The sequence below is a fragment of the Neltuma alba genome, unplaced genomic scaffold (assembly GCF_004799145.2).
Source record: "Neltuma alba isolate B1F8T4 unplaced genomic scaffold, ASM479914v2 tig00004287_pilon, whole genome shotgun sequence".
In the NCBI taxonomy this organism is placed as follows: Eukaryota; Viridiplantae; Streptophyta; class Magnoliopsida; order Fabales; family Fabaceae; genus Neltuma; species Neltuma alba.
In genome coordinates, this window is record NW_021633640.1 from 1 (window position 1) to 51,261 (window position 51,261).

General features: G+C 35.5%; 8 protein-coding genes across 9 annotated transcripts; 1 reads left to right on the plus strand and 7 right to left on the minus strand.

Moving 5' to 3' along the window:
* Positions 1 to 2,243: 2,243 nt before the first annotated feature.
* Positions 2,244 to 5,070, minus strand: LOC114744207 (protein NEN1-like). The gene is made up of 6 exons (XM_028932405.1): positions 4,680 to 5,070; positions 4,382 to 4,539; positions 4,046 to 4,092; positions 3,886 to 3,949; positions 2,928 to 3,646; positions 2,244 to 2,683 (listed from the first exon to the last, which is right to left on the minus strand). Exons 1-6 carry the CDS (start codon positions 4,957 to 4,959, stop codon positions 2,449 to 2,451), a joined length of 1,503 nt encoding a protein of 500 aa, XP_028788238.1. The 5' UTR covers positions 4,960 to 5,070; the 3' UTR covers positions 2,244 to 2,448.
* A 1,940-nt stretch (positions 5,071 to 7,010) lies between these two features.
* LOC114744206 (protein NEN1-like) lies at positions 7,011 to 9,981 on the minus strand. The gene is made up of 6 exons (XM_028932403.1): positions 9,695 to 9,981; positions 9,414 to 9,571; positions 8,817 to 8,863; positions 8,654 to 8,717; positions 7,481 to 8,142; positions 7,011 to 7,248 (listed from the first exon to the last, which is right to left on the minus strand). Exons 1-6 carry the CDS (start codon positions 9,963 to 9,965, stop codon positions 7,011 to 7,013), a joined length of 1,440 nt encoding a protein of 479 aa, XP_028788236.1. The 5' UTR covers positions 9,966 to 9,981.
* Positions 9,982 to 11,893: 1,912 nt separating this feature from the next.
* LOC114744205 (protein NEN1-like) lies at positions 11,894 to 25,162 on the minus strand. 2 transcript variants are annotated; one of them, XM_028932402.1, is made up of 7 exons: positions 25,151 to 25,162; positions 14,250 to 15,281; positions 13,956 to 14,113; positions 13,709 to 13,755; positions 13,559 to 13,622; positions 12,349 to 12,932; positions 11,894 to 12,271 (listed from the first exon to the last, which is right to left on the minus strand). In XM_028932402.1, the coding sequence occupies exons 2-7, from the start codon at positions 14,518 to 14,520 to the stop codon at positions 12,034 to 12,036; spliced, it is 1,362 nt and encodes a 453-aa protein (XP_028788235.1). In that variant the 5' UTR covers positions 14,521 to 15,281; positions 25,151 to 25,162; the 3' UTR covers positions 11,894 to 12,033. The 2 variants fall into 2 exon arrangements, with proteins under 2 accessions (XP_028788235.1, XP_028788234.1); XM_028932401.1 differs by lacking the exon at positions 25,151 to 25,162 and adding an exon at positions 15,395 to 15,494.
* On the minus strand, positions 14,757 to 17,730 carry LOC114744208 (protein NEN3-like). Its single transcript, XM_028932406.1, has 5 exons — positions 17,684 to 17,730; positions 17,514 to 17,577; positions 15,395 to 16,041; positions 15,086 to 15,281; positions 14,757 to 14,924 (listed from the first exon to the last, which is right to left on the minus strand). Exons 1-5 carry the CDS (start codon positions 17,728 to 17,730, stop codon positions 14,757 to 14,759), a joined length of 1,122 nt encoding a protein of 373 aa, XP_028788239.1.
* On the minus strand, positions 18,051 to 18,622 carry LOC114744209 (protein NEN1-like; the record flags this gene model as incomplete). Its single annotated transcript, XM_028932407.1, has 2 exons — positions 18,355 to 18,622; positions 18,051 to 18,238 (listed from the first exon to the last, which is right to left on the minus strand). Coding segments are annotated over exons 1-2 (456 nt in total), but the record flags the coding sequence as incomplete, so codon positions are not given.
* LOC114744210 (protein NEN1-like) lies at positions 23,799 to 27,690 on the minus strand. The gene is made up of 7 exons (XM_028932408.1): positions 27,411 to 27,690; positions 27,172 to 27,329; positions 26,943 to 26,989; positions 26,756 to 26,819; positions 25,151 to 25,785; positions 24,663 to 24,870; positions 23,799 to 24,143 (listed from the first exon to the last, which is right to left on the minus strand). Exons 1-7 carry the CDS (start codon positions 27,688 to 27,690, stop codon positions 23,799 to 23,801), a joined length of 1,737 nt encoding a protein of 578 aa, XP_028788241.1.
* Positions 27,691 to 31,852: 4,162 nt separating this feature from the next.
* LOC114744202 (galactoside 2-alpha-L-fucosyltransferase-like) lies at positions 31,853 to 35,044 on the plus strand. Its single transcript, XM_028932399.1, has 2 exons — positions 31,853 to 32,365; positions 33,475 to 35,044. Exons 1-2 carry the CDS (start codon positions 32,116 to 32,118, stop codon positions 34,914 to 34,916), a joined length of 1,692 nt encoding a protein of 563 aa, XP_028788232.1. The 5' UTR covers positions 31,853 to 32,115; the 3' UTR covers positions 34,917 to 35,044.
* A 10,165-nt stretch (positions 35,045 to 45,209) lies between these two features.
* Positions 45,210 to 46,884, minus strand: LOC114744203 (NAC domain-containing protein 100-like). Its single transcript, XM_028932400.1, is given in 5 exon segments — positions 45,210 to 46,047; positions 46,150 to 46,427; positions 46,524 to 46,532; positions 46,535 to 46,740; positions 46,832 to 46,884. Coding segments are annotated over 4 exon segments (1,095 nt in total). The 5' UTR covers positions 46,710 to 46,740; positions 46,832 to 46,884; the 3' UTR covers positions 45,210 to 45,414.
* Between the last annotated feature and the right edge of the window lie 4,377 nt (positions 46,885 to 51,261).

The following is a 51,261-nucleotide window of genomic DNA, read 5'->3' on the forward strand; positions in this document are numbered from 1 at the left end:
AAGAGAAGCGTAAACACCTCTTCCGAACTCTTGGCATCGTTGTCACATAACAAAATCCTGACTTTGCTTCTATCGATGAATCCATCGCCACACTTACTATTACTTCCAGCAACAACAACAGATTCTTTGTTCAAATTAAGTTCCTCAGTCTCCATAACACAAACTACAAGGAATCACCGAAATATCTCAAAGCAAGCCTCTAAATCCATCAACCAGGAAAATTCAAAGAACAAAAGCCCCCGTGAAACGGAGCCTCCTGAACACCAAACGCAGTCACACGTGAATTTCATCATCGTCAAGCCTACAACCTTGATAAGCCAATACTAGAAAATATTATTCCCAGCCCCAATCAGGACTAGCACAAAAAATTGAATGAGCTCTGTTCAGCAAAATCATCGAATCAAAACTCATCCGCGGAAAGCTCCCCTATTCGCAAATATACCTAGCCTCAGCTATTATGTTCAAACGTTACCCATTAATGTTCGGGCACGAGCTGTAGAAATTCACTATATGACACCGAAGTACGAATGGGCAAGATCAAAACAGAGACTGGTCCCAGATGAATCAACCATCTGGATTTGGATAACAAGGAAGAGCGCGAGTCAGCAGACCCCAAAAAATCCGATCTTTTCCACCCCACCGGTCGGCGACAAATGCAGAACTGGGAATGAGTGAAACTATGAAAGAGAACCAATTCAAGCTTTGAGCTTTTGGTCTTTGGATTGTAAAAAAAAAAAAAAGTGCAATTAACAAAGACCAAGTGGGATGCTGGTGAAGACTAATGTGCGCCGGTGAAAGAGGAAGGGGCAAAGCAGCGGATGGGACATAGGCGGGGGAGGCGCAATGAACGCGGGGCGTAGGATAGCCAAAAAGATGACGTGGAAAGGCCAGAGGAGAGAGAAAAAAGTGCAATTGAAAAAGGGTGAGAGAGTGGGTGTGGGTGAGTGTGTGGGATAGTGGGTAGAGATAGAGAAGAGGGTAGATCTCCGCTTCGCTCCGCAATTCCTTCATTTCTATGTCAAAATATCTTTCAGATTTTATTTCTACCATATATCTCATTACGATATTTTTCTGTGTATCCAATCATCTTTATTATAAATTTACGTGTAAAATATAACAACCATGATTATCAAATTATTTGATTCCAAAATATCTTTCTCACCCAGGTCCAAAATAGAAAATATCTTTCTCACCATTCCGTCCACGCGGGGTAAGGTACGATATAGGACCGACCGCCTAATTCATTTCATTAATCTTTTTCTTTTGTGTTTCATCTGATGAACTAATTAAAATTGTCTCAAAATCTCAAGACTAATGGAATCTAATCTAAGGATTCGCAGGGGAGAACGTGGGAGAAAAAATTGCTTAAAAAAGAATTAGTGGTATTCATCCTTAAGAAAGATTGTTTTATATTTCATAGACATGTCTGTCTTTGCCTTCTTGTTGCTTTTTGGCCTGAAGTGTCTTTCTCTTTCAAACATTCTTTTAGGAGCAGTGCTATATGCTGTATCGTGGATATATGTTGGAAGAGCCTTTTAATTATTGGATTAAACGAGGGCGGTTTGGTCAGAAAAAGGAAAACGACGGTGAAGGATGCCAGACTTGTCTTGTTGATTAGTGAAACTTCCGAGTTATCCAAACATAGAATAAAAGGGAGAAAAAGGACACAGCATCCATGAAGAATGGTTGGTTCACAAGCAAAACAATAGAGAAGGTATGGCCAACCAAGTTGTTAGGTTTATATTTCCGACAAAGGTTTCAGAACCCTCCAACTCTATCCCATGATTCTTTTTTCCTCTTTTTAAGATTCCAATAATACGTGACACGGATTCACAAAGCTCAAATCAAGGTTACAATGATATAGTGTATCAATACTAGTTAAGTCTAACTTATGCAATCGTATATTAAGCTTTCCGTACTTTGGTTTTATTTGGAAATTTAGTGTAAGGCATACAAGTATATTATCAAATTCGCATAGTACTAGTACAAAATTCCTTAAAAGGGGAAAAAAACAAACAAAAGCAGGACATGTGGCCTGTGAGAGTAAATGATAAGTATTTATTATGACTAGAAGCTTGAATTGTGAGAGAAGCAAATCTTCATGTTAACAATTTCGATTCAAGAAGGCCCGTATCTGAGTCAGCAGTAACGGAAACTAAAAAAACAGCGGCAGAGGTCTTGAACATGCATTGAATTCCCATCTGACGTCTTTTTTTAATTTCTTATTCCCAGGGTCTCATATGTAATTCACAAATAGCGCCTCCCCACAAGAGAGAGCCCGTGTTAGCAGAATACTTGAAAATTTTCAAATAAATTGAAGCTCACAATGGAATCAACTTTACAACTTAACCAATATTCATTCTATCAATCCTAACTATATGAATTTGATAATAATTTATTATTTGTCTGCTAATTTGACATGTGTCACCTAGTCACCACTTATTCCTTCTACTTGCAATTAATGACCAATTTTTTAGCAATCAATCTAATCCCTGCGTTCTGATAATAGTCATATGTTTCTAAGGAGAAGACCGCATCAACAAATGCCCCAGCTTTGAACAAGGAACCGAGCTCCTCCGCATCCAACTTACTGAAGAGCAGCCTTTGAACAGTGCCTGATGATTCTTTCTGGTATATTTCAGCTGCATATATGGCAACGTTCCCATATACTGCTGTAGGTATCCTATAATGTCAATATTTACAAAAATCAGTTTAATTCTCAGGAAGGGAAATTTCCAAAGGCTCAATATCTCGTAATACTACAATGTAATGTCAATCACGTGGAAGACTGAAAACCCAGCCCAAGACTAGTTGTTTGTTACCCATTATATTTGTTGAAGTGAAGACGTGATCTCTACTGATCAGAAAGAACAGATTTGTGTGTGTGTGTGATGCACGCATTTTATATGGGTAGGATATGAACTTACTGCAATCGCATAGTGGGATAATTGAAGAAGCCATCTTTTCTTGCAACAACTGGTCTCCAGTCAGAGCTGCTACCGGATTCCAAAGATGACTTGTGTACAATACCGTCACAAGCTTCAAGAACCTCACATAGACGTTGTGATGGAGCAAGATCAACCACAAAACTCAATTTTGGTCGGCCTGCATGATCCTGAAACTTGCCGTTTACTCCAAACCGTATTTTCAGATCAGTACAGCAAAGCTGAAAGGGGGAACCTTTGTGCAATAGTTGTATCCTTTGACTGCCACGATAAAATGGAACAGGAGATGCTGTGAGACAAGAGATGGATATTTCATCAGGATTCAAAGCAGCAACAGCGCTGCTACATGCCTCAGACATCTGGGATGTCTCTGGAATGGGCTTTTCATCCACCATGACAGATGGTTGAATCGATTCCCTGTTTAATTCATCACGAAGCTGACTCAAGTCAAATCGACGCTCTTGAACTACATTAGCATCTCCTGTATTTGATTCAGAGCTTCCTGAGCTGCTGATTGCAATAGGAGAAGATGGATCATTTCCCTCTTTGCATTGATTCTCGACAGGTGATAATAACATGGATTTCACTTTCATATCTGATGAGGCCCTATCTGGTAAAGATTTTCCATTGCTACGACTTCTTGTAGTAGCATTTGGAGAAACCCACCTATCCACTGGAAAAATGTCTGGACGAACTGATTCCTGCATGGTTGGAGGGATTATGAAATAGAATCAGGACTCAACATTTGACGAGTCAAATTTCAATTCACAACTCACGAATTGTACAAGAAAAGAATCATCACATTTAACTAGTCCAATTGACTCAATACAAGCCAATTATTATTAGTATCTAGCACTAGCTGCAAAATAAAACAATATGCTCCTGAAGAGTTTACCAAGAACAGATAGATCACAATGAAATTCTCCAAAGTAAAATTTACCAAGAACCTAACAGCTGCACAGTGTTTGAGAACTTCCAGATTCATGCGAACATCATCTAAGCTCCTGAAGATTTGTAGCAGAAAAAGTAAGCAAAATGAAATTATGATAGCCGGCTTACAAGAAAGCGCTACATATAATTCCATTGATTGGTTTAGTTACCTATGGGTCTGTCGTCCAAGCCCAAAATACGTTGCAAGACTTGCCATCTGCAGTGAACATATGAATGCGTATAAACTTGAAGAATTAGGAAAAGCCAAAGAGATAATATCTGACAGAAGTTTATTCTTTGTATGGAAGTTATTAGAGCGCACATTTAAAAAAAAAGAAGATAATTCTGAAAAATAAAAAATCAGATAGATGATAGGCATGTCTAGAAAATCAGATGCATCCTCTAAGTGTGTTATGATGAACTTTTCCGAAGTGGAGTTTTTATTAGTCGTAGACATTCGTTCAGCAGAGGTAAACATAGCGTGCCATAAAATAAAGGAGCAGTACCTTCATGTCACCAGCTCTTCTTCCAAACTGGTGAGTCAACAAAACCAACGAATCAATGGTACCCTTGGGTTCCGGTGGTGGCCGATTAATCTCAGTAAATGAATCTCTGACGCGAACACAGTCAAATCTTAAGATGTTATGGCCGGCCCAAATCCGTTCTACACAAAATTCAGAGAAAACAAAAAAAAGAAAGAAAAAATTAAGAATTATAACCGCAATTTGCCGCCTAATCTATAGTTTTTTTTTTTTTCCATTTTTCTCAATCACAAAGCAAAAGAAACAAACAGAAGGGACAAACCATGAAGAAGCTCGTAAACATCATCGGCGATGTCAGCGAAAGTAGGCGCTGAGGCAACAGCATCACGAGTTATGCCGTTGCAGCGTTCGGACAAGGGGGAGATAAGTGAAGGGTCGGCGGGTCGGACCAAGGTGGAGTAAGAGCTGAGCTCTGTTAACTTCTTGGGGCAAACCAAGATGGCGCCAAACTCCAGAATGGCAAAACCCTGCCCAGATCGGGTTGGGACGGTGGTTTCGACGTCGAAGAAGACAATTTCGGACCGATCTTCAGCAGGACCCATCAAGGTCGACGAGAATTTCAAGCTCCAAGCTTGAAGGATGAAATGGAAAGAAGGGAAGCAGAGGAATAGCGGGAATCTTTTCGTTATGAAAGATGTACTTGCTGATTTGATGTCCGCGTGAAATTAAAACACGGCGGGCATGGCCGGATTTAAAACAAGACGGCTCTGCTTTCGAAATTGAGATTGCTTCTTCGGTCGGCTTTCTTTTTGGGCTCACAGGCTCGATTTGGATTTGGACCATGACCGAAGACACCTCTGTCTTTTTCTTTTGGGAGAAAAAAAAAAAAGGAAGTGATTAAATGAATATTTTTTAATTGTCTTTCAAAAGTAAATAAAAAATACTAAACCGCTTGAAATGTCTGAGGAAGAAGGACAGGGATGAAGTCCTTTGATTTTTTTTTTAACCAGAAGGATGAAGTGTTTGATAATTTTGATAGCAAAATTAAATAAGTATTTTTATATATATTTAAAATCAACATGGTGTTTACATAATTTTTTCATTTTATTTATGTTGATTCCCGTTTTTCTTTAAGAATATCCCAATTGAAAAGGTATTAATTTAGTTGTTATACAACAACTTACTGCCGTGGATTATATTAATTTGACTTTATATCAAAAGTGCTCCGAAAATATGCGAATAATAATATTGTCCCTACGTGCCCTGGGAAATTAAGAAATAACGTGACCTGAAGGGAATAATAAGAAGATGCCTCGTTTAAAATATAAGGTGACCTATACGTATTTACAATTACATTTAGACTCCAACCTAAATAATAATAAGAATAATAACAACACCCAGACGCAACATGGGTTTAATTGTAATACTATAATATTATTCATTGATAAAAATGTAAGCTATTAATTTATTATGTGCCTTGCTTAAATTAACCCACCTAAGAGGTAGAATATTGGGGGAGGAATCAAGGTATATCTGCAATGAAGGGATGAATTTGCCTTGGAGAGAAAGGAAAAGGAAAGGAATCAAGGAAGGAAGGAAAAAGAATTTTTGGAATCCAAAGGGCATTTTCGTTGGGTTCATTGAATGGATATTCATCTTGAATCATCCAAGCTGTGGCCATAATTCACGCACGAAATTATTCAGGATGAAATGTGTGCTATATATGCATACTCATATTTAGAAGTTATTGTATCAATAAAGCAAACTATTTCTTTACATGCACTCACCACATATAATGACTAAACATATAGTAAAAAAATATTTTATATCTCGAAAGGACTAAAAACTTAATTTAAATAATATAGCACTTCTGGTTAAGATTTAATTTAATCCTAGGTACAAGATATCAACCTATTTTATCTTTTAAATTTATAATTTTTTTCATAGTATCCCTATTAATTATATATAATTAGGGATTTTTATATGTCAAGAAGTGTTATAGTGCACATGCTTAGAAAATATATTATAGAAGAACTAAAGCAATTTATTACAAATAACTAATTTAACTAATTTTTTAGTATTTATAAATTAATTATTTAATTAGTTTTTATATTAGAGATTGGAGGGGGTATATATATGCACATGGATTGATTTCTTAATAATGTTATTTATATTCAACAAAAAGAGTCCTCATTTAGTGCTCATCGTGTGCTCATCTATGTAATGTAATATGAACCCTCAAAATCTAATATGGATTGTTCAGATTTAAAATTTTTAAGATATCGTTCTTTCAATGACGAATTTATTTTTAAAGTGTTAGTTATAAGATTATTTTTATTTTGATATCTATTAAATAATTAAAATACATAAAAAATTAAATTCAATGTGGACCATCTAAAATTATCTTAGATGATCCAATGATGAGCATGTGCTCCCACTTTCTTAATATATTAGTCATTGGAGCCATCTAAATAATATAATCTCCTATAGCCTAAAATAATTTAGCAATGTGATAATCGAACAGATTGCGTGGATGAGATGAAGATTTGATAATCAAATGAACGACTAAGATTACTCGAATGGTTCAATAGTTTGCTGTCTACTGATTTGGCTTGCATCAAAGTAGAGAAAATTAAACATGCTATTAGTGTTTCTAGTTGGAATGAATGGTCAAGGCTTTGGCAATCAATCTAATCCCTGCAGTCTGTTGAAAGTCATAAGAATCGAAGGAGAAGACAGCATCAACAAACGTGCCAGGCTCAAAAAACGAAGCCAGCTCCCCAACATCGAACTTCTCGAAAACCACCCTCTTCTTACTGCCTGATCTCTCTCTCTGATATATTTCAGTTGCATATATGGCTGCATTATCCCCGCTTTCTGCTGCAGGTATCCTGTAATAATGTCAACATATATTTGAAGTGAATGGATGCGTATAATAATCTTTGTTGATTACAAGCAATAGATTTATGTTGATGAGCACCTGAATGAGACGGACAATCATACCCTAAAAGCTAGTTGTTGAGGTGAAAGAACCAATACTAAACTTAATATCCCATGCAACCACTTCATCGATTTATAAACGTGTGCATGTATTTTTCAATGTGTAGTATATGATGAACTTACTGCAATCGCGCGGTGGGATAATTAGAGAAGCCATCTTTTCTAGCAACAACTGGTCTCCAATCTGTGCTACCACCAGATTCCAAACATAACTTCTGTGCCTTACCATCACAAGCTTCAAGAACCTTACATAAGGTTTGTGATGGATCAAGATCAACCACAAAACTCAACTTCGGCCGACCCGCGTAGTCCTGAAACCTGCCATTTATTCCAAATCGTATCTTAAGATTAGAACAACAAAGCTGAAAGAGGACACCTTTGTGCAATAGTTGTATCCTTTGACTGCCTCGATATAATGGAGCAAGAGATGCTGTGAGACGAGAGATAAATATTTCATCAGGTTCTAAAACAACAGCTAGAGAAGAAGACTTCTGGGGTGTCTCTGGAATGGGCTTTTCATCCACCATGGCAGCTACTTGATTCGACACTGTGTCTAATTCATCACGAAGGCTACGTAAGTCGAAGTGACGATGTTGAACTGTTTTTGATTTAGATCCTTCTGATGAGCTGCCCATTGCAATAGGAGCAGTTGAAACATTGCGTTGATTCTCCACAGGTGATAATAAGCGCCTACCTGGTAAAGATTTTTCAGCACTGCGAGTTTTTGGAGTAGCATTTGGAGAGACCCAGCTATTCGCTGTGAATATGTCTGGAAGACTTGATTCCTATACATGGATGAAGGGATTAAGAAGTAGAATCAAAATTCTATTTGACGAGTCACATTTCGACTCCAAACTGATCCGGTTGAATCAATACTAGCCAATTATTGTTAATTACTCCCTTCAATTATTAACACAATAGCTTAGTAACTAATTAATTTGTTTGTGGGTATTAAAAAATTAATTTATTTAGTTATTTATAACAAATGTATCCCATTAGTTTTTCTAAAATATTATTTTTTTTAATCATATGCATTGTAACTACTCTTAATGAAAACCTTCTTCCTATATGTAATTAATAGATATATTTTTTTAAAAAAAGTTATAAATAAGAGAGACAAAATAAATTAAATTTTTATATTTAAAATAAAAGTAAACTTTTTGTCAACCCTTGTATTTAACACCAGAGGTAGTAGCATCTAGCATCAGCTGCAGAAACATATGATAATATGCTGCTAAAGGTTTTAATTAGCAAGAACAGAAAATAATGAAGAAATTCTTCAAAGTAAAACTTTACCAAGAAGAGAACTGTAGCACAGTGTTTAATGACTTCCAGATTCATGCGAACATAGTCTAAGATCCTGAACATTTGTTGCAGAAAAAGGAAGCAAAAATAAAATTATTATAGCCGGCTTATTACAAGAAATTAAAGCATTATATCGATTAGAGCAGTAGGTTACCTTTGTGGTTGTTGACCAAGCCCAAAATATGCTGCAAGACTGGCCCTCTACAATGAACATATGAAAACTTGAACATATGAAAACTTGAAGCTCACATAAAATCGCCTTGAAATTAGACAAAGCCAAACTATGGGATATATATAAATATATATATATATATGATATCAGATAATTAGTAAAAGATGAGTTATAAATATTTTTATTCAGGAATTTTTAAATATGAGAGTTTTAACTTTTAATTGCAAATAATTATTAAGAACAACCCATGAGATTTAAATATCTAATTTACAATTAACACTCTCTTAATTGTAACTATCTAAATCTAAATCTAAATTTTCAATTCAATTTTAGCAAACTCTTGAGATTTAACAGACGGGAAGTCGAACTTTAATTTTGGAAAACTTGAATATCATTTAATTTCCCATTGTTTTTGTTTATATAATGGATGTTAATATTAGAGGGCACTTTCAATTTAAAACAGATTAGTTGTTTTTTTTCCCCTTAAAAAAAATCACATTGTCCACACATGACAAAATATAGGCAAAACAAACTTTTCGAAAATATATGCTCCATAAAATATAGACATAGGAATGATGCCTTCATGTCACCAGCTCTCCTTCCAAACGTTTCAGTCAACAAAGGCACCAAGTCAATGACGGCTTTAGGCTCCGGCGGTGAACGATTCAACTCACTAAATGCCTTTTTGATGTCAACACATTCGAAGCTTAAGATATTATGACCCGCCCAAATCCTTTCTACACACAAAAACAAGCAAATTAAAGAAGAATCATAATTTGCAATTTCGCACATCATGTTTGGTTTTTCTCTCCATTTTGGCCATGACAAGGCGGAGAAAGGAACGCAGAGAAGGGACGAACCATGAAGAAACTCATAAACCTCATCGGCGACGTCGGCGAAAGTAGGAGCATCGGCGAGAGCATCGCGATCAATTCTGGTGCTACTTTTTAAAGCAGTGGAGATGAGGAAAGGGTTGGCGGGTCGGACCAGGGTGGAGTAGGGTTGTTGGAGCTCCGTTAGTGTCTTCGGGCAAACCAAGATGGCTCCTAACTCCAAAATGACAGAAGTGGAGTGGATGGTTTCAACCTCCCAAAATACAATTTCGGGCGGCGCATCTTCAGAGTGATCCATTCAAAAGCTCAGAAAGGTTAATGAAGGAAGTGGGACAGAAGAAACTAAACAGAAATGTGTGAATGAAGATGTAAGTGATTATATTCAACTTATGGAAAGGGTGAAGATTTATATAGTGGTTTGTAAGGTTGATTTTCTTTGTGGTCCCAAGCAATATCGGTGCTTCGGTTGAAAAATTGTTCATTTCAATGACCGAAGCCGGAATCAAAGGCCATTTTCTTGGGTTATTCGGTGAATATATATATACATAGACGTTCCTGAAAAAGGTGTTTGAATGGAATCAATTAATTATTTTAAAAGTAATTTTATGTTATACGGAGTAAACATGTGAGAGAAGCTTTATCTTAATTTGTACAAAAAGTAATTTTTAAAAGTATTTTTCCTGTCAATCAAACACCCTATGAATTTGATAAGGGACTTTTTTTAGTGAGACATATTGTGAAATTCTTAAAAAAAGAATATTTTACCTACCAAAATTTTCAATGACAATTGGTGTCATCAACATGCTATTATTTTTTGTACTGAAATTTGTTATTGCATGCTGATTAATTTTGTAGGGTTTTAAGAAATTGCATTCTATATTTTTAAGACCTTATAGTAATTTTCTTTCAAATTTTTATGCATATGTCATATCCACACCTTTTTGACTGAGCTTATATCAATCAAAATTCTGATTTAGTTTTTTAGCCTCACGCGGTGTAATAAAAAATATATTTTTACTCATACTCTCGACCAAAATTAACATGTTGTATGTTTGGATGGATTTCTTAGTAGTACTATTTTTTTTTTATTTTTCAACAACTAATAACTTCTTTGGATTTTAATTTATTATTCGACTTATCTGTGATTTATGATTAGGATATGTGATTTTTATTAAAACGAATTAGCTTATATATCAGTCTTTGGGGTCGCTTTGGACCCTACATGTATCCCAACATATGAATAATCCACTCGATATCATCCTCATTAATGTCTTATGTAAATCTATTCAAAACCATGACTTACAAAACATTAATTAATTAGTAAGACTGTAATCCGGCCTCATCAACCTTTTTACCCCTTCAATTCCTTGAAGGGTAGGGGATTTATTGATTTAGAGTTAAAATAAAAATATTGTCCTTAAATATATATATATATATATATATATATATAGTAGTTAACAAGCACTAGCTACTGCACTATTAACTTTTGCCTTAGCCTTTGTGTATATGAACGCGTATGTGTTTTATGTAAATTACTTTCTACTACCCCTCGATTCCTTGAGGGGTTAGTGTGCTCATTCGTCTAAAATAAAAACAAACTATATTAACGACATATACCCTCCACATTTAGCGAAGGGGGAATCAAAATTAAAATATCGCACGATTAATCTGGTTGCTTTGAAGGACGATAAAAGCATCATGGTGAAAAGAGAAGAATAAAAAGAAAACGAGAAGAACCATGTATATTATATATATATAAATATATGTGCTGCCTATTGTCCTCAATACAAGAACTTGTTTAATTTTTATTTTAGTTATAAATATAAGGCTCCAATTCACATTGTTTCTTATATTCATTCATTTTTTTAAGATAATCCTTGTAATAATAGTAGTTCTAACCAATATATTTAATTAGTAAGAATACTTTAGAAAAAACAATACTTATTTATTATAAATAACTACCTTAATAATTTTCTTAATTTACTCATATTAGTCTGTTAACTCTTATATTAAAGACCGGAGATAGTATAATGCATGGTCCTGTTGTTTTTGTTGCATTAGTTCTTCGATTACATATATTTTACGCATGTATTGGTGTAGTCAAACATTTGCAATCAATGTGTTGGGATTTGTTGTCGCGTATAAGTTGAAAGAGAATGAAATTTGAAACTGAACGGCTTAGTTCATACATTCAACCACCAAAAAAAAAAAAAAGGTACACACTCCTTCCAATCTTAAAGCGCAAAAGCAATTTTTTTTTTTTTAAAAGTGTTCATCCCAAGATTATTTCACTGATACAATACTTTATAATTATCTACTCATCATCTGGCATGAATATATCAGGCGGTGATAACATATTATTGTTTCTAATTGGAATGAACGGTCAAGGCTTTGGCTATCAATCTAATCCCTGCATTCTCCTGGAACTCATAAAAATCGAAGGAGACGACTGCATCAACAAACGAACCATGCCTGAGCAAGGAACCCAGCTCTGCAACATCAAACTTATCGAAGAACATCCTCTTCTTAGTGCCGGATGATGAATCTCTCTGGTACATTTCAGCTGCATATATGGCTACATTCCCGCATTTTGCCGTAGGTATCCTATAATGTCAACATATATCTGAAGTAATTGAAGGCATTTAGATTTATAAATGTGTATCATATATAAACTAACTTACCGCAATCGCACAGTGGGATAATCGTAGAAGCCATCGCTTTTGGCGACGAGTGGCCTCCAATAATCAGGGTTCCCACCATGCCCAGGATCTAAATATGAGCTCTTTGCAATACTGTCACAAGCTTCAAGAACCTCGCATAGGGTTTTTGATGGATGAAGATCAACCACAATACTCAATTTTGGTAGGCCCGCACGATCAAAAAACTTGTCGTTTACTCCAAATAGTATTTTAAGATGATCACAACAAAGTTGAAACGGGACGCCTTCGTGCCGTAGTTGTATCTTTAGATCACCATGATCTGATCGAACAGAAGATGCAGTGAGGCGAGGGACAGCTATTTGATGGAGCTTTAAAACAGCAAAAATGGTGGTGCAAGCCTCAGACACGGCGGCTGAAGAAAACATCTGTGCCTGAATTGTTTCTTGGTTTGTTTCATCACGAAGAGGACCGAAGGTGAAAAAATGCTTCTGAGGTATAGTGTGTGATGAGCCTTCATGTGGTAAAAGTATTTCATTGCTATGACTTGCAGCAGCTTCTGCAGAACTCCTGCTATTCACTGTGGATGCATCTACAAGACTCGATTCCTGCATGGATGCATGCAGGTGATTATAAAATTATAAAGTCAGAATCCAGAGTTTGAAGAGCCAGCTTTCATTTTAGTGCTCAGAAGATTGAACTAATAAGGAAAATAGTAGTGATCACATTTAAACTAGTGAAACCAGTTCCAGTGCTTACCATAGCGAGGAGCACCATAATGCTCATCAAATCCTAGTCATTTAAATTTAATATAGATAGCCAAGATTTAATATTTAATATTTTTGTTTTTCAAAAAAATGTTTTCTTTTTAATAGGTATATAATAGATGTAATCTCTTTATTGTAAGTCTTTTAAAAAATAATTTTTTATTTAAAAATCAGTAGTTAAAAATTTAAATCTAGGCCATTAAAACTGATTTTGAATTGTTTAGATTTTATCAGAGTCATAAACATCATGATCACTGAAAATGGTTCACCATGCACTGATTTGTGCAAATGAAACGGAAGGAGTTAAGATATTTCTCTCAAGAGTGATGAGTGATGACTGCTCAAAACTCATCACGATTTGCGCTATCACTTTGATAAATTCAAATTCAAAATAGGTTATGAAAGTGAATCATTGCTCGCCAATTATTATATTGATGGTACATAAATGCTTGCAAGTAAAATTTTACCAGGAACATAGCCGTTGCGCAGCATTTAATTACTTCAATATTGGTCCGAACATCATCTAAGCTCCTGAAGATATGTCGCAGAATTATCAAGTAAGAAGAAATTATGTGAAAGCATATATGGCATAAAACCTCATCGACAAGCACAATTACCTGTGTGTCTGTTTTTCAAGCCCAAAATACTCTGCAAGGGTGGCCAACTGCAGTGAACAGATGATGAATGCGTCAAAACTCGAAGGTGACATAAAATCACCTTCTAATCAAACTACGGGATAGTGTATATGACAAAGGTTTATTCTTTATACGAATGTTAAAAACATGCAGTGCGCCTTTGTCTTCCAAAAAAAAAGGAAAACGGGATATCTCATACAACAGAGGAAACGAAATATAGGAAGCGTACCGTCATGTTCCCAGCTCTCCTCCCAAACGTTTCAGTCAACGAAACTAACGAGTCAATAAAACCTTTGGGTTCCGGAGGGGGCCGGTTAATCTGAGTAAATGCCTCTCTGATGCAGCCACTGTCAAATTTTAACATATTATGCCCCGCCCAAATCCGATCTACACAAAACCCCGGGGGATTAGAATTAGAATTATATATTATAATTATAATTATTGCAATAATTTGGCACATCATGTTTCGTTTTTCTCCATTTTGGCCATGACGAGAAGGCAAAGAAACAGAGAAGGGACAAACCATGAAGAAGCTTATAAACATCGTCGGCGATTTCGGCAAAAGTAGGAGCCCGGGCAATAGAATCGCTAGTGATTCCGTTGCTACGCTGGAAGCCGGCGGGGATGAGGGAAGGGTCGGCGGGTCGGACCAAGGTGGAGCAGGGTTCTTGGAGCTCTTTTAGCGTCTTGGGGCAAATCAAGATGGCTCCGAACTCCACGATGACTCGAGTTGGGTGGATGGTTTCAAGGTCGAAGAATACAATTTCGGGTCGGTCGTCGTCGGCGTGATCCATCCCAAGTGAAGGATGATAAATTCAAGCTCCGAGCATAAGGAGCGATGAAGAGCAAGCAGAATTAATGGCGGAGGCTTTAATAAAGGTAGGGGTGCTCAAGGAACTTGCTTAAGAAGCTAAAGCTTCTGTAGAACACGTACGTCGGAGCTTGCTTAGTCATGAAGGCTCCGCAACTTGCTTTGGACATTGGTCGGCGTCTTCAACTTTTTCTGGTCGACTTTTTTAAAGGCCCCATTTTAGTTGATTCGTTTTCCAGGTTTTGTGGCCGAATCACGAATAAAGGCTAGCTCTCCGGAGGATTGCCCATTACGCCATAAATCAAGGGGGTGTGTGTGGGGCCAAATAATGGCAATTTGAGATTTATGGCTTTCAAGATTTATAGAAGTACTCGGTTCTACTGCAAGCTGGACTCCAAGGATTTCCCGTTTAAGGTATCAGTGGAATTTACAATAACTCAAATCATTTTACACATCCTTGTAAATATATGAACTGATTATAATTTATGTTAACATGCACGCATTTCCTTCTACTTATGAAAGATCAATTTTTTTGCAACCAATCTAACCCCCACACCCTGTTGAAACTCATATTGATCTAAGCAGAAAACTGCGTCCACAAGATTCCCGGGCATCAACAACGAACTGAGCTCCTTGGTATCAACCTCATTGAAACGTAACCTTTCAATAATGCCTGATGATGATTCTTTCTTGTACACTTCAGCTGCAAATATGGTAGCGTCCCCACATTCTGATATGGGAATTCTGGAATGCCAATATTTACACAAAGTAGTTAAATTCTCAAGCAGCCAAATTTTGAAAGGCTTGCATGCAATTATTTTTATAATCTGCTGCGTAAGATATGATATAGAACTTACCGTAACCTCACGGTAGGATAACTGAAGGAGCCCTCTTTTCTGGTAACAATTACTGGCTTCCAATTATGAGAGCTACGTCCAGAGTCCAAAAGTGAACTCAGAGCAATGGCATCACAGACTTCAAGAACCTCACATAAGCTTTCTGATGGATCGACCACAAAACTCAACTTTGGCTGGCCTGCATTATTATGAAACCTGCCGCTTTTTCCGAACCGTATTTTGAGATCATCACAGGAAAGCTGAGAAGGGAAACCATTGTGCAATAGTTGTATCCTTTGACTGCCATAACATAATGGAACAAGAGATCCAGTGAGGCTAGAGATGAAAACTTCATAGGGCTTCAAAACAGTAAAATTGCTGCTGCAACTAGCCTCGGATAAAGCAGCTGGACAAGTCTCTTGTGGTTGAGGATATTGAACTGGATTAGCTAATTTATTGCCTTCTGAGCTGCACGTTGCAATATGAGAAGATGTTGTTGGACGTTTTTCTTCGTTACATTGAGTTGCAATAGGTGATAATAACACGGATTCTGTTTTCACGTCTGATAGGCCCTTGTCTTGTAAAGATTTTCCCACACGGCAACTTCTTGCAGCAACTTTTGGAGAAACCAAACTATCCACTATGAATACGTCTGGAAGACATGATTCCTGTATGATGATTAAAAACAATGCAATCCATTACTCATCAGTGAATTAAACCAATAAAGAGAAGGGAATTTTGTAAAATAATGTTCCTGTTTGAAATTTTTTTTTACTAAAAGGGCCTGAATTTGATAGGGTAGAATTTTTTTAACTACGTGCAATATATTTTCAATTATGTGCAAAAGTTATCAAAATGAAAGATGTGTTGCACACAGCTAAAGAAAAGTTGCACGTGCTAAAATAGTTGCATCTGCTCAAGTTTAAATCTCTTTAGTCAATAAAATTTCAAGCATGCACTTTTTATTATTTTTTCAAAAAAGAATAGGCACATTTAACAAATCAAAGTTAAACAAAATAAACCAAATTGTTATTAGCAACTAGCATTATTTGCAAAAATGATGTTATATTAGCATTACCAAATAACCTGAATGAGAAAAAGTAACGCAGCCACGTTCAACATAATAGCTTATTGTCCAAATTACGGAGACCAACAAAATTAGTAATTGCATCGAAATATTTTTTTTCTTCTTTCCAAAATCTAGCCCTAATTTAATGTTTTATTATGGTACAGTCGTATTTATTATTAGAAATTGGAGAAATCATTAAATAGGGGTAAATATGAAAATATTTTATAAACAATGTTATAATATAATTTTGAACAAAATATTATAAAAGGATATACGCATTTGAAAATTGAGTACTATATTCCAAGGCAAAATGGAGTATTAACTTTTAGCCAATAATTACATTCTTGTACGTTGACATAAACTTGATATATGACGGTTCTAAGATGCCCTCTCTCTCTCTATATAAAAGAAAAATATATATATAAAAATTTAAAAAAAATAGTTGAAAACATTTATCATTCCTAAGAAATATGTTACAAATGGTAGTTTTGTTTCCAAAGAGTCTCAATTAAGTTTAAACTTTACCAAATTATTGGTGGCACCCCCATAAAGTCAATCTACTTTAATGATAGAAGAGTTTGAGGGAAACTTTTCTTTAATAAAAGTTAATCTCTTATGCTACTTTTAATCCTAAATATAAAAGCTAGTTGACTTATTTGAATAAATCAAGAAAATAAGTTAAATTAGTGTTTGTAATAAATAGTGTGTTGTCTTTCCTAAAATATCATTGCTAATCAAGTTTATTAGCTAGAACTACCTTATTAGAAGAACTATCTTGAGAAAAATGAATAAATAGAGAGACAAAGTGGATTAGAATTTTATTTTAGGACCAAAATAAAATCAATAAGATCTTATATTGAGAGCCAAAAGCAGTATTATTTAAAAGTAAGAGAATATTCCCTAAATGTTCTCATATACTCCTCCGGTCCTAAATATAAGATCCATTTGTAGTGTAAATTATACTACAAAATGGATCTTATATTTAAGACCGGAGGGAGTATAAAGCACCGGAGGGAGCATTATATATAAAAAAAAATGTGGAAAATGCTTCAAATGGAAGAAAATTTTTACCAGGAACATAATAGTTGCACAGTCTTTGATAACTTCAAGATTCATTCGAACATCATCTAAGCTCCTGAAGATTGAATTAATGCAGAAAAAATAAGCAAAAGAATTACTAAAGCTGGCTTACAAGAAAACATCACATCAAATTCCATCGTTTATCATAGTTAGTCAGTTACCTATGTTTCTGTTGACCAAGACCAAAATATGTTGCAAGACTGGCCATCTACAATAATTAACATGTATAGGAAAACTGAAAGCTTACTAATATGCAAAGCCAAACTATGGGATAGTATACATGTTTTTGAATTTAGTTTAGTGGAAAAGAAGATAGTAACAAATAAACTCGGCTCATATAGAAGTTTAACGAGGGAGTAGTATTACATCATTAAAAAAATGAGTTGTAAATACTTGATTCAGACAGTTTTAAATGTGAGAATCTCAGTTGTAAATTATTGAGAGCAACTGATAGTGAGATTATTATGTAAAACATATGCCTTTTTTTGGAAAAAAAATATAGGAAAACTTTTCTAACATATATTCTCTATAAAATATATATAAATATAGGAAGGATGCCTTCATGTCACCAGCTCTCCTTCCAAACGTTTCAGTCAACAAAGGCAGCGAGTCAATGATAGCTCTCGGCTCCGGCGGTGGCCGATTCATCTCAGTAAATGCCTTTCTGATGTGAACACAGTCGAATCTTAAGATGTTATGACCCGCCCAAATCCTTTCTGCAACAAAAACAAAAAAAAAAAAAAGAGTTGTAATTGCAATTTGCCGCATCATGCCTTTGTTTTTTCTCCATTCTGGCCACGAAAAGGCAAAGAAACACAGAGAAGGGGCAAACCATGAAGAAGCTCGTAAACCGTATCGGCGATGTCGGCGAAAGTAGGGGCAACGGCAAGAGCAACACGATTAATTCCATTGCTACGCTGGAAGACGGCGGGGATGAGGGAAGGGTCGGCCGGTCGGACCAAGGTGGAGTAGGGTTGTCGGAGCTCCTTAAGTGTCTTGGGGCAAACCAAGATGGCTCCGAACTCCACGATGACAGAAGTGGGGTAAATGGTTTCAATGTCGAAAAATACAATTGGGGGTGGATCTTCAGCTTGATCCATCTTCGACGATCAATTCAAGCTCGGTAGTTGTGGAGCGAAGGGCAGAATTAATGGTGGAGGCTTTGATAAATTCAAGGAACTTGCTTAATTATGAAGATAAAGCTTCTGTAGAACACGTCGGAGCAGCTTGCTTGGTCACGAAGGACCTACAACTTGCTTTGGACACAGTGATCGTTGATCATGTAAAAAAAAAAGTTTCGACCAAATGCCAATGCCACTCATTTTCTAGTGTTTCGGTTCTAAATATAAATATAAGACCTATTTTACAGTGTAATTTATATTATAAAATGGGTCTTCTATTTAGAACCGAAAGAATACTACAAAATAGATTTTATATTTAGGATACAAGGACTAATATTTCACAAAAGTTTAAAAGCAAAAAAATCGAAGAGAGAGTCTCACAACAAGCCGAGGAGGAAATAGAAAAGATGAAAAGAAATACACCGGTCTGCTTTGAACAGCTTGCGCGTAAAGGTCAGAATGACAATAATCCTTAACGTCGCTCCTCTACTTCTTAGAGATTATTGTTGGCCATTAAATCTTCCCTTCCTCTTTTATTTGTTTCTTTCTTTTGTTCGGTGGGGAGTAAATTTGTCTCCTTTGATACAGTATATAATTAATATGATTATTGACTCACTGAATAATATAACAACCTACCTATTATATATCTATTACACGTATAAAACTAGAGTTTGACTTAGAGAGATTCCTGGGCTCCATTAAGATTATCTTTGTCATTAATTACTTTGATTTTTTTTTGATACATTGGAAATAAAAGAAGGGAAAATTAGTAAAAAAAAATCCCTATTTGAAATTTTAATTAGTCAGAAGAACTTGATTTGTGCATGTACAAGTATGATTCGTGAGTGCAACATATCATTCAAATAATATGTTTCACTCAACAGATGATATGTTGCACTCACAGATTATAATTGTACTTGTACAATTTTAGGTCTTTTTGGCCAATTAAAATTTCAAATAGGGATTTTTTATCAATTTTTCCATAAAGAAAGACTAAACTATGAGGAGGATGCAGTGAGGACAGCCACAGCTTCCCGACTTATGATTTAGAGCCCCAAGGCTCCATTCAATATGTGTTTTACTAGGAGGTCAACCATCAGGTTCTGGTCTCTACTAATTGTGTGTAGTTCCACTTTCCAGCTCCAAGCCAACATTTCCTTTATCTCATGAATAGTGGCCCAATCTTCATGCATGCTATTGTCATCTTCAAGGATTAATCAAATGGCTTCTGAGGAATCACACCAGAGAATCACTTCTTGTCTCCCAAGGTCCCAAGCTCATTTTAGACCCAATAAGCAGCCCCATAGCTCAGTTGTGAGATTATTGCCCTAGTCTAGCTTAAGCAGGAATCCTTCAAGGATCTGGTCATCAAACTGCTTCATAACTCCGTACATGCCACCTTTCCATTCCTGTGTGAGAACGCACCATCAGTCTCAACCACTAGAGTGCTGGTCCTGGAGTCCGAAATAGTTTTTGTGATATGTTGTAGCCCAGTGTTCATCCTAACACCTTGCAGCTTTGAAGTTGAGGACCTCATGCAAATGCTAATTACCAAAGCTTTTCCCAAAGATCGTGGCAAGATCCATGGTGAAATTTACATGCGTGTACTCATTTCTCGCTCTCCACAAAAGCCAACAGATAATGAAAAACAAGTATTTCCACTTTAACGTTACCTGTGCAACTTGATTCCTCATATTTAGCTGTATCCAGCTTTTGAAGTCACTAGTGAAGAAATGGCAGTGGAATTTCAGAGCAATAATTCACCCCCAGAACTTACGTACTTCTAAGCAATCTTGAAACACATGTTCTTCACTTTCTTGATGCTGCCTGCACTTATCACAAAGCCCATTCTGATGTAAGCCTCTAATAAGTTTTCTTTGGTTTGTGATAACCCACTCATGAAGCTGTATCCATGTAAAAGCCTTGCACCGTTGAGGGATTGTTAGTTTCCAAACACTATTCCAGTTAAAATCAGGGGCTTCCTTGGGTGGGTTAAGGGCCATATATGCCGATCTGGTAGTGAAAATCCCACTCTTCTCCTACTTCCAACGAGCTATATCCTACTTCCAGTTGTTTTTAATTCCCTGCCACGTATTAGAACTTGGTTTCTTCATATTAATATGAGGTATGAGATTCTTTCCATATCCATACTTATGTCGTATGACTTTCACCCAAAGAGAGCCCTACCTGGTGACAAGACCCCATCCAAGCTTCATCATAAGTGCTCAATCTTGCTGTTTGATATGTCTTATACGAAGGCCCCCAAATTGTTTTTCCATGCACACTTTCTCCTAGGAGATGGGGTGCATCCTTCTTCTCTCATCTGAGGATCCCCAAAGGAAGTTGCGAGCTTGTTTTTCGACAAGGTTACAGGTACTGTCAGGGATGTGGGCCATCTATATGGCGTAGGTTGGCATGGCACTTATGACAGATTTCACAAGCATGTCACCCCCCGCAAGAGAGAGGCTGTTAATCTTCCAGTTACTTAGGTGACTTTTAACTTTGTCAATTATATACTGATAGGTCTGATTGGTAACTCTGTCATACTGCAACAAAACTCCCAAATATTTGCCAAGGCCAGCAGTCTAAGTAAAGCCAAATGCCTCACTAAGTTGAGAGGCTTTGTTGTGATTAATATTCCTAGAGAAAAAGATTTTTGTCTTTCCCTAGCTAACTTTCTGGCCTGAAGCTTCACAGAACCGGTCCAGACAATCTTTAATAATTTCTACCTACTCAAGACTAGCTTTTACAAAAATTAATAGGTCATCAGCAAAAAAACAAATGCGAAATTGGGGGTCCATGCTTACTTAGTCTTATAGGCCTCCATCTCCTTGTATTAATCTCGTGTTGAAGAATATGTGCCAACTCTTTCATACAGATCATAAACAGATACGGATATAGGGGGTCTCCTTGTTAGAGGCCTCTTGTTGGACTGAACTTTCTGACTTTATCACCTTCCCACAGGATTTGCATTGAGGGGGATGAAATGCGCTCATGTATGATTTTTATAATTGTTTTAGGCAAGCCAATTTCCTTTAGGCATTTCATGACAAAGCTCTATCTGATCTGGTCATAAGCTTTCTCCAGGTCGATCTTAATGGCCATAAAGCCTCTCTTTCTTGTCATATTCCTCATTGAATGAATCACATCCTACGCAACTATTATATTATCTGAGCTTGTCTTGCCTGGAACAAAGCTACATTGATTTGGCGCAATGACCTTAGAGAGGCATAGCTTTAACTTATTCACCTCAACCTTAGAAATAATCTTATAAATCACATTACAGAGACTAATAGGCCTAAAGTCCCTTATAGATTCTGGGTGATCTACCTCAGGGATGAGCACAATAAAGGTATGATTTATAGAATTATTAAGAGTAGGATCAGAAAAAACTTTCTTAACCATAAGAATGACCGAGTCGCTTACTAGTTCCCATTGGCTTGGATAGAAAAGGGTGTTTAAACCATCAGGGCCCAGTGCTTTCAAAGCTCCCATGTTAAAGAGCACATGTTTGATTTCTTCGCTAGTCACCTCTTTCCTCAAAATCTCAAACTGGTCTCTTTCAATCGCAAGAAAAGTAACAGCAAACTCATGGAGACAAAAGTCATTATACATACCTGGACTGCTTACACTGTTGTCTTCCTAAAACAAATTATAGAAGAAATTGGTGGCGGTGGTTTTAATAATTTCATCATCATCTGTCCACTCGCTGTTATCTTGCATGAGCGCTTCAATGCAATTTCTTCTCCGTCTTCTATTTGCTTTAGCGTGGAAATACTTGGAGTTTTTGTCCCCAAGGGTATACCACTTGCATTTTGCTTTTTGAGCCCAAAGAAGATCCTCTTCAATAATAACCTCTTCCAACTCAAGCTAAAGCTTCCGTTGAAGTTGTTCTAAGGACGACGATTGACCCGAACTAGCCATCGTCTGTGAGATACCCTCAAGTCGTCCCATTAGCTGGCTCTTGCAACGTCCCAGGTGCCCGTACATGGTTTTGCTCCAGTGAATGAGAGCCTCAGTAAAGCAATTAATATTTTCCACCCAATTCAAGTTGTGATCCTATTCTTCTTTTACAAGTCTACTGAAATCATCATGCAACACCCAAGGGGCATTAAAACAAAAAGGGTGAGAAAACTTATTAGAAGAGAACACACCTTGTCTCATTTAAAGTAGGATAGGCCTATGATCAGATTTGAACCAAGGAAGACTCTTGACCACAGCATCGATATATGTGGAGCGAGCTTTGTTATTGAACAGGACTCTATCTAATCGGCTCTTGCAACCTTCCCTCTTCCAAGTGTAGAAAGGGCCCAAGCAACCCATATAAGAAAGATCCATGTCCTCCACCCAGTTGCAGAACTCGCGGTCAATAGGAGTTGCATGAGTTGCATTTGATCTGCTTTCACTAGGCCAGAGAATACCATTAAAATCAGCCCCAACAAGCCAAGGCCATTCCTGACTCGGATTAATGCTTTAGAGTTGGACCCATAGAGAGCGTCAGACCAAGGGGTTGGGACAAGCATAAACGGTTGTTATGAAGATTTTTTCTCTCCATTTCTCTCAAGCATCATGTGAATAAACTGGTTATTTTTTTGAGAACAAAGAGAGCGAAGTCATTATTTGTCCATGATAACCATATACCCCCTCGAAAACCCATAGCTTCCCCAACTTCAACATGCTAGAAACCCAACTACTTACTAACATTTTGAGCTTTCTCACCACTTGACTTGGTCTCAAATAATGCACAGAAATCAATCTTTTTTAATTTCCTTAATAAGTCCAGGAAAAGCCTTGGATCCCGTTCCCCTGCAATTTCAAAAGATATAGTTCATGGGGCCTCTGGAAGAGGGGAGTTCTTGCTTATAGACCCCTTAAGTTTCATCTAAACGTCCGTAGTTGTACCAGAATGCTTCAAATCAGTTTCCTAGCCATGTTCATGTAGGAATGCGACCATCTCAGTATCTTGAAGCTGAATAATCAAGTCTGCATTAATAGCTTCTAAGCCTTGGTCCAAATCAATCTTGTCGGGCCTAGAGGAAGAAGGCTGGTCCGTGACGGCATCACTTGGTAGCCCATCTTCTTTCATATTCATTAGAGCCTCAAAAGGATTGTGGGCTTTCCAAAAGTCGCAGGTGGTGACTACTGGGGCCACTAATCATCGAGACCCCTTTTTGCCTTTGGGGGGAATATTCTCCTTTCCATATTTAGAAGCTTTATTTTCCATTGACTTGGCCGCGTCCACAGGGACCCACTTAAAATTGTTGTGAAATTCCCTCCCCACAAACAGCTGACCATTGGTATTTAAACCGCCTTTATTTGTTTCCTTCTTATTCAAGCTATCCAATTTGACATCTCCACGCTTCTCGCGATTTTGAGTCAATTGCGTCTTGCTCTGCAGATTCATCTCCTGGCAGTTACTCCGAACCCCGGATTTAGCGTTGTTTCCCCATTTCTTTCCTTTAGACCGTTGCACCAAGTTCCATGCCCCGAGCTTCTCCGTCTATGGTGGAGTTTCACGGTCAAGATTTGTTCTGGCAGCTGTTTCCTAGCATGGGCGTTTCGGCAAACCGCTTTTGGAGGCAATATGTATGTTTTCTGTGGGGTTTATCTCCAGCTCTTTGGGTGCCGCATTCAAATCAACGTTCACCTTCTCATTACTCTGCCCGTGACCCGTTACAGTGGAGTTTGACTTAGAGAGATTCCTGCGCTCCATTAAGATTATCTTTGTGATTAATTACATTGATTTACTATGCAAGCGCCAACTATTTGAGAATTTTCTCTCAAAATTTATCATTGAAATATTCCATCCTAATTACATGCAGGCAAGCTCCAAGGATTAATAGACATTGAAGTTAATTATCAGTGGAATTAATTTTACAATAATTCAGTCATTTTATGCATACTAATTATATGATTTGATAATAATTTTAATTATTTTGGCATTCATGTTTCACCTAGCCAAATTAAAAACACGTACGTCACGTTCCTTCTACACATGAAAGATCAACTTTTTAGCAACCAATCTAATCCCTGCACTCTGCTGATACTCATATTGATCTAAGCAGAAGATTGCGTCCACAAGGTTCCCAGGCATCAACAACGAACCGAGCTCCCTAATATCGACCTTATTGAAGCGTAAGCTTTGAACAGTCCCCGACACTGATTCTTTCTTGTATACTTCAGCTGCAAGTATGGCAGTGTTCCCCATGCATAGTGATACAGGAATCCTGTAATAATGCCAATATTTACTAACATTAGTAATATTCTCAAGCTGGGAGATTTCCACAGCCTTCATTAATTTCTTCCTTATTCTTCCTTTTGCTTCACCTGTTTCTCAATGCGCAGAAGGCCAAAAGCGATCACGAGCAATTCTTTGGATAGATTAATTATCTACTATCCATTATTGTTCTTGTTGAAATGAAGGCATGCATGCGTGAGATCAGTATTAATAATGAAAAAGATATATATATATATATATATATTTTAGGTGTAGGATATAGAACTTACTGTAACCTCACAGTAGGATGGTTGAAGGAGCCCTCTTTTCTGGTAATCAATACTGGCTTCCACTCAGAGCTACTTCCTGAGTCCAAAAACGAACATAGAGAGATGGAATCACAAGCTTCAAGAACCTCACATAAGCTTTGCGATGCGTCAATCACAATATTCAACTTTGGTCGGCCTGCTTTATCACAAAACCTACCGCTTATTCCAAACCGTATTCTGAGATCAGCACAAGAGAGCTGAAAAGGGAAACCATTGTGCAACAGTTGTATCCTTTTACTGCCATGATGTGATGTAAAAAGAGTTGTGGTGAGGCTAGAGATGAGAACTTCATGGGGCTTCAAAACAGCAAAATCGCGGCTGCTGCTCCAAGTAGCCTCAGATAAAGCAGCTGGACTAGTCGTTTGTGGTTGAGGATAGTGAACTGGATTAGCTAATTTAGAGCTTTCTGCAATAGGAGAAGATGTTGTTGGACGTTTTTCTTCGTTACATTGAGTTGCAATAGGTGATACTAGCAATATGGATTCTGTTTCCATATCTGATAAGCCATTGTCTTGTAAAGATTTTCCCACACTGCAACTTCTTGCAGCAACTTTTGGAGAAACCCGACTTTTGAGTACATCTGGAAGACATGATTCCTGCATATATAGATGATACCCAAAAAAAAAAAAGGGGCAATCCATTACTCAGTGAATTGAACTAGGCACATTTAACCAATCAAAGTGAAACAAAATCAGCCAAATTGTTATTAATTAGCGGCAACTAGCATTATTAGTTGCAAAATGATGTTATATTGGCAATTACCAAATAACCTGAATGAGAAAAAGTAACGGGCCCATAACATAATATAACTAGGCATCATGTCAAAATGAGATGTTGAAATATATATATATATATATATATATATTATAGAATACTATACCGCATTTGATTCATAGGCTTTTGAGCTGCACATTTGAATGGGAGATGTAGATGTTGGACGTTTCCCTCCTCACATAATTGATTTGCCATAGGCGATATGGGTTTCTTTTTCATATCTGACCAACTTCTATCCGGCAATGATTTTTCAACGCTGCGATATCTTTTAGCGCTGTTTGGAGAAACACAATTATTCACCGTGAAATCATCCAAAAAACTTGATTCCTATATGGATGGAGAGGGATTATGACATAGAGTCGGTCAGATTATCCATGATTTGACGAGTAAATTTTCAAAAATAAATAAAAACAAAGAATTATCATATTTAACTAATTAAAATGAAACAATACTAGCTAGCCAATTACTATTTCATCTGCCTCCAGCTAGGTAGCTACAAAATGATGTCATATATATTACCAAGTACCAAATAACCCAAATGAGAACAACACGGTCTCATAACTGGGCGCATTATATTTCAGGACACTTTCTAAAACGGTATCATGTTTTTAGGCGATTATTAAAGATTCTTGTAGACTGACATTTTGATACATGATGTTTATTATTTGTAGTCCTAACCAAAGAAAAACAGTCACAAACCCTTGGGATAGAAACGGGCTAAACGGCCTATGGCTCCTTGTCGTGGAACAAGTATAACGTTAAATAATGAGAATCTTTGAGGTAAAATTTTACCAAGAAGAGAACAGTTGCACAGTGCTTGATAACTTCTAGATTCATACGAACATCATCTAGGCTCCTGAAGATTATTTTGTTGCAGAATGACGGTCAAACAAAAAGATAAACTATTAATTATAGCCGTCTTATTAGGAAATAGTATAACATAAAAATATCTAAAAATTCTATCCATTAGCAAAGCTACCTATGCGTCTGCTGCCCAAGCCCAAAATATGTTGCAAGAGTAGCCATCTGCAGTGAAGAGACACACACACATATGTATATATATGAATGCAACATAAAATTACATTTATATATATATATAAAAGTTTACGCTTCGTACGACTGAAATGCAATATATATATATATATATATATATATGCTGAACTTTTCCAAATGGCAAAAAAGAGGAATATGATTTATAGGAACAATACCTTCATGTTTCCAGCTCTCCTGCCAAACGTTTGAGTCAACAAAGGTAGTGAGTCTATCGTACTTTTGGGTGATGGTGGAGGCCGATTAATCTCAGTAAATGCCTCTCTGATACGAAGACAGTCAAATCTTAAGATGTTATGGCCCGCCCAAACCCGTTCTGCAACAAAAACGAATTATATATAACTCCACATTTTTCCCCATCACAAGCCAAAGGGAAAAAAAAACAGAAGGGACAAACCATGCAGAAGTTCATAAACCGTATCGGCGATGTCGGCGAAAGTAGGAGCGGAGGCGACAGCCTCGCGAGTTATGCCGTTGCAGCGTACAGAGGCGGGGGAGATGAGGGAAGGGTTGGCGGGTCGGATCAATGTGGAGTAAGCATGGAGCTCCTTTAGCTTCTCGGGGCAAACCAACATGGCCCCAAACTCCAGAAGGGCATAACCCTGGCCGGCGCAGGTGGGGATGGTGGTTTCCACGTCGAAGAATACAATTTCGGATCGTTCTCCAGTTTGACCCATTTTAAGACGATGATGTCAATGGAAGAAGCAAAGCAGAACAGAACAAAGAATCTGCCTTTCAAGATGAACGCTTCCAAGTGAGCATTAAAAAAATTTATGTTGTTTTGTAATAACGTTGGTTTTCTTCTTCGAGGCTTAAACAGACTCAGTTTGGCCAGCCGGGAGATATAATTTTTTACGCTCACCGCATACAATATGATTGATGAACATAATATATCAAAAGTATATTTTACATGTGGTCATCAAAACCAAAACTAAAATGTCTGTTCCTGATACATGAACTAGTTGGGAAATTTACTCTATCATTCAGCATAATTATTATTTACAATTAGATTAATTATGTGACTTTTTACAGAATGGAATGGGCTTACTGTTAGCCTTTTGGAGTCGCCTTATAGATTCTGTCCATATCCCGCGACGTACGAATCTGGAGCCGAATAATCTATTAGCATTTTTTTTTTATATGTATATATATACTACTTTTTACCCTCGATTCCTCGAGGGGTTAGGGTGTTTATTCATTTAAAACTAAAACAGAACATATTAATTTATATACTTACTACTTATTAGAAACTACTTCCTTTGATCCTGAATGCGAAACCTATTTTCTAGTGTAAATCACACTACAAAATAAGTTATAGCATAAATTACATTACAAAATGAGTCTTGAATTAAAAACCAAAGGAATAACTACAAATATATACCCTTTGCACTTGGTGGAGGGATAATCAAAATTAAAAAAAAAAAACTAAAACGCGTTGCAATTTTTTATAATCCACATATATGATTGCTGACGCAATGAGGGCTGTTGGTGGAGGGTTAATGTAGACATTTGGTGCCGAGAAAATATTGAAATAAATATGGGCTTCAGAAATCCATTATAAAATTTTCCCAGATGTAATATTGTAATTGAAAGTAGTTAGTGAATGTATAAGCTGAAAAAGATCTTGATCAATGATCATACATCAAAGAAATTAGTACATACTCCGTCGGCACTTTTCTATAAATCACTTCTACCTAATTTTGAAACTGAGAGAATTGTTTAAATTTTGTTGGTGTTCTTAAAATCATCTCAATTCTTCAACATGAATTTTAATTATTAATTAACTATAATAAAGTCTAACTCAATCTTGCTCATCAGATCTTCTCTAATCCGTCTTGAAACCATAAATGTACATGTTATTAATATCAAGAGTGTTATTGACTAAAATTTGCTTCATAGATTTTGTGAAATAAATAGGACCATAAAAAGCTTATATACAAAAGATGACCAATAAATAAGTTTTAGGTCTCAGCTCTCAAGGAAAAACAAGACATCATGTTATAATGATGAAGGCTAGCTGCTGATCGAACTGTGTTATCAGCATCCATCTAACGTATGTTTGGTTCAGAGACTTCTGAGCTGCATGTTGTAATAGAACTTTCTGGGCGTTTTCTCTCCTTATTACAATACTGATTCTCAGTGGTTTCCATTTTTCGTAACTGATGAGCTGCGATCTGGTAGTAAAGACCTTCCATTACCACTACTCGTAGTAGCATTTGGAGAAACCCTGCTATTCACAGTGAACACACCTGGAAACTTTGATTCCTGTAAGGATATGGAGAGATTATAGAGTAATTATAAAGTTAGAATCCATACGATTAGATCGTTAGTATACCAAAATGGGCCAGTGGCTTATATATGGCTCATTGTCTTCCAACAAGTATGATGAAATGCTTCAAATTCAAAGTAAAATTATTTTACCCAGAAAAGAACAGTTGCACAGCTTTTGATAACTTCCGATTCATCCGAACATCGGCTGAGGCCCTGGAAATTTGTTGCAGAAAAATTATGCAGAAAGAAACTATTATAATACTCGGCTCACAATAAAACAACATGTTCCATCGATGAGCACAGGTACCTATATGTGCCTGTTGTCCAATCTCAAAATATGCTGCAAGACTGGCCATCTCCAAGTGGCCGGGAACATATATAAAAAGCTATTGCTTTAGCGATTCTAGAGGGGGGGAAATGGACGAAATATATTCTCTAAACGATATATGCTGAAGTTTTCCAAAATGGAGTTTTTGTTTTTATTGTTATTCGTCTTGTTCATCTAACAGAGAGGTAAACACAACGTGCTCAGCAAATGTCTCTCTAATGCGAGCACTATCAAGTCTTTCGATGTTATGGCCCGCCCGGACCCGTTCTGTACAAAATTCACAAGAACTTAATTATAAGTGCAATTTGCCACTTCGTCTTTGGTTTATCTCCATTTACCGATTACAATAAGGCATAGAACGTAAGAAACAAACCATGAAAATGTTCATAAACCGTATCGGCGAAAGTAGTAGCGGAGGCGACGGTGTATGGGGAGTAATGCCGTTGCAGCGGACTGAGCTAGGGGAGATGAGGGAAGGATTGGCGCGTCCGACCAAGTTGGAGTAGTCTTGGAGCTCCTTCAGCTTCTTGGGGCAAACCAATATGGCTCCAAATTAAACTCCAAAATGGCAAAAGCCTGCTCACCGGCGGGGATAGTTGTCTCAACGTCGAAGAATGCAACTTCGGGTCGATCTTTAGTGTGACCCAGCCATGGAACAAGTGGAATAGAATAAACACAATATGCTGTCAAAGATGAAAGCTTTAGCCTTTGATTTGAGTGAAAGTGAAGAAAAGGAAAGAAAGAGATGCCCTCGTTAGTTATATATATGTGTACGCTACATTTATGGGGGGAGGGAAATTATTTTGAAATTTTAAAAAATTTCCCTCCATTTCTCTCCTAACTTTTCCCTTTAGGTTAGGAAATTTTGAGTGATTTGCAGAGAAGGTGGAAGAGAAAAACAAAAGCTAAATCTGTTATGAATATTATGGCTTGGCCGCTTTGGATGTGGATGTTCATTTTTATCTCCTTTTTTCTAATTAGTAACTCCCCGCTGCTTTTACTATTCCACTAATCTTGTAACTCATCTCTCATTTACATTCATGATTCATTATTTACCATTTATATAGACGTGTAATCTGCAAAATTATGCCCATGACTAGGTATGTCATTTGTACTGTAAGTTAGAAGAAATAAAAATAATACAAGATATCTCCCTCATTCTTTTTGTTTCCGTTTTTTTCTACATACTTTATATTATAATTTCGGTATATTTTCGTAACAAAATCTATATTTTTGTACCATCTTGACTAAAATGTCTTTTTGTTTACATGTGTGTGTATATATTCGTGTCCTATCTCTATTGTCAGTCTTGTTGCTATCCGGACGGGTTGGAGTGGAATATATACTAGCCACCGGGATCAGTTTTGATGCCAACCATTATCATGATATTTATCAAATATTAATTATTTAAATTTAATATGGACAGGATTTAATTTTTTTTATATTTTTTTTTTAAGAAAATGTTTTAATAGGTAGATAATGCATGATAAATGTAATTTTTTAATTGTAAATTTTATTCAAAATAATTTTTATTTAAAAATTATTAGATGTAAATTTTAAATCTAGATCATTAAAACTGTATCTAAATGATATAGATTTCACAACAAAGCTGATTCCCACCTTCTGCTCTCCACGGCCATCCAATAGCTGAATGGATATGCTATGCCGTTTTTTAACGTAAGGTTAATTAATTTAGAAAATTTTTAAAAATTAGATAAATTATTTTAAAATATTTTCAAACTAATTTATTAGTCTAATGATACATATAAATATTTTAAAGAAATAATATAATATATGCTAAATTGGGTTCTATATTGAGCGAAGGTAACATTGAATATCATTGCTTTTCCGGTGGCAGTAAATCAATAGTTTCTAGTGAAGAAAAATTAAATCTGTTCTTATTCATATGGCTCGCGCAATAAAATAGTGGACTCAAAATAATTATGTGAATTTACTAGTATATAACAAAAATACGAGACGAACATGTTGTGAATACGAAAAAGCACTATGATGCAAAAGTTGCGCCAGTGGAAAGACGCGGACTTATTGAATGTACAAACTTTGGATGCCAGCTATATATATAATAAAATATTAAGATCCAGCCCAAGATGACCTCAGGCCGAAAAAACCCAAGATGACCCGGGTACGTGTAGAGCACCCACTGGTTGCCGCCATAACCACGCGATCCTCCTTTGGAAAAGGGGGCAAACAAGAACAGTAACAAAATTGTGAACTCCCTTTTCTTCTCCAGAGCGTGTCTCTGAGTTGTTTTACCATGAGCGAGGCATAACCGCAAGGACAAGGGTAATAACTATTTAGTGCTTCTCGGTTCTTATAACCGACACGGACACGCTCTTTCTGATCTAACTCTGCGCACCACTATCGTACGGTCTGGGCTTCACTCGTCATTCCCAACACTACCATTCTGTGATCTGCCCGACCTCGATCATTTGGTTTGAGCTGAGCTGGGTGGGCATTACCCAGATGATGATTTCTGGGTACAATGAAGAGGATCAATAGGAATCCGTATGATGATGCAGAAAAGCTCTCAGATTCGGACAGCCGCGACAACTATTCGAGGGATCCTGACAAGAAATCTGGTTTTAATTTGATGCGATTGATGGGGTTCTTCCTGCTTGGTTTGATGCTCTTCTCTGCACTGTTTTCTGTTTCGGTGGTTCTCCGAGACCCCCCTTCAGATGGCGTCGTCGAAGCATCTTCATCTGTTTTATTTCAAGCTAAACAAAGTGAAGGTATTTGCTTATTCATGTGTTTAAGTTTATCTTGTAAGTTGCATTACTGATTCTCTTACGAATCTTGTAAGTTTATCTTGTTTTGATCAGTATGCACTGTTCAGCTCTAACTCCGTGATCTTCTTTTGCCTTCTACGTCCTAATTCTTTATAAGCCGATGGATCATACTGGTGAAAGGTTGTTTATAACTGATATGCATCATACTCGTGAAAAAATAAAATGAGAAAATCAGCACTTCTAGTTCTAGTTGTCTACCAGTGAACTATATTCTTTGATGGAGCTATTTCACCATTTAGCCCAATTCGAGGAACAGAAACCAGAGAATAAGAAAGGAAGTAGAATGGGACAAATTTTTAATTTTGCTTTTGCTTTTGTTTTTTCTCGAACTTATGCTGTCGTGTGCCTTAGAAGAGTCTAGGCAACCTCTTTTCCTTTATTTTTGTTCTTCCTATGTGCATCTACATGTTAAGATGACTTTAGGGTTACTCACTAAAATGGCAAAAGTTTTTTCGTTTCCTTTTAAATTATAATATGGAAAGGAATATCTACTTGTTTCAGTCAAATGCCTGCATGGATATCTGTTTAACTGGGATCAATTATTACAAAAGCGGAACATAGATTCTTGTTTTGAAGTTTCTGCATAAAACTTGCTTAGCTGCTAGTCTGCTGACTTCTTTCTGCTGTTGTCATTTTTCTGAACGCCAATACGTCCTTCCTTCGGTTTTGTAAGTTTTACATGATGTTATATTGACATTGGCACTGCATATGCTGATATTTTAGCACATAAGAGGATTTAATTTCGATCTTCCAGTGATTAAAAGGAAGGGGGAATATTGAAAACTGAGAGAAAGAATGGCTATATTAGTAAATCAAAGCATCCTCTTCCAGAAAAGGTTGAAATTTTCTTCTTCACTCTTTTCCTCCCCTTCTGAAATGATAACTAGCTCAATTGCTGCTGATGAGATTGCTATTGTGTGATTAATTTCTGTTCATAATTCTCATCCGATGTCTCTCTGGAAAGTCTTATTTTCCATAGTGCAAGAAGTTTTCTTGACTGCTTTTTCTGGAAACTTGAATCAAGTAACGGATTATATTCTTTTCTGACTTAGGTTTGAACAAAGATTTCTCTGATTCTGTTGAGTTGCCAAGAGATGAACTCCTTGGTGGTCTTCTTGCTGCTGGATTTGATGAAAGATCTTGTCTCAGCCGGTATATGTCAGGCATATATGGCAAAGGACTATCAGGAAAGCCTTCTTCTTATCTGATCTCTAGGTTAAGAAAATATGAAGCTCTCCACAAAGAATGCGGACCTTATACTGAATCCTATAACAAAACAGTGAAAGAGCTCAGGTCTGGTCATTTTTCTGGGTACTCAGGCTGTAAATATGTAGTTTGGGTTTCATTTAGTGGGTTAGGGAATAGGATATTGACCTTAGCTTCTGCATTTCTTTATGCTCTACTCACAAACCGTGTCCTACTGGTTGATCCTGGAGTTGATATGAAAGATCTCTTGTGTGAACCGTTTCCTGATGTTTCTTGGTTTCTCCCTCCTGATTTTCCCCTCGCAACCGAAATGCGCAATCTGAATCAGCAATCTGCTCAATGTTATGGGAAGATGCTAAAAAACAATTCAATAGCAAATTCCACGGTGCCATCTTATGTCTACCTTCATCTAGCCCATGATTATGATAATCAAGATAAGCTATTCTTCTGCGATGGAGATCAAAGTTATCTCCAGAAAGTACCCTGGTTAATCATGAAAACAGATAATTACTTCATCCCATCTTTGTATTTGATGCCTTCTTTTGAGCAGGAACTGTATGATCTCTTTCCAAAGAAGGATAGAATCTTCCATTTCTTGGGTAGATACCTATTCCACCCCACCAACAGGGTATGGGGACTTATTACCAGGTACTATGAAGCCTATTTAGCTAAAGCTGATGAAAGATTAGGCATCCAGATTAGAGTGTTTGACACAGAGCCAGGCCCATTTCAACATGTATTGGATCAAATCTTATCCTGTGCTTTGAAAGAGAATCTTTTGCCTGATGTAAATAGACATCAAGATACCGTAAGTTCATTAGAAAAGAAAAAGTTAAAATCAGTACTGATGACATCTTTAAGCTCAGGATATTTTGAAAGGGTGAGGGACATGTATTGGGAGTATCCTACAGTGACAGGAGAGGTGGTTGGCATATACCAGCCAAGCCATGAAGGGTATCAGCAAACAGAGAAGCAGATGCACAACCAGAAAGCTTGGGCTGAAATGTATCTCCTGAGCTTAACTGATGTGCTGGTTACTAGTTCATGGTCAACCTTTGGGTATGTGGCTCAAGGCCTTGGAGGCTTGAAACCATGGATACTGTACAAGCCAGAGAATCGAACAGCTCCGGATCCTCCTTGCCGACGTGCCATGTCGATGGAGCCATGCTTCCATGCTCCTCCCTTCTATGACTGCAAGGCCAAGAGAGGAACTGACACAGGTGCACTTGTTCCACATGTAAGGCACTGTGAAGATATGAGTTGGGGTCTTAAGGTTGTTGACAATTAAAGATTATTTGTGAATCATGACTATGTATGTTGACTGTCAAAACTTAGCTTAAAGGAATGCAAATTTTCACGTGAAATTGAAATTTTTTGGGGGGACGACATTTTGGAATGGATTGAGTGATTCCTTTTTCTTGTGTGCTTTCCCCCGCTCCTACGATGACCGCCAGATTTGAGCACCCTCTCTCTAGAGATTATCGTCGTCTTCGGATTTGTGTTTTTTCATTTATTCGTGTTAGATAAAACTTGACATAATTTTGTTCCTATTAAGCTGTTTGATGAAAATAAGAGAAGGGAGATATTTGGGGACTTAGCCTTCTACACTTAATATATATTTATACACCTAACCGTTACCAATCAAATCATAACAAGTAGATTTTAAGGCAGGAGTTGGGGTCTTAACCCTTAAGGATGTTGGTATTTAAGGTTATTTTTTGTTGTTATGATTGTGTAAGTTAATTATTTGATTATGACGGTCAAAACTAGGCTTAATGCTATACAAATTTTATTGCGCAAATTGCTTTTTTCAGTGTTATTTTCATGCGCGTTTTGCCCAGCCGGCACAAGCCACGTAATAAATGGATTTGAGTACCAACGTACTGTATTTTGAGAAAGAAGGGTCTTTTCGGTTTATATAAAATGTTTTTGAAGTTTTTTAAAAATACTTTTTGCTATCAAGTTCTTGGATGAAGATGTGAGCGTTACTTGAACTTTATAGCAATTATTTGCCACTTAATATTATATGGAGAATTTTATCGTAAAGAATTAAACATCCAAACAAATTGAATAGCCAAAAATTTTTTTTAAAAAAATGGTTGTAAATAACTATACATATTGTATGCAATGTTTAACCTTTTTTCCTTTGCCATTTTTTGGAGATGGCGTTTTATTTCCATCTTCCCAATAATTGCATTTGCATGGCCGTGTTTATTTATTGGGTCAAAATTGAAGCCCAAATTTTGAAGTAACATGCCACGTGTCAGATGGTCCCTACCAGAAAGTTGGGCCCTCATGTGAACCATTGTAAACAGTTTTCAAGTCACGTCATACATGGATTGATCAGTTCGTCGCTAGATTTTTGTTCTTCTGCCTGCTTTGTTAACATATTTTCACAACGCCACCCGTTTTAATTATCATTCAAGAATTTTTTTAAACATTACAATGTTCAATATAACTAATTTAAATTCGTTATGCTAAAAGCTTTATAAATCAATGTACTAAATAAAATATATAACAGCCCACTCCTTTAATCCTATAGTTGAGAGAGAGAATATTTTTTCCTTAACATAAGTCACCTTGTCAAGTTTATTTTATAAATATATAATTTTATTATTAATTTATTGTTCTATTTGACCTTTTTTTTGAAAAGTATATAAGGATAAAATTTAATAATTGTTTAATTTTAAAATAACATTAATAAAATTTAAAGTTTTCTTTAATTATTGTAACACATATTGAAGATGTCTTATAAATAGTATTATAGGAATATATTATCTCCAGTCCTTAATGTGAGAGTTCATTTGATTTTTATTTTGGTTTTAAATATAATATTCTAATTTACTTTATTTCTCATATTTATTCATTTTCTCATAAAATAATCCTTGTAACAGTGATAGTTCTAGCCAATACATTTGATTAACAATGATATTTTAGAAAAAATAACATCTATTTATTACAAACAACTAATACAATTAATTTTCTTAATCTACTCAAACTAGTCAACTGCTACCTCTGGCCCTAATTGTAAGATCTCGTCTATAGTCTACAAACAAAGTCTTATAATTAGGACCAAAGGTAGTAACTCTTATATTAAAAACCGGGAATAGTATCTATTAGAGTCTTAATGTGTGACTGTATCAAAAGAAGTCTCATATTACTCAAGATTGGAAAAATCTTAATGTCTACCAAGATGTAAACTTGAACTAATAAAATGGCTGAGAATATGAATCTTTATAACTTACTGTTAAAAGTAACCGTTGAAGTATTTATGTGTCTTAATTAATCAGTTTTATTTTTTTTCGCAAGTCATATTCAATGGTTGTAAAATGTTTAATTCACCTTTATCAATTATTTAAAAATCTCTTTTTTAATTTTCATTAAAACCATCTTTAATCATTATTATGGCAGCCCAACGATCACATATTATCTGCCTATAAAAAACAATGTGTGGTGCACGATCAGAGTATGTTGTGTTCTATTCCTGAGCTCTCCTCCTCTCTTTTTGTTCTCTTGAGTTTTAAATTTCTATTGTTTTGTCACCCTGCTCTACGTAAGACAAGTTTGTTTAATTCTCGAAAGTGTCGCATTTCATTCTAATTTATAAGACAGAATAACTCTTAAGGACAATCTCCCTAAACACGACTCGAATCATATTTTTTATTATTTTTGCAAGTGTTGCCAATAGTAATATAGTATCATGCATGTCTAAGGTCATGAATAATTAAAAACTCCAATAATTTTATATAATATACAGAAAAGTACATCTAATTATTTAAAAAAGGTTTTCCAGCCAACCAGGATCGGTCTGAATGAACAAATAAACACACAAGGGAGTGATGGAGAATCAAATACTTAAAAAATTAAGAATAATGCTGACACGCAGCACCAAAAAGATCACTATCAATGAAAGAAAGAATATATCTCAACGTCAAGTTCAAAGCAAAGCTGAGAAAGAAACACACACAAAGTTGGGAGGCACATCCACATCGTATCAAATTCGAATAATTTCTTCTCCAAGTCAAAAACAAAACAAAAATAATAATAATTAAAAAAGAGAATTAAATAGGACGTTTAGGAAATTGCCAAGCAAGCAAGTAATTATACAAAATGCCACGCGTGTTCCCAATATTGCTCACCAACTACTAATAATTTTCACTCAACACAAACACTATACATACCATACACATATATTGGAGACTACTATTTCACTTTAATTTTCAGTACAATAATCACAAATAATGCTTTTAACACTAACCTCTGAAAATAACTTTGTTTAAGCATCTGCCCACCTCTGAAAATAACACGCCTTCATCTTTTTTATAAAGTTAGGTGTATAATTTTTTCAGCACTGTTTCTTTTTTTGTTTTTTTTGTTTTAACCTCATCTGCATTATTTTTCTTTTCTGTTCAGAGATTATTGCTTGATGTGGATTTCTGGGGGAATGAGATGCGTTCTTACGTTCTTACCAATTGGAAGCATGCTGATAATTTGTATGAGGTTGATTATAGAATGGGTAATTAGAGGTAATTATTTTAAAATATTTTGGAGTGAGTAAGAATGGCTATTAATAATAACTTGTTGGCCGAATTCAAGATTTGCGAATGATTATCAACACTGAGAAAGGTTGGTAAATTCAGTTCCAAACTATAAATTTTAAATTAAAAAAAAAGGTTAGTTGCTGATTAATCATGAGATATTACTTCTTTTAAATGAAGGTATAGGTGGAAAATATTAATAAATATTTTGAGTAAAGACTTTTTTTTGTATCCCTCAAAACAAGTGTGCTTTTCTATATTAAAAATTGTGTTATTCTCTTTACACGGTCCTTTATCATCTCAACCAATAATTTATTGGTTAAATAAAGGCTATTTGTTTCTTATAAAAAGGAAAGAATGAATTCTCAAAAAACTGTTTTTATGAATAACAAGGGAGGGGTATCTATTAGACAAGCAGGCCCTAATAATAATGGGGAAAATGAATTAATTTATTGAGCTACGGACAAAAATAAAGAAAGACATCAAAGTGTTGTAATCAAATATTTGTCACATTCTCAAAAATTGGAAAAATAGAAGGTTGTGACTTTGCGATCAATAATTTCGGAAGTAGGAAAGCCCACAAATCAGGGACCATTTGCCTGCTTAAGACAAATGTCCAACACATGCGGTGGCTCCATTCATGCCCCACTCCTCCATTAATCAATTAATCATCATATATTTTGCTTCCATAATCTTTGATTACTTTATTCCTCACCCGTTTCATGCCAAAAAAAAAACCTTATTTTCTTCAAGGCTAATCCCATGAATCCACATAAAAATAGGGAAAATTACATACAGGTCCCACAGAAGGCAATTTATTACTCTGAGATCCAACGAAATGTCAAAATCACTGACAGGTCCCAAGGGACCTCAGAGTAATATTTTCGATTTGTAAAATGACATTACTGCCCCTCATATTCCAGACTCACATTTGCTCTGTCATTGCGATTTACAACCTCAGCAACGACTATTAACAACCCAATGAGAGAGCGTTAACAACCCTAGCAGTATCCGTTAACAACTTACTTTATAGAATCATATAACCTCCACATAAGAGTAAATTATAACCAAATAGTACAATACAACAACTTTAACACTAAAATGGGAAGCTTTTTGATATCATTAAGAATTTTAAATAGATCCAATAAGATTATAGTAATATTTTAATACGAAGATCTATTTACAACCTCAACAGCGACTATTAACAACCGAATGAGAGGGCATTAACAACCTAAGCAGTATCCGTTAACAACTTACTTTATAGAATTATATAACCTCCGCATAAGAGTAAATTATAACCAAATAGTATAATACAACAACTTTAACACTAAAATGGAAAGCTTTTTGATATCATTAAGAATTTTAACTAGATCCAATAGGATTATAGTAATGTTTTAATGCGAAGATCCATTTACAACCTCAACAGCGACTATTAACAACCGAATGAGATGGCATTAACAACCTAAGCAGTATTCGCTAACAACTTACTTTATAGAATCATATAACCTCCATATAAGCGTAAATTATAACCAAATAGTATAATACAACAACTTTAACACTAAAATGGGAAGCTTTTTGATATCATTAAGAATTTTAACTAAACCTGATAGGATTATAGTAACATTTTAATGCGAAGATCCATTTACAACCTCAATGGTGAGTATTAATAACCCAAAGAGAGCTATTGACAATCTAGGCAGTATATGTTAACAACTGACTTTATAGGATAATATAACATCTAACAACTATATAAGATTAACTTTAAAACTATTTAGTTATAATTTAGTTAGTTATAGTTAGAAGTTATATTATCCGATAAAGTTAGTTGTTAACAGACACTGCTAAGGTTGTTAACAGTTCTCCTTAGATTATTAATATTTACTGTTGAGGTTGTAAATGGATCTTCGCATTAAAATATTACTATAATCATATTGGATCTAGTTAAAATTCTTAATGATATCAAAAAGCTTCCCATTTTAGTGTTAAAGTTGTTGTATTATACTATTTGGTTATAATTTACTCTTATGCGGAGGTTATATAATTCTATAAAGTAAGTTGTTAACGGATACTACTTAGGTTGTTAATGCCCTCTCATCAGTTGTTAATAGTCGCTGTTGAGGTTGTAAATGGATCTTCACATTAAAATATTACTATAATCCTATTGGATCTAGTTAAAATTCTTAATAATATCAAAAAGCTTCCCATTTTAGTGTTAAAGTTGTTGTATTATACTATTTGATTATAATTTACTCTTATGTAGAGGTTATATGATTCTATAAAATAAGTTGTTAACGGATACTACTAGGGTTGTTAACGCCCTCTCATTGGGTTGTTAATAGTCGCTGCTGAGGTTGTAAATCGTAATGACAGAGCAAATGTGAGTCTGGAATATGAGGGGCAGTAATGTCATTTTACAAATCGAAAATATTACTCTGAGGTCCCTTAGGACCTGTCAGTGATTTTGACATTTCGTGGAACCTCAGAGTAATAAATTGCCTTCTGTGAGACCTGTACGTAATTTTCCCATAAAAATATCTGTGACTTTGATGGTTATTTCAAATCATAATGGCATTTCAGTTTGCGGTTTCTAGAACTATATGTTGCCGCGTAATCCTCGCATTAGAAAATCTATACTGCATAAGACACGGTTGCCTACATCTGACCCAAAAAAAATTAAGTAAATTACTAAATTACTTTAAAATAATTATATTTCTCATTTTTTTTCTTCAACTAATTTGCCTTGTTTATAAATTGATATATAAACTAATGATACACATAAATTTTTAGAAAGATCATGTACTGTATGTTATAATTAAATAATTTAATAACTTTCTTAATATGTTCAAATAAGTCAGTTGTGTCTTACTGGATGTAGTATTTTATTTAGGCCAAAGTCCAATATTTTGAATACTGGATGGTTATTTTAAAAAAAAACTGCGAATTTGCAAAGATTAGAAGCACACAATATATGAAAATCTGGGAATCTGATTGCAAGTGCAGGTGACAGGAGAATACTGATAGACAAAGAATTTAGTTGTTGAACTGTAGGGTTTTGAGTTTGAATTCGTATGAAAAGGGGAAAAAAAAAAAAGAAAGAAGAGAATTCACGCCTAAAAATATCAATAGTCCACTAAGAAAAAAATCATTAGTCATAAATATTATAATTAAAAATATGGAATGGCCCCGGAATGTCTCCTTCCCACATCACAGTGCAGTGAGTTTTATTTATTTTTTTTAAAGTGGAGGATGGGACCAAAATTAGTGAGGATAACATTGACTTTTTGCACGCTTATGCGTACAATAGGCTTTGAATTTGATGGTGCCGGGTGCCCCAACAAGAAAGAAAGAAAAAGGGAGAAAAATATCTCATTTCATATCTGAATTTCTGTTTCAATGCCCGTCCGTTTCTCCTTTTTATACATTTTGTCTTTTGCTTAATATGGCATTAGAAGTGTGCGTAATTGTGTTTAACTTATCATATTTGGTTGCTTTCCATATTAAAAAAATGTCACATAATCTGCATTACCCGCGCGTGACGGTAATTAATATTCACCCTCCCCTTTCATGACCTGGTTCCACGTGGCGAATACGATTGCTTCATTATTTTATAATTACTTCTCGTACAGTCCTTGTTTTGCACATTTGTGGTACAAAATCTAGTTTGATTTTATTTATCATATTCATTTATTTTACTCCCATATGAGTCATAGAATGATTGTTTATGTTAATGAGTTTTCATTAAATATAGTTAATGATTAATAAAGATATTTTGAAAAGGATAACACTCATTTACTATAAATAAATAATTTAAGTAATTTTTATTATTAAGAATTTATCATGAAATTTGTATTTGATTATTAATATTGGATTGAGTCATAGTATTTATAATTTATAATAGCTTGGGTATTTTCCTTCGTTAATCTAGCAAATAGCTATATATACGTGGACATGATTATGAGGACGTATCATTTGATAGGTTGGATTCGCATTTACTTTTAATACTCAAACATAAACTATTTGATCATTAAAGTATGCATTAAATAACATCAAAAATATTTTTTTTCCATATTGTTAGTAAAAATTTCTACGTCTAACTAATTTTCTATGCTCTATTTCTTTTATGATTGTTAAATTAATTATCATATTTCCTCTTAGTTGAAATCTTTGCATCTATTATACTACCTCCGGTCCTTAATATAAGATTCTGTTTAATTTTTTTTTAGTGTTAAATATAAGACTCAAATCCATTTGTCTTTTATATTTATATTTTTTTTTTCAAAATAGCTCTTCTAATAATAAAAGTTCTAGTCAATACACTTGATTAGTAAGGATATTTTAGAAAATATAATACCTGTTTAGAATAAATAACTAATCCAATTTATTTTCTTAATATTTTTAAATTAGTCAATTAGTTCTTATAATTAAAACCGGAGGTAAGATTTCTCAGGCCCGTCCCGGAAGGTCATGAATTTCGGATATACAGTTACGACTTACGAGTTACGACTCCGGCGGGCTCAGTCACGTGTTGGTGACATCATGGCGGGATGGTTGTGGGCCCACATACGCGTGGCGCAGTGTGCCACGTAATACAGTCTTGCTTCTTTTCGGAGCGTAGCAAAACCCGAACCGTGTGAGGATTGAGGAATCAACTTAGGATCAGTGTGGGCCCTCACATGCTTAGTTGTCGACCGTTAAAAATGCCTAATTCTCTCCCCAATCCCACGTCACCCTCTCGCTACCTCATTTACCTTAATACCCTCATAAAAGTATATTTATTATTTTCATAAAGGATATATATATATATATATATATCACAGGTACAGAAACATACAATAAACAAATCGTACAACATTTTATTGAGAGGGTGTGGAACGATGCCCAATAGAAGGAAGGAAGTTGTTTATGTGACCAAAATTACTGAAAAAGAGACAGCAAGAGATTAACCACTAATCATATTATAATACTGCCAAAATTAACAACTCTAAGCCTAATTGCTAACTGCTAATCCCCCAATCCTAATATGATGATAAGGTGGTTGGGGCTTCTAACATTATGCCATAAATGCACCAATCAGAGGATAGACTCCTTCAACTTCCAATCAGGCCATCAAGGTTAATATTTTCATTTACATCTCACTCCACACAGCTTTATATCCTAATTTCAATTAAACATCCCACGTAGCCCATCTTCTAAGGGACCTCAAATTTTCCAGCAAGATGATGAAATTTGATTTCATGATTTGTCCTTTATGCGCCTATTTATTTGTCACCATACCCAAAACGAGTACTGCCCAATAATAATTTTACAACAAATTCAAGGTCAAATAGAAGTAATAAAAGTATAAATCAAAAGGTAAAGTAGATTATATCAATCACTGTTGCATTTTATTGAAGTTATTCCCAGCGCTCCCTTATTCTTGAAATTAACACAATCTTTTTTTCCTGGCAAAAAACAAAGGCTTATGTAATTTTTTTAGTTTCAAGAGTTATGTTATTTATATAATTTATTGTTTGGTTTAGGAAAAAAAATTGCATTAAGATTCGAAAAAGAGATGAAAGGCTTATGTGAATTTGATAAGAAATCCATACAATTACAAGAACAACAACACTTATCTTATTAGGTGACGTTGACTATATAGATTACACAATATTATCTAATAATTTTATTGAGTGTTTTCTTTGACTTTTAACTAATTTTTTTTAAGAAGATTCCATATTCCTTGATCTATCCTCTTTACCAGCACACCTAATGACTTTCTTTGCACATAGCCGAGTCTGAACAACATCAAATGATAACACAAAAAATAGGAGGCCTATTTAATTTTTTTTTGCTGAAAAAATAGGTGTAGTTTATAATGCTGCCACATAAGATGTATTTGTAAAGTTTATAAATAAAATGTTTTGAGGCAAAAAAAAAAAAAAAGGGAGAAGAAGAGGCGCAGTTTGGTGATGCTTTCACACAGATACAGTTACGATGAAAGACGTGCAAGGATGAAATTGGACTTTTGAGGAGAGGTTTTATCATGCAACATATAAGGTGTACTTTTTAAAATTTTTTTTAAAAAAAAAGTCCCATAAACCCAAACACACACGGGGGTGCAAAATGGGACGCGTATGTCGTATTTTTAGACAAATTAAGAAAAGAGGATCTATCTTCTCATGTCATGCTTTGCTCCTTTAAAACGGAATGCATTTATCCTCAAAATGGGATTTGAATGAATGGGTGAACTTTCCCACTACATCCAAACAGCTTCATCAATTTTTTCGTCTTCTTCAAAATTAATTAAAATCAATTCCCTGTCCTTCATGTTTTCTGACAGCTTAAAACTCTGATAATCAAAATACCAGGATGTTCATGATCTTCACAAAGTTCTGAACAACGATTTGATTACAAAGTTTTAGCTTGATCACTGGAACTATACAAGCAAGTTTGATTATTTCTGAACAAGACTAGTCATTCTCGATGGATGTATATGAGCTGTTTCACATTAGGTCACTGGCTTCTGACTAAACAAACATCTCAAGAGAATGTGGTTCCGTTTCCATTAGTCGATGATGCTGGCGCGGTGATACCCAGAGCCTCAGATTTCTTCATTGAGAACTTTTGAATTATTAGTTTGACAATGAACTCTGCGGTCGTTTTCATTTTCGTACAGGCGCACACAAAGCGAAAAGGAAAGAGAGAGAGAGAAAATCGGCGAGCTTGATGTGTACAGGGTATCTTCGTTATTGGAAGAAAATGCAGATAAGTTGGTAAATAATTTCTACATATCTGTCAAAGGATTCGCGTGCACGTGTGTTACGGAGAGAGAGGGAGGAAGAATGGAAGATGAACTGGAGAGACTTTCAAATGTAAACTGTACTCGAGTCCCCACAAATGCACTGTTTGATCTATAAAATATTACTAGAATGAAAAGTCATAATGTTCTTGCTCTCAAGTTTCAGCATGAGCTGGATCGTACTACTACTGAGTCTCAATCTTAGCATGATTTTCAAACCAACCCTTGATTTATAAAAATCCTTCTAAACATCAAATCACAACAGTTTTTACTTCACAAGTTTTCTTACAGCCAACATAAACAGACGGGATATTTCAGTTTTCACCATCATTACTTCATTACAGTTGTACTTATTCCTACGCACATAGACTTAGCTAGATCAATTTCAGATGATATACGGTAACGACTGGACTGAGAGCTCTTTCTTTGTCATCCTCTCTTCATCTTTTGTCTTGCTTTCTTTCCTAAATTTAAACTCGGTAAGTCCACAAACCTTCATAGTCCATTGCTGCAGATGAGGCAGTTGGTTGCGGCTGCTGATTGTCGAAGGTTCTGCGACTCATGTCAAGATTCGACACGACCGAGGAGATTTCGGGGTTCATGTCAGTGGTAAGACCTGTTTCTTGGGACACACTGACCATGTCCCTCTCGGGCTTGAAATTGTTCCTGTTTGATTCTTGGTTTTCAAGCAAGGCCCTGAGGAGGGTCTGGTCTTGCAGGCCATAAATAGAATTGGGTAGAGCTAAACTTGAAGGAGCTTGATGTGGTTGAGTGGAATATAACGAACCAGAAATTGGGATTCTGGGAAGGGTGTCTGAGGGATTCGAAGAAACCCCATAATTAGGGAAGTTGCTGTAGGAATCAAAGATCCCTCCTTGGTTGTTTCTGATCTGAGCATCGATTGGATTGGAGAAGCAGGGCACGTAAGCCGATTCTGCGACAGGTTTGGTTTTGTTGCCAGGGAAAGGTGACGAATCTGTCAATGGAGGTAAGCCAGAAGAACCCAATTCATTCCCAAGAGAATCCAGCCTCATCATCCCAGAAATATGGGTTTTCTTACCACTCGAACCTTTTTGAAAAACCCTGCATATCACCCACTCATTCTGCAAAAACAGCATCATAAAAATTCATAACCCCTTAGCAATGGATTCAGACACGAGAGAAAGAGAAAAGAACAAAGAGCCAGAGACTGCATGTGAATATACCTTCGCGGTTTTAGGGAGGTTGTGGACGGAGAATTTACCCTCTAATCTGTATTCGTGCATGACCCAGTTGGTTTTCTCTCCTTTGGGTGCTCTTCCTCTGTAGAAAACCAGTTTTTTCTTCATTCCAACCAGCGATTTTCCTCTGTAGATCTCTTTATCTTTCCCTGTGGCTTTCCAGTATCCTGTTTCAGTGGCCCTGTTGGTTCTCAAACCAGTTGGGTATTTTCTGTCTCTCACGCAGAAGAAGTACCACTCCTTTTCTCCCATTTTGGCTTTCCCTACACCCCAAGGTTGTTTCAATGGGCTTTAACATGAATCAACATGGCAATAGATCAAACCAAGATGGTTGTGAAAAGTTGAATTGTTTAACTTACATGGCAAATCCAAGGCTCAGACCTGTTCAAGTCCACCTCCCCAATGGCCCTAGCTGAGAAGTTGGAATCAGTGACCTTCTTGTACAGGTACTGACTTATAAGCTCTTCATCAGTCGGATGAAACCGAAAACCAGGAGGCAAATTCATTTTCTCTTCTTCCTTACACAGCCCCACAACATTCTCCATTTCTGGGCTATGGAAAACGAAAATTCTCAAGCTGCACAAGGGTCACGAGTTAGAATTCGATCAAAGAATCTATGAATTCAGAAGGGTAGCCCCCTAAAAACTTAAAACTCAGAAGTTCAAACCTCGAAGGGTGATGATCTTATTGAAGAACAACTGAGATGAGCAAATCCGGGGAATTTAAATAGGCGATCTGGGAGTGAGGTTTAAGAGAAAACACAGAGAAAGTGGAAGAAAAAGGGAGGGATAAGGACGAAGATCATGGAACTGAAAAGTTTGGGAGATGAAGGATGTATGGAGATGTTAATGGGAGAAAAAAAGCATAGAGAAAAAGAGTTGCCTAAATACTGCGAGTTTGGATGCAAAGAAACGTGAATTTGAACGCAACCTGGTTAGTTGTTTATAGCCCACTTCTCTCAACTTTCCCGCAATTATAAATTTCTCTTTTCTTTCCCAGTGGCTAATGCCATGCTTGGAAATTCAATCACTTAGGCATGACTATATTGTAATTTCACTATCCAACATCAAGTTCTCTAATATTATATTGTTTCACTTTCCGTCTATAAGGGAATGCCTACATAGCTCCCCGTAAATTTTATACAGAAAAGGAATATTACAAATTTGAAATTATTGAAATTTAAAAGATAATTGAATAAATTATACTCCTCCGATCCTTAATATAAGACCCATTACTAATTTGATTAGATTAAGAAAGTTAGGTAAATTAGTTAATTATAAAAAAAGTGACACATTTTTCCTAAAATACCATAATCATCTTTCTTAATACCCCTCTCCCTCTTCTACTACTTGATTATGGTTGGGAGAATATCTATAGGGGTAATTTAGAGAAAATTAAAAAATATGAGAAATGGGTCTTATATTTAGAACCAAAACCAACTCAAGAATTGGGTCCTATATTAAAGACCGGAGGAGTATATATATAAACTATCCACATACATGCTTCTTAATCTACGTCTCATAATCGCTGGTCAAAAAACAAAAAAAATCTCACAATCACATGTGCTTGTCATGATCTTTCATGGTTTCTGAATCTTACACAGAGCCTATTTGAAAAAACATTTAAAAGTATTTATAAACACATTTTATATAAGTCGAGATAAAATTTTTTTCACACACTTACTTTGTAGTTCATAAATTACGATTGAAAAACTACTTATAAACTATTTCAAACGGGCTCACAATATTGCCAATTCTGTTTAATTAACTACACTTTCATATGTGTGTGTGTCTTTTTTGTTAAAAATTCAATATTATTTCTAATTCTAAATATAAGATCGAATTTATAATGTAAATTGTACTACAAATTAAAATTTTATATTAAGATTGAAAAAAGTAATTATGTATACCTATATTCTCTCTGCTCGGCGGAGGCAAGCTCTAGATTTCTAATAATTGATAATTATAATAATATATGTGCTTTTTGTGTACTCGATTAGTGGGAGCTTAGAAAGAGTACTCTTCTAGTCCTATTTATAGGACAGAGAGAGAAAGTATTTTTTTCCTATTTATAAGTCACTTTATTAAATTTTTAGCGTAAATGTATTATTTTGTTCTTCATTTATTATGATGTAGGTAATTATCTTTTTGAAAGGTGCGTATATTAAATATGAGAGAATTTAAAAAATTATTATATTTTAATAGAGAGTTAATATATTTTAAATTTTTTTTATCTATATAAAATATGCTGAAAATACCTTATAATCGTTTTTTCTAAATTTGTGAATCCAGTTGTGTGAGTGCCAATAGTGTTTAGAAAATGCCTTCACCTTTTATTTCTCAAATCAGTTATGTCGCTTTTTTTTTTTCCATTCGAAATGACCCATTTCACCTTACAACACGTCCTTTTGATTTTCGCCACTACACCAAAAACGGCAAAAAGTAACGCATACTATTTTTTTTTTTGGGTTTAACAAAAAGTAGCACATTATTAAAATAAGCGCATTTTTAGGGTTAGGGTATATTGTTTTAAGTAATTTTATACTATATGAGATTAATATATAAATAAAATTTATCTCATGCAGTGTAAAAATTTTTTTAATACTACTAATCTTAACACTAAAACCCCTACAAGCTTGTTCCTAGACATTTCCGTATAAATAAAGTACATAAATAACAAATTCCAGAAGCATCATTATTTATAAATTATAGATAATATAACTTGTCTTAATCTGCCTTAGAATATATTGGACCTTGTAATATAAAGTTTATAACAAACTATATTATCCCATCATAAATCATGAAATTCATTTTTGTTAAAAGCTTTATAAAATGTATAGATTTAATGCTAATGCTACTTAATTAGAAAATTTTTAAAATCTCTACAAAAAAATAATTTTTTTTTTTAATTTTCAAACCTGTCTTCTTTTATTTATTTACTGGGCATATACCGGAGATGTTGCTCAAATAGATATTTAGTTTCTTAACACTTACAAAGCATATTATATTAAAAAAAGGTCTCTTAACACTTAATTTAATAATTGTTGGTTTAACAAAATATCTTTAATTTTATTTCTGAACCGTGTCGAACCCTCATCATTTGGGCCCGGCAAGAAAAACGGAAACTTTTTAAATCAATCATGCGAATCATGGTCATAAAATATTAAAATAAATTACCACAAAAATTAAGGTATATTGCGATTTTTACAGACGCGCAGAACTTCAAAGCTCAGACACCGACAACATTAGATTTCGACTTGCAGATAAATTTAGATCTTTCAATTATAAATTTGTACCAATACCAATTATTGACCTATGATTCAAGCGTCATCTTGTTATTATTTTTCTAATTTGGAATAAAATATATTCAGCTCACCTGATGTGTCATGAGATTAATAAAATAAAAATAATAAAAGAATATGGAAGAATTTTGGGATTATGCTCATTAAGGTAGTTGGGTGAGGAAGAAGTTACATGAAAAATGGGCCAATTGGTTGGTATTTCATTCATAAGCTAATTTGTCCACTCCATAAAGCAAAATGAACATTACAACTTGGCCTTTTTTTCCCTTTCAAGTCACAACAACTTGGCTTGTATTTTTGTGCGTGATTAATGCACACATCTTATTTATAATTTAGTTTTTGGTGGTTGATAATTATCTATATACAGAATTATTAAGTGAATGATGTAACAATAATACTAACTAGGTCAATTCAACTCAATTTTATATATATTAATAATATATATAGTAATCATGCAAATTTAATAATTATACTCAATAAGCTATTTAGGTGAAAATGCATCAACCTTCGAAAGAAAGAAAGAAGAGAAGACTATCAAACAAACTGACCGTCCGCTTGATTCCAAAATCTAAAAGATAATCAATTAGGTAACAATACATACAATCCATACACTGTATGAATTATATAAAACGAATGCCATATTGTTCATATATAATACCTAAAATAGTGTGAATCATTTGTATTTTCCTCCGGGTCCAACAATTCAAACAAAAAAAGGAAGTGATTTTCATTTATAAATTTCTTAAAATGAGAGTGTTGGATGACTCAGCATTTTTTTTGTTTGTGTTATTGAGGTATGAATATGTTATAAGTCGAGAATGAATTAAATCTTTTCGCCTAAAAAAGAAAAGGTTATGATTTTAATGCATTTCATTTATGGATAAGATATTTTCTTTGTTCCTGTTTATAGGAGAATTTTGAAAATAGTGTAATCTTGTTTCTAGTCAAAGTATTATGATATTATTTAATTTTTTAAATTAAAGAAACAAATACTTTAATTGAATTGAATCTACAGGAAGAATATTCGCACCATTCTATCGTAAGGCCATTGACTCTCTTTTTTTTTCCTTGAAAAAAATGAAAGGGCGTGAGAACATATGGTGATTAGCTAGTTAAAAGAAGGCTGCGACGTTTTGTCAAAAAAATTCATGATTAAAATGGTGCGAGAGAGTAACTCCAGATATAACATTCATAATTACAGTATGAAAACATGCTAGAATTAATTAAGTAATGTTATATTTTATTCTAATAAAACCACAACCTCATTATTCGCTAGACAGAAAATTGGCGCAAGGATGGCTTCACTCGAGATCAGAAGTAACACTTCAGTCACACACTTCGACGTGGTTGGCTCCTTTTATTTTCTGTGGCGAAAATTAGGACAGGAGATCCTGATCCTGTTACAAAACGCACGCGTGCTCTGGGAGTTTCATTCGTCCAGGCAAGAGGAGCACGCCGCACAAATAAATAACGTCCAGAAGCCGCCACGTAACCGTCAGGGCAGAGGGAATCGACGCTGCCGCCGGCCCCCACCCCTAGCCCCTCCTACCCTGTACACGCGGCGGCACCCAATTGAGTGCGCTAATCACAGCCACAGCTAATCCCTAAACTCTTCATTAGGCCCCTTTTCAAGCCACAGAAACTCTGACTTGCTTGCACTAATCTCAAAAATGTAATCGGTGGTTTGACCAAATTGCCGGGGAACGTGAGGTGAGGTGGCAATAGGTGGGCCCTGTTTCACCTGCCCCAGCATGAGGGAATGAAAGGGACGACCTCGTGGAGGAATTTGATTGGCC

Excerpts from the sequence above, each read along its gene's own strand:
- LOC114744210 (XM_028932408.1), bottom strand. The coding sequence starts at position 27,690 with ATGGGTCAAACTGGAGAACGATCCGAAATTGTATTCTTCGACGTGGAA. Across the intron at positions 26,990-27,171 it reads GGAGAGCTGGAAACATGAAG|ATGGCTACTCTTGCAACATA; the intron begins GTATTGTTCCTA and ends TCTTCACTGCAG. Across the intron at positions 24,871-25,150 it reads CATCCTACTGTGAGGTTACA|GATTCCTGTATCACTATGCA; the intron begins GTAAGTTCTATA and ends GCATTATTACAG.
- LOC114744205 (XM_028932402.1), bottom strand. The coding sequence starts at position 14,520 with ATGGATCACGCCGACGACGACCGACCCGAAATTGTATTCTTCGACCTT. Across the intron at positions 12,933-13,558 it reads GCGCAACGGCTATGTTCCTG|GAATCGAGTCTTGTAGATGC; the intron begins GTAAAATTTTAC and ends GCATCCATGCAG. Across the intron at positions 12,272-12,348 it reads TATCCCACTGTGCGATTGCG|GATACCTACGGCAAAATGCG; the intron begins GTAAGTTAGTTT and ends TTGACATTATAG.
- LOC114744202 (XM_028932399.1), top strand. The coding sequence starts at position 32,116 with ATGAAGAGGATCAATAGGAATCCGTATGATGATGCAGAAAAGCTCTCA. Across the intron at positions 32,366-33,474 it reads TCAAGCTAAACAAAGTGAAG|GTTTGAACAAAGATTTCTCT; the intron begins GTATTTGCTTAT and ends TTTCTGACTTAG.
- LOC114744207 (XM_028932405.1), bottom strand. The coding sequence starts at position 4,959 with ATGGGTCCTGCTGAAGATCGGTCCGAAATTGTCTTCTTCGACGTCGAA. Across the intron at positions 4,540-4,679 it reads TGTTTACGAGCTTCTTCATG|AACGGATTTGGGCCGGCCAT; the intron begins GTTTGTCCCTTC and ends AATTTTGTGTAG. Across the intron at positions 4,093-4,381 it reads GAAGAGCTGGTGACATGAAG|ATGGCAAGTCTTGCAACGTA; the intron begins GTACTGCTCCTT and ends TGTTCACTGCAG.
- LOC114744208 (XM_028932406.1), bottom strand. The coding sequence starts at position 17,730 with ATGGCCAGTCTTGCAACATATTTTGGTCTTGGTCAACAGAAACATAG. Across the intron at positions 17,578-17,683 it reads CTTGGTCAACAGAAACATAG|GAGCTTAGATGATGTTCGAA; the intron begins GTAACTGACTAA and ends TTCAATCTTCAG. Across the intron at positions 16,042-17,513 it reads GTGCAACTATTATGTTCCTG|GAATCATGTCTTCCAGACGT; the intron begins GTAAAAATTTTC and ends ATCATCATACAG.
- LOC114744206 (XM_028932403.1), bottom strand. The coding sequence starts at position 9,965 with ATGGATCACTCTGAAGATGCGCCGCCCGAAATTGTATTTTGGGAGGTT. Across the intron at positions 9,572-9,694 it reads GGTTTATGAGTTTCTTCATG|AAAGGATTTGGGCGGGTCAT; the intron begins GTTCGTCCCTTC and ends TTTTGTGTGTAG. Across the intron at positions 8,143-8,653 it reads GTGCTACAGTTCTCTTCTTG|GAATCAAGTCTTCCAGACAT; the intron begins GTAAAGTTTTAC and ends ATCCATGTATAG.